Here is a 72,089-nt window from a genome sequence, read left to right on the forward strand (position 1 = left end):
TTTGACTTAAGCCCTACTTGATTATTGCCAAATTCACTTCATGAATTGACCGGCCAGCATTTTCGCATTTACTTTGGTTCCCTTTTATGTGCATTTGTGATTTTCAGAATCAAGGCACTAATTGACGAATTCCTGTGTCAAATAGGTCCTTGGTTAACCAAGTCAATATGAACCTCGTTTGTGCTTCTTACATTACATCTTTCATCATCATTGATTTGCTTTGTCTTCATGAAAGTGAGCTTGCTTGTTCTTTAACTTTGTGAACTCATTTTGGTTAAGAACTACATTACCATGCCACTAATTTTAACCCACTTTTCTAACTTTTGACTTGCTTGACTTTTTGACCTTTCTTTTAGTTTTCAACTAACTCTTTTAGTTTCCTTCAGAGGCATGATAATTGTTGTTGCTTAAAAAACAAGCATCTTACTATTATTACATGAATTCTTGGTTTTTGTTTTGATTGTTGTCTGAATTCTGTTTTCTTGCATTCCAAGAGTTCATTTCTTTAACTCACATCATGGACATGTCTTAAATTCCTTTTGTTTCTGGTTTTCTATCTGTTTGCTTATTTACTTGCTTTTCTTTCCTCTGCTTTGTTTAATAGTCTGTATCCTGAAAATTCTATTTTTCAGGATGTCTGACAGAGGGAAAGGCAAAGCCAAGGTCACCTCCAGTAAGAGGAAAAGGTCGCAGCCATCCACTGAGTCGGTGACCTTAGGCTTATCTGAGCGGAAGCTTAATGAGAAGGACAAGGCTGACCAAGCTACGCCTTCTAACAACCCATATAAGTTTGCCAACCTATACTGTGAGTTCAGATCTCCGCACTTTGATAAGCGAAACCTCATTGCGGAGAAGAAGCTGGCTATCCCCTCCGATTTGAGGCAGTTTACTGAGCCTCAGATTAGGGATCAGGGATGGGTATTTTTGGGCAGAGAGCTAGTGCGAGTGAACGAGTCTTGGGTTCAGGAGTTTTATTGCAATTTCTACCGAGCGACCCTTGATGCCGTTCATCTCAGAGACAGGCAGATTCTGATTACAGAGGAGGCCATTGAGGACATCCTCCACTTTCAGCCTAAGATCAGTGATAAGGATGCCTTCCATCAGGCTGAGGAGAATATTAAATGCATGAGCTTTGATTGGGATGCAGTGCATCGTACGGTTGCCCTTCCTGATGTCCCTTGTAATACCCAGTCTAACCGAAATTAATTAAATAACAAGTTAAGTAGGAGAGAATATGGGTGAAAGATTTGGCAATTGGAATTTGATGATTTAAATATGATATTTGGATTCAGTGAATTTTTTCGAGTCGAAAAATATAGTTTTCTGCGTAAAAGCGCGCATTAAAATTTTGACCGGAAGTACCGGCTGAGATCTATCTGGTACTGCAGCTGAGAAAATTGATTATGAGTAAATAAGATTAATAAATGAGGAATTATAATTAGGGGAGGTAGAAATATTTGAAGTGCGATTTAGAGCGCTAATCTTAAAGGTTTTGGTCCAAAATTGGGCCAACGGACAAAAATAAGTGAACCGGGCCTAAGTGGGCCCAAGACCCAACATATACAAACATTAGTTATGAGCATTTCAGCTCATTTTGCCCTAAAGGATGAGTGTTGGGCGCTGAATTGAGAAGAGAGAAGAGAAGAGAGAAAACCTAACTCTCTTTGATCTTCAAACCACCATAACTTGAGCTACGGAGCTCCGATTGATGAGCCGTTTGCGGCCACGCGTTGCTCTTCTCATCCTCTACAATTCTATCTAAGTTTTGTGGTGAGTAATCCACTGTCCTCTGTCCAGTTTTCATTTTCCTCTTCAAATTCGAATTTGGTTTGGGTTTTGAGGAAACCTTGTGATTTTGGTTGTTTAGGAGTGCTCTAGTATGAGCCATGGGTGATATTCATCACAAACTTCAGTGGGTAAAGGTAAGAAACCCTCCAACCCTTGTGAATTGTCATTTTATAAGCCCTAGGTTGATGTATGTATGTGATATTGGTTATGTTAGTGCATTTGATGGTTTTGGTGCACAATTGGGAGATTGGTATTGCTTGAGGAGTTTTGGTGAGGCTTGGGGCTAAGGTTGGTGGAGACTACCAAAGAAGAGGCTCAATTGATTTGGCTACAAGAGGTACGGTTTAAGTTTCATTTAAGTACCGTGTGGTGTGATGAGAATTCCTAGGCTAGATGTCCCTAGGATTAAGTTTGGATTGTATAAATGGTTGGTGCTAATATGCATAGTTGGTATGTAATGTGAATTAATGATTGGGTTGAGAATTGTATGGCCTTGTATGCTTGGTGTATTGAAAATTTGATGTATTGGGTAATGAGTATTGATTTGTGGTTTATGCATTTAAATTGTGAAATTGTGCCGGAGGCCGTAAATTTTGGGCCGGAGGCCGGAAAGAGGTAAGGAAGGTAAGTTGATGTGTGCGTTGTATGATGACACAAGTGATTGGATTAATTTCAGATAATGAATATATGAATGATTGGGTTGGTTATTGAATAATGAGGTTTGAGGAGTTGAAGTGCGGAAATTGGTAATTTTGGGTAGAATTGTATAGATGAGGTATGTTTGGTTTTGGTTGAGGTATGTTATGTGGTCATATATGTGATCATGATTATTGATGCCTTGATGGTATGATGATGCATAAGAGATATGTATGTTGTGATATATACTTGAGAAATGATTAAGGTTGATTTGTGGGTGAAACCATGTGACAGTGAGTATAATATTGATTATGTATAATGATGATTGATTGGAAATAGTATTGTTAGAAATTGGGATGAGAAAAGATGTATGACATGTTAATGTGTTTGTAATTTAGCCATTTGTTTGAAATGGGTAAAAATGGTTATATGGCGATTTTGTGAATCGTGGCAAAGCGTTAATGTATGAGTTGAGGAGGCTTGATATTGATTTTGGTATATTTTGATTGATTTCAAAAATGGTTGAAACTAGCATGTTTTGGTTGATTTTAAAAAGGGGTTGAAAATGGTTTGTTTTGAAAAGGGCACCTTGTGGTTTTGTATGAAAATATGATTTTTGGGCATACTTTGATGGGACATAACTTGAACTCTGGATCCCCATTTTGTGCCAAACTTGTTTAGAAGTGAAATTGGATCCGGAATGTCGATGCCGTTCGAAGAACGGGTGAAAAACAATTTAAAATGAGAAAGTTATGTCCGTCGGAAGATTGGGGGTTGAATCTGTGAATTCTGCAGCTTTTAACTTAGAAAATTTTTTAGCAGAATGACCCTCCACGCGTAGGCGCACTTGGCGCGTACGCGTCATTCTTTAAGAAGGCACCATCCATGCGTGCGCGTGGTGTGCGCGTGCGCGTCGATGTGCTGCACCCAATGCCCAGCCATTTTCCCGAGAGTTGTGCCAGAGTTGTGCCAGTTTTGTGCCTGGGGCGCAAATGCAGCCACGCGTACGCGTGGCTAACGCGTACGCGTCGTCTGGCTGTGTTTCAATCTGCGCGTCCGCGTGTATGATGCATACGCGTCGATGAGCTTTGTGGCCATCCACACGTGCACGTGGAGTACGCGTACGCGTGGCCCTGTTTTCATCCCAAAGTTGATTTTTGAGTTTTAAAAACTAAATCTCATACTTCTAAGCCTCCGATCTCACCCCTTATGTATTAAATCATTATGATATGCCTAGCAATGAGAAAGGAGCTAGGGGATGTGGTAACTTGCGAGTGAAGCAAGGAGAAAAGTTATGATCACTGATGATCAACGATGATTATATGAAATATGGAGGATGACGGTGGAAGTACCGTGTATGCCATGAGCCGAAGGGCTATATTTATTGATAAATGGCTAGTTCTTGATTGAACCATGAGCCGGATGGCTGAGTTATTGCCGGGTTACGGCAAAGCCATTATTGATTGTGGCTGAGTATAAATGTATATATGATTAATGAATGAATGTGTTAAATGGATAATAATGGAAAATATTGAAATGTGATGTGTAACCTCGGGTAGTAAGCAGTGGCGTTGTCCACTTGCTCTGGGTATGAGACGGAAAAGTATGTTTATGATAAATGAGTTTAATTATGGAGTTTTGAATGAATGTATTTGTGATACCTGGGTAGTAGTAAGGGTTGTGGTTCGTCCCACTTGCTCCAGGTTAATGTTTGAGATTTGATAACAATGAGGATTGATAATATGAATTGAGATTGAATGAATATATGTTTGAGATACCTGGGCAGTAGCAAGGGTTGTGGTTCGTCCCGCTTGCTTCGGGTCAATGCTTAAGATACTTGGGCAGTAGCAAGGGTTGTGGTTCGTCCCACTTGCTCCAGGTCAGAGATTGTGACGCCTGGGTAGTAGCGGCAGTAGTGGTGAATCCACTCGCTCCAGGTTGAGTTTTTAAACACCCGCCTGGGTAGTAGCCGCAGTAGTGGTTATTCCACTGGCTCTGGGTTGAGCGGGTAGTAGCAAAGGGGTTGTTGCTCAAACCTACTTGCTCCGCAAGGAGTGTTTTTGTCCAATGGTTAGCTACCAGGACATGTCGGGTTGGCTATATAACCGACAGATGATATCATCAGCCATAGGGCAGGCATACATCATTTGCATATGTTTGAATTGTTTGGGTTTGCCTATTTGTTTTGGATTTCTACATCATATATGCTATGTTACCTGATTATATGCTACTTGTTCTAATTGTACCTTATTTGTGTATTACTTGTCTGTATTGCTTGTGTTTGTACAACTGAGAGGTCCCTCATGTTGGTGTCGGTGGATGTTGAGGACTGTTCTTGATGAGATGAATTGATGATGCGATTGCATGATGATGATGATTTTTGAATGAGATGATTTGAGCCCCCTGGGTAGACGCAGTGATGTGATTTCACTAGCTCCAGGCGAGGGTATGATGTATTGATATAGAGTTGTTGAGGCAGAACAACTGGTGATGGTTTTGCTTATGATTCTGAGTCTGATTCGTGGAAGAATCAGCGAGTTGGAAAACATGTGTAACATGAACTAGATTTAGTATCCCCTTACGACAGATGCCTATTTATGGATTAGTGAGAATCTAGGCTGGATACTTGGTGAAAAGGAGTTTAGGATGCTTAGTGAGTTTTTATTGCAGTGCATTGTATTTATTTGGAACTTTTACCGTACTGGGAATCCATGGGCCCGGGGTTCTCATTCCGTATATATCTCTTGTTTTTCAGATACAGGTTCAGGTGCTCAGAAGTGAGCTGCGGTTCGTCTGAGAGACGGCGAAGATATTTATTTTTTCTCTTATTTGTGTTTTACTTAGAATCTCTCCACCTTTGTTTTGAAAAGATTATATTATGTATTGAACTCTTTTGGAACTTGCCTATAGAGGCTCTTATGTTTCCTTTGGGAGAGATTAGGATATACTGTTGTCAACTACTTTCATACTGTACCCTAGCCGGCCTAAACTTCGCGGGTCGTGACTAGTGGCTATTACTTATGTTATATATATCTATCTGTTATCTATCTCTCAATCTCCTTTATGCCTTGTCCGTATATCACTTTCGGCTTCACAGTTTAACTTTTCGTTGTCGAAATGTGAGTGATACGTCTTCGCAATTTTATTTCTACTCTTTTCAGGCTTCTCAATTAATACTCCTTTCGAAATTACCTATATTTATATATTAAAAAAATCCACCTGAGAGTCGTACCACCGTAATATCATTGACTTATGTCTCGAGCATAAGGATTTGAATATTAGGGTGTTACACCCCTTGGGAGCAAGGATCCAAGAAAGAGACTCCGAGAGGTATTAAGTTCGATTATCTGACAAAGGAGGCCAAGCTCTGGCAGCAGATCCTATGCACCTATGTTATGCCTAGTACCCATGCTACTGAGGTCCCGGCCAATATGGTAGTTCTGATTTGGTGTGTCTTAGAGGGGAAAGAGCTGTACCTTCCACGACTCATCAGGAAATACATGTACCGGGCCAGGATCAGAGGCAACCTGCCATTCACTTGTTTGGTCACACAGCTAGCTCACCGGGCCGAGGTACCCTGGGAGCAGGGCAATGAGTCACCAGCCGCTCACGGTATGGAGAAGGTTGTCCCTTGGGGTGACTGGTTTGGTGACCGCCTAGTAGTCCGGCGCAGAGACCGAGTGGCCATAGCAGCAGCTACTGAGCAGACTACTTCTTCAAATGCAGCAGGACCATCTGCACCATCTTGATCAGCACCTTCATCTGCATCATAGCCAATCTACCGCCTTGTGTAGCACCTCTTTGAGCACATGGATAGAGTGGCACTTGTTGCGATGTTATGAGCAATCTGAGCGTCGCAACAGCGTTGTTATGCACACTTGAGGTTGATTGTGACTTCGGGGCGTACTGACATCCCCTCTGAGCCTGATACACCCTCAGAGCACTCTGAGGAGGAGGAGGATGAGCAGGAGGAGACTCAGCATGGGATCCCTACAGAGCCACAGGCACCTGCACAGCCACAGCCGATAGAGCCAGAGGCACATCCAGTGACAGGCAACGATAGAGAGGCAGACGTTGACCCCGCTCACCTGACTTGATTTGAGAGCATCGATGACGATGCTGTGATTTAAGTGTGGGGAGGTCGCCATCTCCGGCGGACTATATTTTGGTGAACCATTTCAGATTTTCGTTTTATTTTGCTTTATTTTGTTTTATTTTCAATACTTGCACATTTTCATTTTATTGTACTTTTGTTCATTTTTACATTGTTACATTTTGTACTTTGGCTTGTATATATCTTAGATATTTAGTTCGAATTGCACTTTTAGTTTATTAGTTATGATTTGGAAAAATATGGATTATTGAGCTTAGTTTACCCTATTGCATATGAGAATGTTGTTTGATTGAAAATAGGGAGTGAACTAAAAATTTTTGGCTTTTCACAATCACAACATTTCATTTGGTATATATATAATAATTAATGTTGATCAATTTGTTGAAAATTTCAAGAAATTCATTTTTCTTAGAACGGGCATTTAAGATTCATATTGATTTGAGTTAAAACTTTTTAAAACTTGCATGATATATATATAAAGTTTGGAATATGGGTTTTGAGCTAAGAACATACAATCCGTGAGTTTTTTAGCTTAATTGCATGGTTACATCATTTAACCATGATTTTTATTCTTATGTATTTTCTTCTCTATGATTGCAATCTTTAGTTTATTCCATTCTACATGTCCATTATTTAGTGTATATTAATGCAATTATATTATTGAGGCCATTATTTGATTATAGCTCACTTATCCCAAATAGCCCACCATTTTATTTACCTTTGTTTGCCACATTGAGCCTTTTTAACCCCTTTTTATTCTTTATATTACCACATCACTAGCCTTAAGCAGAAAAACAAATAATTGTCTCATTTGAATTTTTGGTTTGCTTAAGATAGTGAGTGTGTGTCAACTAAGTGTGAGGAATTGTTAGAACTTTGGTTGATGTGAATGTGATTTATTTTTAGTGACAAATATTGAGAATTTGGGTGCATACTCGTGTGAAATTATAGAAACCATATGCATTGATGTATAATGCTTTCGTATATAAAAAAATAATAATTAAAAAAAAAAGAAAAAAAGAGAAAACTGTTAAGTTCAAATAAGAAAATCAATGCATATGTGATGGAACTAGGATTAATACATGAGTGTGTGAAAATATGCAAAAATGAGATTTTGGGTGGCTAGGCTTGACTTTAGAATTGTATAGAGTGTATGCATGTGTTAGGTGAGAACTTAGGTTAGTCAAAGATTCATATGATAGCTCACTTGGCCATACACATATCATCACCCTTACCTTAGCCCCATTACAACCTTGAAAAGTCCTCATGATATTTGCATTTGTACACTAGGTAATTGTTGATTGGTTAGATGAAGAACAAAGTTTTAAAAGCATGATTAGAGGAGATTTGAGTGGTTTAACCCCCAAATAATTGAGTGATTAGAGTGCATATACATATCCAATGATGTTTCAATTGCTCATTTCCATATGTCCATACTTGATCATTGCTAGTCTTGCAAGTTTGTGAATTCATTTAAGTAACTCAATTCAACTGTGAATGTGTTTGATGTGATTTATTTAGCCCTTGATTATGCATATATGATTTCTTGGAAATTTGACTCACTTTGACCATATATATATATATATATATATATATATATATATATATATATATATATATATATATATATGTATATATATATAGTAATTAGAATAGCATGATGAATGTAGGTAGCTTGCATTTAGATAGGTTGCATTGCATAAGTTCTACCGTTGCTTTCATTATTTTGGTTCTCCTGAGTTTAGCATGAGGACATGCTAATGTTTAAGTGTGGGGAGATTGATAAACCGCTATTTTACGATTTATCTTGTACTTACTTTAGTATATCTTATACATTATTCTCACACTTATTCATTGAATTCGCATGTTTTATATTTTCCTTCCGAATACTGTGCTATGATTGAAAACATGCTTCTTTAGCCTTAAATTAGCTAATTTTAATCCTCTCTTATTACCATTCGATGCCGTGATATATTTGCTGAGTGTTCTCATGGTTTAAAGGGCATGAATGGCTTAGAGGACGGAAAGAAAGCATGCAAAAGTGGAAGGAACGCAAGAAAATGATGTTTTGAGAAGCTGGCAGCGATGCGTACGCGTGACCAGTGCAGCAGACAAGCGACGTGTACGCGTGACAAAGCGTCACGTGCTGCAAATATCAGAAAATGCTAGGGGCGATTTCTGGGCTGGTTTTGGCCCAATTCCAAGCCCGAAAATACAGATTAGAGGCTGCAGAGTGGGGGATTCAAGGATTCAACTTCTCATTAAACATTCATTCACAGAATTTTAGGTTTTGAGATGTAGTTTTCTAGAAAGAGAGGCTCTTTCCTCTCTCAATTTTAGGGTTTCTCTTTTCAATTTCTTCTCAAATTCAGGTTCAATATTCCTTTAATTTAGTTTTTCTTTACTCTTGTTTGTTCTAGCATCTTGCTTCTTTTAGTTTATTTGTCATTACTTCCATTTGTTTACTTCATTATTGATCCACACTTGCCCCTTTGATTTAGATTAATGCAATTCATATTTTTATGTTATTGTTCTTTCTTTAATCATTGGTTATTGTTGTCTTGCAATTGGGTATCTTAGATTTTATTATCTCTTATTAATTTTCTATGTCTTATTCTGTGCCTTCCAATTATTTGATAAAATGCTTAGGAGGATTTTAATTTAGATTTTTATATTCTTAACTTGGATTGATTATTTAGAAACCCTTGAGTTTTCAAAAGTCTTTTGTTGATTGGTAATTGAGACTTGTTAGTTGGCTTAGACTTCACTAAATCTAGTCTTATATTAGGACTTGTGAACCTTAATTGATTTTACTCACTTGACTTACCTTCATTCTTAGAGGTTAAGTAAGTGAAAGAAAAAGGCAATTACCATCACAATTGATGATGATAACGAGGATAGGAATTCCAATTCTCAATCCTTGTTAGGACTTTTCTTAATTTTTATTTTACTTCCTTGTTATTTATATTTCTTGTCTCCTGTTTCAAAACCCAAAAGATATAATCTCATAACCAATAATAAACTACACTTTCCTGCAATTCCTTGAGAGACGACCCGAGGTTTAATACTTCGGTTAATTTTATTGGTTTGCTTAAGTGACAAACATATTAAATTTGATTGAGATTGATTTGTCGGTTGAGAACTATACTTGCAACGCGATTATTTTTGTGAAATTCTTTACCGACGTTTTTTCACACATCAAGCCTCTCTCTCTAGAAAACTACATCTAAATCTAAAAATGTGAATAATGAAAGTGTGTATGATTGATTCCCCTACTCTGCCGCCACTAATCTGTGTTTTCAGGTTTGGAACTGGGCCAAAACCAGCCTAGAAATTGTCCCCAGCGTTTTTTGATATCTGCAGCACGTGACGCTTTGTCACGCGTATGCGTCGCCTACGCGTACACGTCGCTTGACAAAATCCTGATCACGCGTACGAGTTGCTTGTCTGCCGCATCAATCATGCGTATGCGTCATACCACGCGTGTGCATCACCTTAATGCAAGGCAACTATGGCAAATTGTATATCATTTTGAAGCCCCGGATGTTAACTTTCTAACGCAATTGGAACCATCTCATTCAGACCTCTATAACTCAAGTTATGATCAATTTAGTACGAAAAGGTCAGGATTGACAGCTTAGCAATTCTTTTAATTTCTTGTATTCCTTCCACTTTTGCATGCTTCCTTTCCATCCTCTAAACTATTCCTGTCCTATAAACCCTGAAAATACTTAACAAACATATCACGACATCGAATGGTAATAAGAGAGGATTAAAATTAGCAAATTTAAGGTCAAAAAAACATATTTTCAATCATAGCAAAAAATTAGGAAGGAAAATGTAAAACATGTGAATTATATGAATAAGTATGAGAATAATGGATAAAATCTACTAAAAGCATAAGATAAACCGTAAAATAGCGATTTATCACTTAACCCACACGAAATATAGATGGAACCCACTAGAAATTCATGCTAGAGCATCCCTAAATAACCAAAATCACAAAAATTCAACAACCCCAAAATAAAAAACGTGAATCTATAAGGAATAGAAAACTGGGCAAAAAATGGGAGTTCTTTACCACAAATCTTAGATAGAATTGAAGAGGATGAGAAGAGTTACGCATGGCTGCAAATGGCTCGTCAATCGGAGCTCCAGATCAAAAGTTACAAGCAAAATAAGATAAAGGTGAATAGTGCTCTAGGTTTTGTTTACTCTTTTCTCTCTCACCGTGTTCTCTTTGAAAGGCAGGAAGAATGAGGTGTTTTGTGGTGAAATAGATCTTTGTATAGTGTGGGCTTAGGCCACTTGGGCCCGGTTCACTCGGTTTAGCCTATTGGCTCAATTTTGGACAAAAACCTTTAAGATTAGAGTTTTAAATCATATTTTAAATATTTCAATCTTCTCAAATTATAAATTCTAAATTCTTAATCATATTTACTTATAATTAATTTACTCACTTGCAGTGCCAAACAAACTTAAGCTGGTACTGCCGGTTGAATTATCAGTACGCGTTTTTACGCATATTTTCGCAGAAGATTATTTTTTTCTCATTCAAAAAAATTCACTAAATCCAATTATCATAGTTAAATCTTCAAATTCTTTAGTCTTGATTTTTGACTCCGTCCGAACACGTTTTAACTATTTAAACTTGATGATTAATTATCCAATTAATCCTTTTATAATTTTCTTGGGTCTTACACCATAAACCATCAACACCACCTCTTTACCATTATTTCAGTTCAAATTACCACCATTAAAACCTTCATAACTACCTAGTGATGGACTCAGAAAATTTATGTTGGGGGCAAAAATAATACATATTACTATCAAAAGATATATTAATTTAAAGGATAAAGTATACTTTTTATCCCTAAAATTTGACAAAAGTTTCAAAAATACCCCTAAGTTTTATTTTGTTTCAATTTTGTCCTAGAAGTTTTTGATTTGCAATAAATATATCCCTAACGGCTAATTTTTCAAAAAACTTAAGATAAATTCAATAACAATTTTATAAGAACAACCCTCAACAAAAGCAAATTAAGTATAATTTTCATGCATTATTGTTAAATTGGTCTTAAATTTTTTAAAAAATTAACCATCGAGTTTATATTTGATACGAATCAAAAACTTTTGGTACAAAATTGAAACAAAATAAAACTTAAGGGTATTTTTAAAATTTTTGTCAAACTTCTCAGACAAAAAGTATAGTTTACCCTAATTTAAATTTAAAAACATAAAAACTCACATTAATTATTTGAATAAAAAAAACAAAAATTACATTAGCAGCTAACTTTCTTCGTTTCAAATCTAATGGAGTAACTTCAGATTCTAGGGGTAACTTTTTTTTGAAATATTTTTCCATTACTATTTCTAAAATAAAAAAATATATTCTAAATTAGTAAATTGATCAATTCACTTTAAAAATTTATATGCAACATAATTACATATAATAGAATAGAACGAAAGATAAACAAATAAATAATAAGGATCACTAAATTAAAAATAAAACAAAATATATAAATTCATGAAGAGAATAAAAAATAGATTAATACGTAAATTATAATTGTTTAAATTAAAATTTGTAATTGAAAATATCAAAAAGAGTAACAATGAAATTGAAAGATACATAGAGTCATAGAAAGCTATATAAAACAAAAAAAAAATTACCTTTTGATGAAGAGAAGATGACCACTAGACAAGGAATAGAAAAAGAATGTTGAAAATATGAAACTAAGAAGAGGGTTTAAGAGAATAAATGAGTGACGGATGAAATTTGAGAATTGAAGAAGACTAAATTTAATCAGGTTAACTAATAGTCAACATAATAGAAAGATAAAATGGGTTTGAAATTTTTAATAATTGGGCTTAATTTATTTGCAGTGGAGTTATTTAAAATTTAAATTAGGGATATATTATATATGTATACTCTTTTTTTTAAAGATAAAATGAGAGTGGAGGCAAATGCCCCCGTTACCAAGCGTAGGTCCGTGCCTGTAACCATCTCTCTATTACCATTTCAATACAAATTACAACTATTAATAATAGCAAACAGAGAATAAATTAAAAATTCAGATCCAATCTAATTTAATATATAAACACAATTTTCAATCAATATCTAAATAATAAATAAATAAATAATATATAAATTAAAAAGATAAAACAGAGAACTATATGGATAGAAAAAGAGAGGTGGAAGAATCATAGAAGAAAAACGGAGGCAAAACTGGAAGAGGCAAAGAGACGAAGGTAGATCTATAAACAAATTGAGAGAGGGAGAGGGAGGCGCAACAGAGGCGGCGGAGGTGAATTTGGTAAAGACAGATGCAAAGCATAAGCGTCGACGAATCTAAGCAGAGGGAGGCTCGAAGATGAGGGAGCTAAGAGGAGAGGAGAGTTGAAGCAGTGGAGATAAGAAAAATGAGGAGCGGTAGTGGAGGAGGAGGAGGAGGAGCAAAAAAGGATAAAAGAATGGAGGTGGTGGAGAGGGATAGAGAAGGTGAGGCAGCAGTTAGGGTGGGAAGCATGGAGGAAAGAAGGCAGTGAAAAAGAAGGTAGAAAAGAAAAGAAAAAGAAGTGGATTAGGGTTAAAAGGAGAAGGGTATAAATGAAAATAAAAAAGATAATAAGGACAAACGTGAAAATAAAAAACTGTGTCTGTGTCTTAAATGTGTGTAGCTGATTAAAGATGAGACACTAAAAATATGTATTTTATATCTATGTGTGTATCACCGTATCTATGATAATGTTGTGCTCATTAAATAAATAATATACATGTGTTATTGTGTCTATGTCTCTGAGGTAACATTTGTTGTGAGGTATTGGGATGGAGACTGAGAGACTGGGATTCATTATTATGTTTGTTAGTCCAATGATTGGTACTAAAATTTCAGTTTCTATCTCCAAAATTTCAGTATTTCAGTACCTCCAAAAAGTGGAGACACATGGTACTGAAATTTTTGGAGATGGAAACTGAAACTTTAATAACATTTTATACTTAAAATATCCATATTTCAATTAGTTAATTCTAATTTTATCCTTTATGCAAATTAAATTAGAAATTTATTCTTATTTTTGTTTTTATCTGCCACTTTACACCAAATACAATCTTAAAACTCATTTCAGTTTCTATCTCTCAATATCTGTCTCTCAGTTTTACGGCCTGTTTGGATAGGTATAGTATTAATGTCTGGTACAACTTTCAAAATCAAATTGTAACTTTTTAAAAAACTATTTTAATGCTTATGAAAAAGTTAAAAAAAAATATTTCTCTTATAATAAAAAAATTTTTATCATTATTTTCTTAAAATAAATACTTTTAGAACTAAAAAATCAAATACAAAATATTTTATTTATAAATTATTTTTAATATAAATATTTATTATTTAAGCTATTTTTTAAAATAAACTTAATTAAACTGGTTATCCAAACTAGACCTTAATCTCTCAATCTCTGTCTGTCTTCTAAGCACTAGCTAATGAACATGGACACCAACTAAACAGCCCAATAATTATCGTAGTCTTAGGTTTGATTTGGTAAAACTTTTTGAAGATGTGCTACTTTTTAAATGTTCAAACTCCTCATTTTATATTTGGTAAATAAAAAAGACCATGTTGCTTGTGCCTGCAACTTTTAAAAGATTAGGGTACTTTTGAAAGCACTTAAGAGAGAGCTTTTTAAAATTGATTTGTGCTTTTCAAAGTTTAAAAGTCTAATATAGCCTTATATGTTAACTAATTTTTAAATTTAATGCTTACATTTATGTCTATTATAGTATTTTTAAATTTTAAAAGCTATTTTACCAAATGCAATTTATTTGTATTTATTAAAAACTATTTTTATTTGATTTACCATATATAAATACTATAATTTTTAAAAAGTTATTTTTTAAAAGTTAATTTTCATAAGCTACTTTTGAAAAATAAAAACTTTACCAACTAAAAAATAGACAAAAATAAAAATAGCTTATGAAAATTAACTTTTAAAAGATGGCTTTTTATTACGGAAAAAGCTCTACATCCATGTAAAAATTACATGGATGGTATCCATGTAACTTTTACTCCACGCCCCACACCCCGCTTGTTTTATACGCGCCTCTTATAACCTAGATAACGAATCCTTATTTTGCGTTATCAACGTTTCTCAACGTAAACTTTTTCATACAACGTAAACCTCTTTCGCGTTCTTCTTCTTCTTCTTTTTCTTCTTCTTCTTCTTTCTTCTTCTTCTTCTTCTTCTTCTTCTTCTTCTTCTTCAACCTAATTAAATTCATTGTTCTCCTCTTTCGCATTTTTCTTCTTTGCATTATGGATCTGTTTTGATTCAACACAATTATCTTTGTCGTTCATCTTCTTCTTCGTTTTCTTTTTCGATCTGCACTTTTGAATTGAAACAATGAATGAATCAACTTTAAATCAATTGAATGAGTGCGATTTTGATGATTCTTCTCAAACGCATCAATTTGATGAGGTTTGGATTATTGAATTCTGAATCGAATTTAATGGAATGAAATTTCTAATTTTATTTGAATTGAATTGAATGGACTGAGGTGATCTACATCTGAATTGAATTGAATTGAATTGATAATATGTAACTGTGAGTAATTGTGAGTGTCAGTAATTATGAGTAACTTTGAGTAAATGTGAGTAACTTCTTGGTTTGATAAGTACTAAAGAGGTGGTTCATCACTTTCATATTTTTGGTTCGGTTCGTAGAAAGTAGTCTAACAAAAATTAGACCAATATGTTCTGTTTTCTTTCCTAAGCACTATATAATTGTTTCACCGTAATTAAGATTTCGGTTCACCATAACTAAGATTTCAGTTCACCATGAGTACTGTGTTCGATTCACCATGAGTATTGTGTTCGATTCATTCTGCATTATTCAAAACTCTTCTTCCTCACCTTCTACTGCTTCTTCACCAGAGAGAGAAGGAGGAAAAGATAAAAAAGTATAGCAGCAACAATAATAAAAGAATGACGATAAGGTTTCAGGGTTTTGGGTTTTAGGGTTTTGGGTTTATGGGTTCAGGGCTCAGTGTACAGGGGTTCAGTGTGTTTCAAACTTTTGGTTCGCCCTGTGTATTAATTTTGGTTCACCATGTTCTTGGTTGAGGGTTTAGGGTAGGAGTGCGCATGGGCCGGGTAAAACCGGGTTTGATGTGACCTAGACCCGGCCCAAAATATATATCGGGCCTATTTGTTAGATCCGAACCCGACTCTAGACCCGATGAAACCTATACACTTTTGGGCCACGATTATACCGGGTGAAAACAGGGCCGTTAACATTATATTACCTTGATACCTTCTTGTAAGTTAGCATATAAAAATATTCAAATTTCCAAGACTCCAACTATTATTTGACATGGTAAAATTCACTTAGAAAAATATAATAAGAACCAACTCTTCTCTAAAATTAAAGTATAACCATAATCAATACTAATATTGCCTAATAACACCAAATATTTAAATCAATACAAATGACACAAGATTATGCATTATTCTAAAGTCTTATGCATTTTAAACATAAAATATTAACTTATAGTCTTATATATAATGACTAATAGTACAAAATATTAAGGTTTACAATACTTAAATTTCACATAATAATAGCCATCATCCATCACTAATAACACAAAATATTAATTGTGTATGATGACCGGGCTACCGGGCCGATTTCGGGTGACCCGAGCTATGGCCCGGACCTGACCCGAAATAATGACCAGTCTACTTTTGAGACCCATACCCGGCCCTAGACCTGATGAAATCACACCAAATTAGCCCCTAAAGTGTTCAGAATCAGGCCGGGTCTTCGGATCGGGCCGGACCATGCACACCCCTAGTTTAGGGTTTAGGAGCTAGGGTTTATGGTTCAGGGTTTAGGGGTTTAGGGTTTACGGTAGGGTTCAGAGTTTAGGGTTTAGGGTTTAGGATTTAGCATTTGGGGTTCAGAGTTCAGTGTTCAGGGTTCGGGTTCAGGGTTTAGGGTTTAGCGTTTAGGGTTCAGAGTTCAGAATTCAGGGTTCGGGTTCAGGATTTAGGGTTTAGATTTTAGGGTGTAGGATTTAGGGGTTAGGTTTTAGGGTTTTAGGGATTTAGGGTTTATGGGTTCAGGGTTCTGGTTTTAGTGTTTAGGGTTTAGGGTTTAGGGTTCAGTGTTTAGGGGTTCATAATTTTTTGGTAAACAGGAAAGCGATTTGGATTACTCTTTTGAAACGAATCAAACTGACAAAGTTTAGATTATTCAATTTTGAATCAAATTGAATGGGATGCAATTGCTAATTTGAATTGAATTAAATGGACGGAGGTGTATTGAATTGAATTGAATTGATAATATGTAAATTGTAGGCAGAGTTATTTGAATTTGATTTTATATAATGGATTATATTTCGTTCACTCAGTACCATACAATTGTATTATTTTCGATTCACCATGAGTACTATGTTCGGTTCACTATAAGTACTGTGTTCGGCTCATTCTGCATAAAGCTATTTGAATTTGATTTTATATAATGGATTATATTTCGTTCACTCAAGACTATACAATTGTATTATTTTCGGTTCACCATGAGTATTGTGTTCGGTTCACCATGAGTACTGTGTTCGGTTCATTCTGCACTATTTAAAACTCTTCTTCCTCACCTTCTACTGCTTCTTCACCAGAGAGAAGGAGGAAAAGACAAAAAATACAGTAACAACAACAATAAAAGAATGACGATAAGGAGAAAACACGTGAAGAAGAAGGAACGCGAAAAAGGAGGAGAAGGAGGAACGCGAAGAAGAAGACTCTCCGTGCGTAAACGAGCGTGAAAAAAAGAAAAAGAAGAAGAAGAAAAAGAAAAGGAAGAAGAAGTATGGGAGAAGAAGAAGAAGCGTTGGGCGATTTTTAGACGCGTGTATTTCACGTTTCATTTAATGGTATTGAATTTTTTTAGTGTTGAACCAACTTGGTTATGATTATATGGATGTGTAGCATCCCCGTTTTATTACAAAGTAGACACGGGGCACCTTGGTATCCAGTGAAAGATCTCACCATTCAATATATTTTCTCTCTCATTTGTTGCTGGTCCCACTTGTAAAATTAAAGGTGAGAGATTACACTTTATTATCTCCAGTGACAAAAAAAATGGAGAGGATCTATTTCCCACCTTATCCAACTAGCGTCGTTGAGTCCAGAATTGCCAGAACCCTGCAACTCAGCGTAAAACCCTCTTTTCTCTTCCACTCTTGGCACTCAGTTTTTCCTTCTAACAGTAATCTAACAAACAAACCGTCTCAATGCTCAATCGATAACTTCCCTCATCTTCTCAAATGGAACTCACTTCCTCTTTCATACTCTCCCGCAATTACTCTTTCTCATCCTCCCTCTCCCCATTCCAAACCAACAACCCCAAAGTACCCCTCATCACTACCACCACCACCACCGGCAGTCCCCATTCCCTCCGCATTATCGCGGTCGCCAACGCCGTAAATGACCCGCCCCCACAGAATCCGCAACCTCTTCCTGAAAACAGCCCCCAGCGGCTCCTGAAGGAGCTCGCGGAGCGCAGGAAGATAACATCCCCAAAGAAAAAATCTCCGCCAAGAAGGTTCATCCTGCGTCCCCCACTAGACGACAAAAAACTCGCAGAGAGATTCCTCAACAGCCCCCAACTAACTCTCAAATCATTCCCCTTACTCAGCTCCTGCCTCCCTTCCAGGCGCCTCAACGCCGCCGACAACACGTGGATCGACGACTGCCTTCTAGAAGCCAAGCAAGCCTTGGGGTATCCTCTAGAACCTTCATCTTCATTGGATGACGATAACCCCGCGAAGCAGCTCGACACTCTGCTGTACCTTGCGTTTCAGCACCAGGGGTTCGAGAGGTCCCGTGCGAGGCACGTGAGGTGCGGGCACTCGAGGCTGTTCTTTCTTGGCCAGTACGTGCTGGAGCTTGCCTTTGCTGAGTTTTTTCTTCAGAGGTATCCGAGGGAGGGGCCGGGTCCGATGCGGGAGAGGGTGTTTGGCTTGATTGGGAAGTCCATGATGCCGCGGTGGATTAAGGAGGCGAGTTTGCACAATTTGGTGTTCCCTTTTGATGATATGGATAAGCTTGTTAGGAAGGAAAGAGAGCCACCCGTCAAGTAAGCTCTCTCTCTCTCTCTCTCTCTTTCTTTCTCTGAGTCTTGGTTATACTACATTGTCCCTTTCTATGCTATTGTGCTACTATTTAACTATCATCATTCGCTTTGCACTATGTTTGGGAGTTTCGAATAGACGAATAGAAAAGTGTGATGTAGAGCCAGTTGCCTGTTTGGGAGTTTAAGACAGTAAGGGAAAGAAAATTAGATTCATTGTCTGGGAGTTATGTAATTGGTGAATGGAATGAAAATCACAAAATCATTTGAACCCTTGCTAACTTGCTTACTGCAATATCTTTTTACCCTTCCTACTCCGACTGGCACCTTATGAGAAATCAAAGTCTTTGGGTTCCAAAAATCCCCAGGATTATGGTTGCAACGATGAAATTTAAAGGAATTGACAGACAGGCATTAGAGAGTGTCAGGGCACTCTGACTGTCTTCCTGGTCGTGTCTGGCTGGCTAGGACAGGCCCCTGGTCGAGTTTAGCCAGCCAAATTGGCCTTGGCACCCCATGGTTGTGTCTAGCCCAGACCGAGTTTGGCCGACCAGACTTGCCCTGACCAGCACGCAACGACCCACTCTCACCACTAGAGGAACGCTAGCAATTTAGCGACAGCCAATGCCAGCCAAGGAGAACAAAGTGAAAAGTGATACTAGAGAGCTAGGCCCCCAACTGCTGTTCGGCAAATGAGTGGTGGGCACACACATCGCTTCATCCAGTGTACACCAGTCCCTTCAGTCCGCAACGATCCTTGAATATCCGGGGGACTGTGTGCCTTAAACTTGGTTGTACTCATGACCGCATTAGGTCTCTAAGGTGAACAGCCTCTGGTCAATGGAATTGTTAGATAAATTAGTCAATTGGAAGTAATAACAGTAGCAGTGAGATTTGAAGCATAACTTTGTACATGCAACTCAAGCCTCATATCACCGGACTTGTCCAAGTTACTTATCTGGTTAATTTTCTCAAATGCAAGACTTCTATGACAGATGTTTTCATTTAGAAATGAAGTGAAGCAGAATGCAGTTTTGACAGTGAAATTGTGTTTATGTAAAGTGGTTTTTTTGACTTGCTGGTCAATAGATTAGTATCCTCTTTGGTTAATGATACAAAATTACATGATGGACCTTATGTAAACAATGATGACTATGTGATAGTAGTATAGTTGCTTTTGTCGTTTATTTATCCTATGAGAGTGCCTTGTCTGCTTTTGTCTTTTATTTCTCCCATGGGAGTGCCTTGCCTGTGAATGTACTCTGTATTTTGAAGTTGCCGCAGTTTCGCTGATGGAACAATTATTTTGATTGATGTAGAGGACTTTAGTCTAACCAGCACGCTAGAATTCTACTAAGAGGATATGCCCTTATTCAAGTTTAAGAACATCCCCGAATTCTCACATGGGGAATGCTTCTTGATTGGTACCCATGACTGATGAAATTGAATTGATTAATTAGGGTAACCTAATAATTTCTTCTCATGAATGAAGCTTGTGTTTTTAGGTGCTTGGAGGATGCTAAATATCTTTTCTTCTTTTATTTTCTGTTTTGGTGTTTCTTTTTTATTATTTATTTATTAGCTTCAAAATAGAAGCTACCTGTGTAATCTAAAGCTAGATCCTTGTAATCTTGGATAACTAATGTAAATAGATGTTATTATTTATAATGTTACCCATGACTTTGTAGCATCAGCATGAGACCATGACTTTGTATGTCTATCTGTTGCCATCTTCCTTTCAAGACCATGGTATTACAGCTCATGGTTTGTAAATTATAGACATATGAATCTTACAATCAAAATGATAGTATGGTGAAAAGAGAAACCATGCTGAGTGACAACCCAGAACCCCCAGTTTTCTTTTTAATTTTTTTTTTATAAATTTCTTTTTTTGGACCCATCTTAATCAATGGAATTGATCTTTAACATAATATGTTTCTGAAGTGTATTGTTCACAGATTTTCTGCATTTCTTATTCCATTTTGTAGGTCTGTCTTTTGGGCTCTATTTGGGGCAATCTATCTGTGCTTCGGTATGCCGGAAGTATACCGTGTTCTTTTTGAAGTCTTTGGAATGGATCCAGATGCTGACTATTGCCAGCCCAAACTGCGTCGACAACTCGAAGATGTAGATTATGTGTCTACTGAATTTGAAGCCAAGATAAGCTGGCAGGACATGGTTGCCTATAAGGCAAGCTCTACAAACCTTTCTTTCTTAGCGTTATTTGTTTTAACAGTTAGCATGCAAAAACCTAGAGATATTATGTAGATATCATAGCTGTTAAAACTTGGACTAGCTGAATTGTAAATTCAATTCTGTTTCTACGCACTACTGTGCTGCCAAATATGCTAGCAAATTTCTTGGCTTATTGTATAAATCGCATCTGTTACTATTAGGAGACAAAGCAATGATGTTAACTGTTTTGCATTCAGCCTCCTGCAGATGCCCTGTTTGCACATCCGCGGTTGTTCAGAGCCTGTGTTCCCCCAGGCATGCATCGGTTCAGAGGGAATATATGGGATTATGATTGCAAACCAAAGGTTATGCAGACCCTTGGATATCCACAGGAAATGAATGATATGACTCCAGATATTACCGAAGCCCGGAACATAGAGCTCGGACTTGGATTGCAGGTAGAGCTATATTGTTGCATCTAATGCCTTACCTTTAGCCCGACTGGGATTACTGCACTCACGTTATGAGATCTGACCTTATTGAATTCGCTGTCGAACTGCAGCTATGTTTCTTGCATCCATCAAAGTACAAACTTGAGCATCCTCGATTTTGCTATGAAAGATTAGAATACCTTGGCCAAAAGATACAGGTATTACATTTGACCACACACTGGTTTCACTATTGAAATATATAACTAAAACTTTATGTTGTTGTCTTCAATGCTTACTATATAATCTTTTTCCATTTTTATTCTTGAATATTGTACAGGATTTGGTGATGGCTGAACGACTGCTGATGAAGCATTTAGATGCTCCTGGGCTGTGGCTACAAAATAGGCACCGCCGCCTTCTTATGAACAAGTATTGTGGAAGATATTTGAGGGCTAAACATCTTCACCATTATATTATATATGGTGAAAGTGTTCAAGACAAGTACGAGCACAATCGGCGACTGAGAAACCCAGCCAACACAGCAGTTCAACAAGCTCTTCATGGACTTTCATATGCTGTTTATGGGAAACGCGATGTGAGACGTTTGATGTTTGAGGTTTTTGACTTCGAGCAAGTACAACCTCAAGAAGTGTAAAAAGTGAAGAGATAGTAGTGAGATGAGGATAAAAGAACCTTCTCCTTTTCCTCATCCTTCGCCATTTCCTTCTTCCTTTACATTTTCTCTCGTTTTAGTCTTTTACACTTCATTTAGGCCATACCCTGATATTTTATGATTCACCTCCTAGTCCTAGTTGATTTCTGAATTCTTTTGAAGTTTCCTTGGTGTATATAATAATTGTATATTTTCTTTTAATCAATTTTGAGGGTGCGGCCTATACAATGAAAAAATGCATTGAGATGAGGATACATGTGACTAATTGACTATTGTTCCGTTGCATAATGTCTAGTTGGAGTAAGGCTGCGCTTGGTTGATGTATACTCGTAAGATAAGTACTAGTGTTTATATACTGTATTTGATAAAATATTGAACTAAGATGTAATAAAATTGTGAAAAGTATATATTGTCTATAATAATATTTCTTTTGGAAAAAAAATCCACCATTGCTATCGCCACCTCTATCACTAGAGATTTATCGTTACACATTTTGCTAGAAATCAATAACCAAAAATTAAGTAATGGAAGAACATCATTTATTTTTCAAAAAAATCAGAAAAAGAAAAACAAAAAAGAAGAAGAATGCAACATAGGAGAAAAATGACAGAAATGGAAGGCGGCAAAGCCGGAGCCAAAGCCGGAGGAAGAGGCGACCAAGGGGGAGAGGAATATGAACGAGATATGAGGACGAGGCGAGGTAGAGAGAGAAGGCGTTGGAGGATTGCAAGCGGCCAACATGAGGAGGAAGGAGAGAAGAGCATAAAGGGGAGGCAAAGGCGCACGAGCGGACCACAACAACGGCGACGATGGTGAGAGCTGAGAGGAAAGGAGGGAGGGAGGGAGGAAGAAAGGGCAAAATTGAAAATAAAAGAAATTAGGATAAAATTATAAAAATGATCTGTCTCTATTCTAAATGTTGTGCCAGGTACAATAAATACATGTTATTTGTGTCAATTTATGTACTACACTGTTCTTAAAAAAATTTGTCTCAATAACCGCTCATTCTTAAACGCTCCTTGCAAAGTATGGAGTGTTGCACACCTTGTGAATTTATTAAATCTGAACTCTTTATTTATTATATTTTATTTAAATGATCTAAATTTAAAAAGGCAACCTGTTAATCAGGTTAATCATTTTTTTACAAGTTTTAGATTTTTTTTATAAATCTTAGATATTAGACTGAAGTTAAAAATAAAAAATAGTATATAAATATTAAAAACAATATGTCTGTACAAAAAAAAGTTATTGGACTTTAGAATTAAAATAAATAATATATAAAAAATAAATTGAAAATTCATATACTAAATCCAAAAAAAAAAGATATACTAGAATCTTCAAAAAAAATAATATTAAATATATATTATGTATATAATATTAAAATTTAAATAAATTTTGTTTTGTGTGAAATAAAACTATAATATTAAATATAAATACAATGATAAAAAATTTTGTGTTATATATAATATTAAAATTTAAATAAATTTTATTTTATATGAAATAAAATTATAATATTAAATATAAAGACAATAATAAAAAAAATTGTGTTATATATATATATATATATATATATATATATAATTTTATTTTGTGTGAAACAAAATTAAAACATTAAATATGAATAAAATGATAAAAATTTTGTATTATATAAATTTAATTAAAAAGAACATATATACAACATAAAAAGCAAACAAACATATAATAATTTTATTTTGTGCGAAACAAAAATTTATATAAAAAATATTTATATAATTTTTTATTAACAATTTTTTTATTAAAATATGTTATTTTATTATATTTATAATATACTATTTTGGATAATTATATTATTTTAGTTAATATATATTATTTAAAAAATATTTAAAATTTATTATTTTGTATCAAGAATATTATCAAAAATATATTATTAGTTTTTTTTAAAATAATATTTTCTTTTATTTGGTTCAAACACTATGACAATAAAAAAATTTTACGTAACTGCGTCTACTCAATAAATATTATATTCATTTATTTCTATATTGCATGTAAAATAAATAATTAATGTTTGAAAAAAGTTAATAAAAGAAAGAAGTATTTTTTTTACCAACTCTTAGATAAAAACTATGTCATTTGAACTATAATTCGTTGATAAAGAAAGAAATATTCTTAATTATATATTAAATAGAATAATTATTTATTAGGCTCATTCTTATATAAATAAAAATTTTTCTTAATTTTATATCTGTAATATTTTATACCAATTAACTTTAAAATTTAATTATTTTTTGAATAAATTCATAAAAAAATAATACAAATAATTGTTTAAATATAATTGTATTTTAATTTTTCATTTTATTATGTACAATTTGAGGATAATTTGAAATAAAAGATAATGAACTTGTTGTAATTGCCTTCTATTTTGTGCTTTGACTATGTCGTCATCTGAGAATCATGGCGCTTTCATGGAGACCGGGTTCTTCTATAGAATCGATGCGTCTTCCTTTTCTATGGCAGTAATTTTTCGGACTTTGAAGGTCATTTATGATAGAGGTGGAATGTGGTGGGTTCAAGAGCGTTAAAATAATCTATGACTAGTCAGAACAATAACGGAAACACTTGACAACAAATAAAACAGTGAAAATGCTCGAAGACATCACATCGACAATAACAAAGTAATGGAGGAATTCAATCAAATTTTCCTGAGTATTTTTGTGGTGTAAAAGTCGTCCGTGTGTTAAATGAGGGAATTAGTATTTTTGTTAGTGCCGATTTGTTTGTTTAGCCCATGACAAAAAAAATAATAACAATAATAAATAAATTTAATTTACCTGATAACTTTTGATAATAGATTAACTTTAAAAGAGTGTTGCACTCCCTACTTTACCAGGAGTGCACTAGCTTTCGTCGCAAACAATAGATGTATGTCAATAGATGTGTGTCACGGTGTTTATATTTTGGGTGGACACACCCACTAACCAAATGGCCGCTAAGTGAATAATGAAAACATTGGTATAATCCATTAGAATGGCGAGCTAGGGGGATTTATGTAATTATGAGAAGCATAACTAATTTGTTAACAACTTATTAATTATGCTACACATTTATGGAATAGAATTTTCATGATCTTATTTGATAAAAATAAATATCTAAATATTATGATGGAAAAATATAGAAATAAAATAAATAATTCAAGTACTAGAAATATTTAGGATAATATATAGTACCTATAATGATCTATAATTTATGATTTAGCAACTTGTGAGACCTATAAATAGGCCACCATACAACTCATGTTGTAATCAACTAACAAATACATCAAGTCTCATTAGCCTTTGTACTCTCTCATTATCCCATCAATAATATAACTATTAAATTTCTCTAACTATTCGTCTAAACTACTCCTTCATCGGAATTATCATTGCTATTCTTGCTACAACATTCAAGTCCATAATATCCTAAACCAACTTCAAACTATTTCATAAAACTAAATCTTTCTTTCTAGCTATTAATTATACATATCCACCACATTGTAAGCCACTCAAACAAATTTCTCCATAACCATGACTATCTCAACTATAAATATTCTCGTGCCCATATTATCATAAGACAATTATGAGGACTGACATTCTCGAATAAAAATCTTTTTACAAGCACAAGGCTTGTGGGATGTTTTTCACAGAGGGTTCGCCATGTCAGAGAATCAAGAAGCACTTTTCGCTACAGAAAAGAAGAAATTAAAGGAAGATCAAAATAGAAATTATATTGCTCTATGATTCCTTCAACAAGATGTGACGAAGACAATCTTCTCAAAGATAAGAAGAAAATTGCGAGCTAAGAAAGTATGAAAAAATTTGAAGTAAAAGTTCAAAGGCAACACAAAGTGCTGCAATTATAAAAAGCTCAGACATATAGAAAAAGGCTGCAGGATGAAGATCAATCATCGCATTAACTTTTCTGAAGTAAAGGAAGGAAAAGAATGTCTCTTCCATGCATCCTCACAGGAAGAATGCAAGAAGATAGATGATATATGATATCTCGAGAGTGACTTCAGTAATCACATAACAGGTGATAAAACCTATTTAGTGATATCAACAAAACTATTCGATTAGGCATTAGAATTGGAGATAGAATAATCGTGCAGATGAATGGCTTACAATCAGCGTCAACACCAAGATAAGAACTAAGAATATCCATGATGTTCTATTAGTTCCTAAATTTGCTCAAAACCTACTTAATATTGAACAAATGATGGAAAAAAAATATTGTTGAGTTTAAAGAACTAATAATAATTGATAGATGATAACTAAATATTATTATTGAGTTAAAAGGCCAATTGCATAAGTGATTAGTTTGTTAATTGTGTAAGAAATTAAAGTAATCAAAACTAGCCCAATAAACAAACTAACACAGCCCAAAAAAGTGACAAGTTAGTATAGTTAGTGTGCAGAAATTATATATGGATCAAAAAAAGGTATAAGGCCAAACCCAATAAGGTAGAATAACAAGCAAATGCCCAACTGATAATCCAAGCCCATTCATTTTTATGGATGCTAACTAAAGAAATGAAACTTCATTTTCATAAGAACCAAATCAAAGCTACTGAACCATTTTCTCTCTTCTCTTTCTCTTTCTTCTCTTTCACCTACGTGAAACATTCCAAAAGTAAAACAAGAAAACTGTGTTTAGAGTTCAAATCAATGATGAAAAAGTGGGTTACCAAAATCAAGTAAGAAGAAGAAAGCCAAAGAAGCTAGGGCTTCAAGCAAAAGTCACATCTGAATGCTACATCAGAGAAATCTTTCCTTCTTTGTGCTTCATTGAAGATTGTTGAAGAAACCTCCTCTTTACATGCACCGAACTAAAAAGATCAAGAAGTTGAAGATTATGGAGCTCTGCTACATATCAACAATCAAGAAAGAAACTTAGAGCCAAAACACAAATGAATGGCTCACATTCTTGAAGAAATTTGAAAAATGATGAAAGAGAAGATGATAGATATGAATGCATGTATAGTTCAATCACATTTGCTACTCTATCTCTCTTCTACGCTGCTGTTGATATTGGGGGAAAAGAAATCAAAGTTGTTGAAGTCAAATTTCAAGTTTTGGAAGCTTTACTCTTCTATTAAATTTAAAGGGATAAACAGGTAGATGCTGCTTCAAGGAGTGAGAGCACAAAGTTTAGGTTTTCATAACTTACAAAGCTATACCTTCTCCTTCATTGTTCTTTATTGAATATGAAAAATGACGTTAATGTGAGAAATTAAGAAAAAATTATTGAGAGAAAAGGCAAAGAGAGTTAGACTTGGAATTTATATATTGAATTGCCAATTCTTGATCATTTGCATTCTTGATTGACTAGTTTTAAACTTTGAGAATATATTTTTAAAGAATTAGTTCATTTTAATTTGTAAGTTTTAACTTAATTTTTATTCTGATAAAGATAGTGTTATGTGTTATTTTTAATTTTAATTTTTATTGCTCATATATTTGCAGGGGTATAAAATTGATGCCAACATGTTAGACTTTATATTGACTGAAATATGCTAGAAGAGTCAAAAATTATAAATTCGATATGATACAATTTTATGTTAGAAAAAAATTGTATTTAGTTGAATTTGTAGAACTTATTTTATTGTAAAAGAATCTTAATAACATATAAGATATTCTAATTATCTATATGATTATATATTATATAAATATTAAGTGAGCGTGTTTAAAAAATTAATTGATACATCAATTATTTAATTAAATATTTTACAATAAACTTTATATTTTTATAACTAAAAATAAAAAATGTTACATAAGTAAGTAAAAAATGTTACATCATGATATCAAGTTGCTTACGCCTTCTATCACATCTCGATTGAACTTTATCATCCAATTATGCAATACTGAGATATTTATAAGGGTATGTGGAGATAAAAAGTACCGTATAAAATAAAAGGGGCAAAACACTATAATAAGCCAATGCTAGGCCGAAATTACGTAAATAAGCCAAAACTAAAATCGTTTCAGTAATGAGCCAAACCATATATTTATATAATTCGAACCACAATGGTTCGAACTCCATTCGTTAATAATTCGAACCAATGCGGTTCAAATTACAAAGAGAGATGCTGATTCAAGTAAATCGAACCAAGCTGGTTCGAATTACAGAGAGAGAAGGTGCATCATATAATTCGAACCAGGCTGGTTCGAATTATAGAGAAGCTGCATCAATTAATTCGAACCAAGCTGGTTCGAATTACACAACCCCTAATTCGAACCAGTGTGGTTCGATTTAGTGGTAGACAGAGCAAGGGTGCACATGGTATGCCACGTCCTGGAGTGTGATCGTGCACTCTTCGAACGGCATATGAAACGTGTGCGTTTCCGGATGCCATCGCTCGACGAATGCACTGACAAGGGCCTCGTCTAACTGGAACCATCTATCGTTCAACCTTGCAAGATGGTATAGACGGCCATCTGCAAGTACGGAACGTATCTGTCATCCAGTCGCATGCTCCTGATGCATCGCTGAGGCTGCGCATGAAATGCACAACTAAACCGCATAAATATACATGAACAAGAACTACATGCAAAACAAACCCATAGACTGCACAAGTAAACCGCTAACATAAAACAGCTTAAGTAGAACCACTAACATAAAACAACTTAACTAAAACCGTTAACATAAAACAGCTAGCATAAAACAACTAACACAAATCACTAACATAAAACAACTAACAGAAACCACTTACATAAAATAACTAACATAAACCACCAACATAAGAAACCAACATAAACCACCAACTATGGGTGGAAACAGGCCAGGCCAGGCCAGGCTTTGCTCTTAACAGGCCTGGCCTGTCATACAGTTGATTGGCCTGAGCCTGGCCTGCAGCCTGTTATAGGCTCTTTATAAAGTACTAGGCCTGGCCTGTTATTCAGCCTGGCCTGGCCTGAAGCCTGTTAAAAGGCCTGATAATTTTTTTTACAAAAATAAAAATATTATTTAAAAAATTATTTTTTAATAAAAATAGTCATATGTAATATGTCATATATTAATATTTATAAAAAATTTTAAACTTTTAACATATTTAAAATATACAAAAATATTTATAATAAAATATAATAAATTTAAAATATCCCATAATTTTATTAATAATAAATAATTATTTATATATTTAATTATATTTTAACAGGCTCAGGCAGGCCTGACAAGCCTATAAGGCTAATTAGTAAGCCTGGGTCTGGCCTATTAATGTATTAAGGCTTTTAAAAGAGCCTGGGCCTGTACCTATTTTATAACAGGCCAGGCCAGGCCAGGCTACAGGCCCTGGCAGGCTGCCTGGCCTTTTTCCACCCCTACCACCAACATAAGAAACCAACATAAACCACTAACTTAAAAGAGCTAACATAAAACAACTAACATAAACCACTAACATAAACTACTAACATAAACCACCAATATAAACCACTAACATAAACTACTAACATAAACCACCTACATAAACCACCAACTAAACCACCATCTAACCCGCATGCAAAACCACTAAGATGTAGCTTCTCTATAATTCGAACCAACCTGGTTCGAATTATATGATGCACCTTCTCTCTCTGTAATTCGAACCAGTTTGGTTCGATTTACTTGAATCAGCATCTCTCTCTGTAATTCGAACCGCATTAGTTCGAATTATTAACGAATGGAGTTCGAACCATTGTGGTTCGAATTATATAAATATATGGTTTGGCTCATTACTAAAACGATTTTAGTTTTGGCTTATTTACATAATTTCAGCCTAGCATTGGCTTATTATAGTATTTTGCCCAAATAAAAGCTTGTTTGAAAAGTTATATATAAACATATTTCTATTCTGAGAGTCATACACTAATGGTTCTTAAATTCGGCGTTTAACAGAAGAGAAATTAATCCTTTACTATCTTAAATTTGTTGGACAAACAGATACAATTTAAAGATCAAACTTAACTTGCTTTGTAACAAATTTTTTAATGACACGATCTATTTGTCCATTGGTGGTATATAATTTTTGACTCAATTGCTAATGAGTGTGAAAATTTTCTTAAGTAAACTAAAAAAAAATATTTAAAAGAATAAATTAAAACAATATTAAATATCAAAATTCAATTTTATTAGGAAGAAGAACATTTGATGAACCACTCCAATTATAAAAAGTCAAATGGACTCCATCTGATTATACTTTTTATTATTATTTTGTGTGTGTAATGTGTGTATTATTCTAAGTAGTAAAAGGGCCCGTAGTAAAATGCTTATAATTAATAGCAATAAATTTTCATAGCTTATTTAGTTTAATTATTTTTAAAATTAATAAATTAAACTAATAATAAATTATTTAATATTAATTAAAATATAGTAAATTATAATTTAAAATTGAATACTATATAATTTAAGCCAATAAATACAACTCTAAATATAAATGTTAAAATTTAAAATTAGATTGCTTGAGTTAACTTCATTTAATTCAATTTAAAAAATTTAAAATTATATTTGATTTAAATATTACTTCTCAGTGTAAAATAAACTTTTGTTTTCTTTAAAAAAATTTGTTAATCTTTTCTGTAATTTTTTTATTTTATAAAATCAAATAAATTTACAAATTTAAAATAGCTTTTAACAAATTATTACTCTTAATAATTGATTACTGATGCAGTAAAAACAATACAAAAATTGTTTGATCTTAATAATTTCTCTTCAACCTAACAAGTAAGTTGAAATTTTATTTTCATAATCTTTTGGAGTTGAATTTTTTGTCACGATTTTACATACACTTCAACACTAGTGTGCCAACATTTAGATTTACTCAACTTCTTGAACTAAGATTAAGTAAGTCTAACTTTTAATACTTAGCACAAAAACTAAAAATAGAAAAGAAAAAAAATTTTGGTAAAAATAATACTTCACTATATAAGTATTTGTTACAAATAACATATATACTTCACCTCAAAACTCCCACCTTCAATTTATAGTCATCTACCTTTTAAATGAATAGTTAGAATTTAATCTAACCAAGAGTCTAGATTGAGTTTTTATAACCTTTATTATAAATATCTTGTCTCCTACATTTTTTTAAATTAAACCAATCTTCATACTTCTAAATATATGTACATTCTTTATAGTTTTTCAAAGTCTTCTAAGATTTTTTATAGTCTTTGAGTACCTTCCAAAATATTCTCGAACGTTTTGGAACTATCAAGAAAAATCTCAAATAATCTATAGTTTGCCTAATTTTTATTCAGAGGTTGTTAAAAATAACATTCTAAAATTTATAGTGGCATTCTCCCTACCTATTAGAAAGACGTCACTGTCACGTTCTATTCATGGTAGCGCTCTAAGTATTATTGAAATTATCATATCCTCATGCTTTGCTGCAATTTGTCCTTTCCATGAACCAAGAGGTATCTCAATTTTGTTTGTACTTCTCTATCCATAACCGAAGGTTAAAAGAAGTAGAGGTCTTCGAATGCAAGAATGAAGCACGAACAAAGCAAGAAGAAATTTGAAAAATTGCAGAAACGAAAAAATGAAAGAGAGGGAAAGTATTTATAAACATACTAAGGGGCATAATGGTAAAAGCGGGGCAGTCATTAATGAGAATGCACCATTACCAAAGTCTACGCACATCCCTAACGGACACGACGCTTGATTAGACGTAACCGTAAGAACCAAAGAGACACGGAAAGTCACGTCGGTTCCAGAAAATCACGTCAGTCCTCCAACAAGTCGACTACGATCCCGAGTAAAATACTCGAACCCAAGTCCTATAAAGATCTTGGGCTCAAGTAGGGGCACTGTTCATACCCTGGCCCAATAACAAAGGCCCATGTCCAAATAAAAGGCCTAATCCGAAGGATTAAGCCTAACCCAAAACACCGACCTTCATATAAGAAGTCGGTGTCAACTACGACTTACTCTAAAGAAGTCGGACATGAGATTAGCTGACAGATAAGCACTCATTCAAATAAGTAACCGCCCCTAAAATCTCTCTAACCGCTTCATAAAGCCATATCTTAACTTCCCTAAGATAATGGGACGGTTAACATCCTAAAGATATGGCACTACTCCAACGGTGGTTATTGGCTCACCACTATAAATACACTGACACCCCTCAGGTATCTCTAAGCCCAATACTCTCTAGACCTGCTCACACCCTTGCTAACTTAGGCATCGGAGTGTCTTTGCAGGTACCACCCCCCATTCACTCACGAGCGCAAGTCGGAAGGAGGCCCCAACGTGCAAACCAGCTCGGAAGCCACCATCCGCGGACGATTGGGCCAACCAAAGCCATCCATCTTATTAATCTCCGGTTACCCACCGTAACATTGGCGCCGTTGCCGGGGACCTGAGAGATCATCCAACGATGGCAGATAGATCCCACGAAGAAAGCCATGTGGAAACAGACTCTGAACAAGAGAATCTGGACACAGGCAACAACGATGTGGACCTCACCCTCCACCAAGAAATCGACAATCAACACAGGGAAGGCACATCCGGATTAAAGAATCCGAAGCTGAACTCCTCAGAAGGGCGCGAATCAGAAAAAGAAGGACCACCCCATGTAACTGAACTCATGGGATTAGTCCATAGCCGCCTGGAACAATTAGAGCAGGAGCGGGAACGACAAAAGGAAACTGAAAAGAGCCTAAAAGAGGAGATGGAACGACGAAAAGAGTTAGAAAGAAAGCTCTTACAGTTGGAATCCTCCCTCAAAAGTCGCAACCCCCGTGATGAACACGAAGAACCACCTTTAGGTGGGGAGGATCCCTTCAGCGAGGACATCATGAGGGCTAAAGTTCCGAGAAACTTCAAAAGCCCTGACATGGACCTCTATGACGGGACCACGGATCCGAAGCATCACCTGAGCAACTTTAAAAGTCGGATGTACCTAGCTGACGCTTCCGACGCTACACGATGCAAGGCCTTCCCGACCACTTTATCGAAAGCAGCGATGAAGTGGTTCGATAGCCTCCCCCCGAGGTCGGTTACTAGCTTTGAAGACCTCTCAAGGAAATTTTTGATGAGGTTCTCAATCCAGAAAGACAAAGTGAAACATGCACCGAGCCTCCTGGAAATAAAACAGGAGATCGGAGAATCTTTTCGAGCCTATATGGAAAGATTCAACAAAGCATGTTTGGAGATCCAAGACCTGCCCACAGAGGCAGTCATAATGGGATTAGTCAATGGACTCAGAGAAGGTCCCTTCTCGCAGTCCATATCCAAAAGACATCCCGTTTCTCTAAGTGATGTACAGGAAAGGGCTGAAAAGTACATCAATATGGAGGAAAACGCCAAACTAAGAGACCTGAGTTGGCGACCTGGGCCCCCTCCCTCAACAAAAGAGAGGGAAAGGGAAACCAAGAAAAGGGAAGAACTCGGTCTCGAAAGGCCAAGAAAATATCACTCTTATACTCCTCTGAAGGTTTCTATAGTGGACGTATATAGAGAGATTTGTAACACTGAGAGATTGCCACCCCCTAGACCCATTAAAAATAAAAAAGGGGGAAGCCGCAACGATTACTGTGAGTACCATAAGATATATGGTCACTCCACAAACGACTGTTACGACCTTAAAAATGTGATAGAAAAGCTGGCTAGAGAAGGTCGGCTTGATAGATATCTCATAGAAAGGTCGGACGGTCATGGAAAGAGAAAGCGAGACGACATGGATAGAAGAGACCCACCGCCGCAGACTCCAGAGAGGCATATCCATATGATCTCAGGAGGGTTTGCAGGAGGGGGACTTACAAAATCCTCTCGCAAAAGACATCTCAAAAGAGTCTACCAGGTCGGGAAGGAGACACCCGACCTCCCCACCATTTCATTCACAAAAGAAGATGGGCAAGGAATAATCCCTGGACATGATGATCCAGTAGTGATAACCATGATTCTAGCAAATGCCCATCTCCACAGAACCCTAGTAGACCAAGGAAGCTCGGCGGACATCCTTTTTAAGCCCGCTTTCGACAAACTAGGGTTAGATGAGAAAGAATTAAGAGCCTACCCCGACACCCTATACGGATTAGGGGACACGCCAATAAAACCACTAGGATTTTTACCCCTTCACACTACTTTTGGAAAAGGGGAAAAATCTAAGACTCTGAGTATAGACTTCATAGTCATTGATGTGGGGTCAGCATATAATGCTCTAATCGGTAGAGCTACCCTCAATCGACTCGGAGCAGTGGTATCTACTCCTCACCTCTGCATGAAATTCCCAACCTCAGCGGGAATAGCAACGGTAAGGGGAGATCAAAAGTTAGCAAGGAAGTGCTACAATGAAAGCCTAAACCTAAGGGGAAAGGGCAGAGAAGTTAACACAATAGAGCTCGACGGCGCAAAGGCTAGAGAAGAGCTGCGACCACAACCGGGAGGAAAAACCGAGGAGATACAGGTTGGTGAAGAGGAAGGGAAAAACACTCATATAGGAGCCAACCTAGGGGAAACTCTAAAACAAGGGTTGACTAAGCTCCTAAGAGATAATTCCGACCTCTTCGCCTGGAAGGCCTCCGACATGCCTGGGATTGACCCCGAGCTCATGTCCCATAAGCTCTCGGTTTATCCAGGATCCCGACCTGTACAACAAAGAAGACGCAAGCTCGGCCCAGAACGAGCCCTAATAGTGGAAGAACAAGTACATGCACTCCTGGAAGCTGGCTTCATCAGAGAAGTCAAGTACCCAACATGGCTAGCCAATGTAGTGCTAGTCAAAAAACAGAATGGTAAATGGAGAATGTGTGTCGACTACACCGACTTAAATAAGGCATGTCCTAAGGACCCTTATCCCTTGCCAAGTATTGATACCCTAGTAGACTCCAGCTCGGGGTACCAATACTTGTCATTCATGGACGCCTACTCGGGATATAATCAAATCCCGATGTATGAGCCCGACCAGGAGAAAACATCATTTATCACACCCAGAGCTAATTATTGCTACGTGGTCATGCCATTCGGATTAAAGAATGCAGGAGCCACATATCAAAGGTTGATGAATAAAGTGTTTTCCCCTCACCTGGGGACCCTAATGGAAGTATACGTCGACGACATGCTAGTGAAAACCAAGAAGGAAGTCAACCTCTTATCCGACCTCTCACAAGTCTTTGATACCATAAGGCTGCATGGGATGAGACTAAATCCTGCAAAATGCGCCTTCGCGGTGGAAGCAGGAAAATTCCTAGGATTTATGCTAACACAAAGAGGGATTGAGGCCAATCCCGATAAGTGTAGAGCCATCCTAGAAATGAAAAGTCCGACCTGTTTGAGAGAAGTCCAGCAGCTCACTGGCCGACTTGCAGCCCTCTCCAGATTTTTGGCAAGATCGGCACTAAAATCCCTTCCACTATTTTCCTTATTAAGGAAGGGATGCCAATTCGAATGGACTCTGGAATGCGAGGAGGCGTTCCAAGAGTTCAAAAAGTTCTTAAGCCAACCTCCTATCTTAACCCGACCAATACCGGGGAAAGACCTCATTCTATACCTATCCGTAGCAAACAGGGTTGTCTCGTCAGCCCTGATAAAAGAAGATGAGGTCGGACAACACCCGGTCTACTTCATCAGTAAGGTCCTACAAGGCCCTGAACTAAGGTACCACAAACTAGAAAAGTTTGCCTATTCCTTAGTGATAGCCTCACGAAGGCTACGACCTTACTTTCAAGCTCACACAATAAGAGTCCGCACAAACCAACCCATGAAGCAAATCCTCCAAAAAACGGATGTTGCAGGAAGAATGGTTCAATGGGCAATAGAGCTCTCCGAGTTCGACTTAAGATATGAAACTCGGACAGCGATCAAAGCTCAATGCCTCGCTGACTTCGTTGCAGAATACGCGGGGATCAAGAGGAAAAACCAACTACATGAGAACTCTATGTAGATGGATCCTCCAACAAAACGGGAAGCGGCGCAGGCATAATATTGGTAGATGAAAGAGGAACCCAGATAGAGGTTTCCCTAAAATTTGAATTCCCAGCCTCAAATAATCAGGCAGAATATGAAGCCTTGATTGCTGGGTTAAAACTAGCAGAAGAAGTCGGTGCTACAAAGGTGATGATATACAGCGACTCGCAAGTGGTGACCTCCCAAATAAGTGGAGAGTATCAGGCAAAGGACCCAAACATGAAGAGGTACTTGGAAAAAACTTTGGAATACCTTGGGCGCTTTGCAGAAACCGAGGTCAAACACATAACTCGGGATCTAAACAGCAGAGCAGACGCCCTATCCAAGTTAGCAAGTACCAAACCAGGAGGGAACAACAGAAGCCTGATCCAAGAAACCCTCCAGGAACCCTCAGTAATAAAAGATAAACAACAGGTACTTGAGGTAGCCGGTTTAAACCTCGGATGGATGAATCCCTTAGTCGAATACCTGAAATTCGACATCCTCCCTAAGGAGGAGAAAGAAGCTAAAAAGATCCGAAGGGAAGCACAACATTACACTTTGGTGAGAAATGTCCTCTATAGAAGAGGGATATCAACACCATTGTTAAAGTGCGTACCGACCTCAAGAACCGCCGAGGTATTGGAGGAAGTACATAGTGGGATCTGTGGAAACCATCTCGGAGCAAGGTCACTAGCCAGGAAAGTAATCCGAGCTGGATTCTACTGGTCGACCTTGCAGAAAGATGCCACAGAATTTGTGAAAAAGTGTCAACCATGTCAAATGCATGCAAATTTCCACGTGGCTCCACCAGAAGAGCTTATTAGTATCACTTCTCCATGGCCTTTTGCAAAATGGGGAATGGATTTGTTAGGTCCTTTTTCCCAAGCGCCTGGACAAGTCAAATACCTGATCGTGGGAATAGATTATTTCACAAAGTGGATAGAAGCAGAACCGTTGGCCACCATCACCGCTCAAAGAAGTCGGAGATTCCTCTACAAAAATATCATCACAAGATATGGGATACCTTATTCCATCACTACGGATAATGGAACCCAGTTCACCGATGCTACCTTCAGAAGCTTAGTAGCCAGTATGAAAATCAAGCATCAGTTCACCTCGGTGGAGCACCCACAAGCCAATGGGCAAGCCGAGGCAGCCAACAAAGTCATACTGGCAGGACTAAAGAAGAGACTACAAGAAGCGAAAGGAGCTTGGGCTGAAGAGCTCCCTCAAGTGCTATGGGCCTACAGGACAACACCCCAATCCGCCACTGGAGAAACACCCTTCCGACTAGTCTATGGTGTGGAGGCAATGATACCAATAGAAATCAATGAGCAAAGCCCAAGGGTAATTCTCCATGACGAGATCAGAAACATACAAGGGCACAAAGAGGAGCTCGACCTGCTCCCCGAAGTCCGAGAAGATGCCCAGATAAGAAAAGCCGCGTTAAAACAAAGGATGACTACAAGGTACAACAAAAAAGTCATTCGAAGAACGTTTGCTCTAGATGATTTGGTCTTAATCAGAAACGACATTGGAGTCAACAAATTGGAAGAAGGAAAGCTCGCCGCAAATTGGAAGGGACCATACAAAGTCAATGAAGTCTTAGGAAAAGGTTATTATAAAATAATCGACCTGAACGGCAATGAGCTCCCGAGGTCGTGGCATGCTTGTAACATGAAAAGGTACTATAGCTAAAAGCGAACTCTACTCCCTGATGTACTCTTTTCCCAACTTCATGATTTTTTCCCAAAAGGATTTTTTCTGGAGAAGGGTTTTTAACGAGGCATCATAGTAGAGGCTAAGGGAAATAGATTATCAAAATCCTTAGTAGCAAAAAGGTACCTCCCCGATTAATAAAGATCTTTTCATCTACGATATCTCTTACAAAATCCTTTTCATTTTTTATTTTTTAAGTCTTTCTACGAAACGCGCCGACTTAAGCTCGACAAAACGTGAAAATCCCATGAATCGACCTAAGTGGTCGTCAGGATAAAACGACGAGGTACAAGTCGGTGTAAAGAGGTTATATAAGTCGATCGTAAAAACTCGGGAACGAATCCGACTCATAAGTCGGAACGAGATCCCGAGTGGGAAAGCTCGGGAACACTTCGATCCATAAATCGGAGTGTAGAACCGAGTAGAAGAAAAACGCATCGCAAAAATAACCTAAGTCATAAGAACTCGCTAAAACAAAATTGAGTATAAGGGATAACGAAAAGAGATAGGAAAACCTAGGAAGAAGTTTAAAGGCTGTCTCAAAAGCCCTTAAACAAAAAGGCTCGGGAAAACAAGACAAGCCAATAGGAAAGGTTTTTCAGAGAAAGATCAAGAGGGTTTTTGAAAAATCAAAAATTAGAAAAGCATACACGCACAAGGTAACTTAAACCCTTATCCAAAAAAGGGTATTTATTTTGTTAATCTAAACCCTTATTCAAAAAGGGCACTTGCCGAAATATTTTGTTAACGGCCTTAAATGGCCAAAAGAAATTGTTCAAGCGTCACCAAACAACATATAAATAAGTTTAAAAAAGGGGGGGACTCACAGGCCGAGCCCCCATATAGCCATAAAAAATTATTTTTTCAGAAGAGAAGACGGATCACCACCACCAGAGCCAGGAAGAGCGCCATCAGGACCAGGAAGAGGGGCAGCCACAGGAGAGGAAGAGGAAATCGGAGGAACATCTGAAGAACTCGGAGCGTCCTTAGAACGAGGAGGGGACTCAACAATCCTCTGCCCCCGAGTCTTCAATTCTGACTCGGAAACAACTACGGGGGCAGGAGGATCCACGATGGCACCATCAATAACAACTTTGTCAGGATGTAAAGGAGAAAGATCCAAGTCGGGAGCAATGACCCTGACTTGCTCCAAAAAAATCCTCCAAGACTCCTCGGCGCCATCAGCAATTGAGTCCTCCAACTCATCATATGTCTTCCGAGAGTTCAGCAGATCATTCTTGACAGACACAAGATCCTTGAATAAGCTTTGATAACTGGCCTGCGCCGTTTTCCTCAACTCCATTTCCATGTTGTACTGGGCCTGCAAAGCCTTCCCCTTCTCCCGAAAGGTATCTCTCTCCTCCCTCAACTTGGCAATCTCCTTCTTCAATTCTCCCTCATGCTCCTGATATGAGCGAAGCCTTCCCTCTAGCTCCTCGACCTTCGAGGTCGTCCCTAAAGAGCTGAGGGGAGCCTTCTCAAAGATATCCAAGAGTTTACCACAAACCCCCGCTGCCTTGAGACTCTCCTCGACCATAGTGGTAAGGTGACCCCGAACAGACATATCATCCATGCCTATACGAACATGGGGATAGATATTCTTTCGGACAAACTCAATGGCATCCGCCTTAACCTCAGAAGCACCAGACTCTAAAGTCTTGCGCTTCTTTGGATCAGGGGAAGGTCGGACGACGGGGAGCGACTGAGGGGGAGCTGAAGAAGAAATTACGATAGGCTTGAAAAGAGTCCCAATGTTGCGAGGAGGAGGAGGAGGAGAGATAACCCTGGCACCACCGGCCCGAGCGCGAGACTTGGCCTTGGCCTCCTGGACTCTTTGGAAAGATTCTTGAGCGTTTGTCTTAGCCATTTCTGAAAGAAGAAAAACAATAGCTAAAGAATCAAACAAGTCGGGATGATTAGTTGATAAGTCGGAAATTTAAAAACAAGAAAAAGCTACCTAGCTGCGCCTGGACAAAGGTCGGAGACCCTTGGAGAAACTTCTTAGTATCCAAATATGGGGCCCTCCCCCACACTTCTCGGAGGAACCCCACAATGGCAGCCTCTATTTCATCCAGGTCGTCCAGACCATATTTCTCACAAGGGGAGGCCTCCAGCAAATATAAGGGAAAGCGAGGGGAAGAGTTATCATCCAGAAAAAAGGGGTGGTGACCCTCTACAGCTTGCACTTTGAAAAAATAATTTTTGAAGTCATGGAAGGATTCACCAAAAAGGGTGAAAATCCTCCGACCTTGTATGGCTCGGAAGGACACCCATTGCTGTTTGTTGTTTAGCCCGCTAAAGGGTTTAGTCATGTGGAAAAGAAAAAAGAAAATCCTCAAAGAGGTCGGGAAGTCCAAAGCTTGACTAATAAATTGATAAATTCTCAGAAAACCCCAAGAGTTGGGGTGAAGTTGAGTAGGGGCAACTCGACAGTGGTGCAAAACAGACATTTCAAAATCAGAAAAAGGAAGAAAGACACCCAGACGGGTGATCATACATTCATACATAAAGAAAAAATGAGAAGATGCCTCATTGGCCCTCCCAAAGCAAACCCGGTCTTCTAGACCCGGGACTACCAACTCATACTTCGGCTCGTCATCCTCAGAAACACAAATCCTGTGGTGAGTACGAAGATGAGTAATAAACTCCGCATCAACCAAAGGTTCCTCTCCTAGGACTGTGACATCAACCCATTGAGAAAGAGCCTCTACAGAAGACATTTTCTAAAAACACGACGAAAACCTACAGAGGAAAAAGGAAAAAGAATAAAAAACGAGAGTCCCTAAGGGGATACGAAAGCCTACAACGCCACTTTTTCCTCTCCAAAGAAAATAAAAGCATGCAATCACAAAGCATGACATAGAAGTAAAAACGCTAACCTTTATCCATAACCGAAGGTTAAAAGAAGCAGAGGTCTCCGAATGCAAGAATGAAGCACGAACAAAGCAAGAAGAAATTTGAAAAATTGCATAAACGAAAAAATGAAAGAGAGGGAAAGTATTTATAAACATACTAAGGGGCATAATGGTAAAAGCGGAGCAGTCATTAATGAGAATGCACCATTACCAAAGTCTACGCACATCCCTAACGGACACGACGCTTGATTAGACGTAACCGTCAGAACCAAAGAGACACGGAAAGTCACGTCGGTTCCAGAAAATCACGTCAATCCTCCAACAAGTCGACTACGATCCCGAGTAAAATACTCGAACCCAAGTCCTATAAAGATCTTGGGCTCAAGTAGGGGCACTGTTCATACCCTGGCCCAATAACAAAGGCCCAGGTCCAAATAAAAGGCCTAATCCGAAGGATTAAGCCTAACCCAAAACACCGACCTTCATATAAGAAGTCGGTGTCAACTACGACTTACTCTAAAGAAGTCGGACATGAGATTAGCTGGCAGATAAGCACTCATTCAAATGAGTAACCGCCCCTAAAATCTCTCTAACCGCTTCATAAAGCCATATCTTAACTTCCCTAAGATAATGGGACGGTTAACATCCTAAAGATATGGCACTACTCCAACGGTGGTTATTGGCTCACCACTATAAATACACTGACACCCCTCAGGTATCTCTAAGCCCAATACTCTCTAGACCTGCTCACACCCTTGCTAACTTAGGCATCGGAGTGTCTTTGCAGGTACCACCCCCCATTCACTCACGAGCGCAAGTCGGAAGGAGGCCCCAACGTGCAAACCAGCTCGGAAGCCACCATCCGCGGACGATTGGGCCAACCAAAGCCATCCATCTTATTAATCTCCGGTTACCCACCGTAACAATAACCATGACGAAATTTTTATTTATAAAAGTCTTAATATTCATCAAGTCTTTTTTTTTATAGGGCCTACCTCCTTGTCTATAACATCATTCATGAGTTGGATAGATCCAACCTATGTAGTCACATGTGGCTGAGTCTCTTACTCTTCAATGATAAATACCAGAGTTCCTAATTTAAGACAATCTTCTATTTGGTGTGGCCTCTTGCACACAAAGCATTTTCTTTTGAGCACACAAAATCTTCTTCTTTTTCTCGTACTCTTTTTTTTTTTGAAGAGTATTTTTATTTTTCTTGATTGAGAAACTATTCTTCTTGTCTCCCCTATGTTTAGTAGAATTAGGTTTTGAGGAAGATTTGATTTAAAGTCTCTTTGATAATACTCTATGAGTGATTCAATTATTAAGATGGTTTTATCGACATCCTTAACATTTTTTTACAGTTCTTGTTTTGTTTAAAATTGGAATCCATCAATAAAAAAGAACAATACATTGTCTTTTCAACTCTCTTTTAAACTCTTCTCATGTGGTTATGTTACAAGTTTTATTTTTCATATTTATGCAATTTTTTTTCACAAAAAAAGTAGCAATATAAAAAAAGGTAGAGAGCTGCAGTGTATGTCTTTAATAATTTTTCAACTACCCATTCTCTTTTCAATAATTCATATTTAATGCGAGATCTTTGTATTTTTCTTCTTATTTGAATAATTGAATTTTCTCATTCATAAAATACAAATATATTTTTGGTAAAAAAAAACAACAACGGATACAATTTGAATATTGTAATCCACACATTCAAAATTGCATTTACAAGAGAACTAATCAAATTTATAAAAACAATATAAGAAATTGAATATTAGAGTAAACATGACAATAATATAGTTAAAAAGAAAAAAATTGTTTAAATTTTATTCAATGCCTTGGACGGTCATGAGGTGACAAAACGAACGAAGTAATCGGGCCAATCCGCCAAATCTATCAAAAAGGACAAGGTGGATTAAAATTTAAAATCTACCAAATAAAAAATATGTCAATCCCACAATTTTATTTTTTTATTAAATAAAAAAATAATTATTATTAAAAAATTAATAATTATATAATTTTTAACATATTTTTTATTATTTTTTTAGGTTATCAATTTTATTTATTTTATTTTAGACTTTTATATATGTTTAAATTATGTGACTTATTTTTTAAAATAAAGATTTTATTAAAAAACATTATTTTAAATAATTTTATTAATAAAAATTAAAAAATTAATAAAAAAATTATATTATAATTTAATTATTTTTTATTTATATTTAAAATTTAAATTATTAATTTTTATTAATTTTAATTATTTTTATTAATTAAAAAGTGTCAAATAGACTAACTCAATTATTTATTAGCCCACGATAAAATAAGATTGTTTAATATTTTGAACCCACTTTACTTAACCAGTAACCACACGAGTGATTTTTGGAATAGATATTGGCAGAATTGACCTGGGCAAGACGGGCTACAAGCTTTGCCACCACCCTAGTCATTACTTAACATTCATTTATATCCACAGCTTTTACTGTTGTTGAAGTTGCAAAGCGTCCAAGCAAGAAAGGAACCTTCAACAACACCCAGAAAATAGACTGAAAAAGAAAAAAAAAAAGGAAACAAAGCAAACAACTTGTTACCATTTTTTACTTTTAATTTCTGAATTATAATAAAGTAAAAAGGAAATACTAGAAAGAAAACCGGGTGGGGGGAATGAGAATGATAGTGTAGTCAGTAGTGTGTCTATGTGCAAAAAAAGTCACTACACACGCATCAAATATGCGCACGAACCACCATCACTACTCTTCCGCTTCTTGTTAGTGTGCGCACTTGTTGCCTTGCGTGCGCCGGTAGCGCAATACCCTACCCTACGCACCCCCACCACGCACCTCACTAACGACAGCACCACCATCCTCCACCACCACCATCACCCTTACATAAATCGCAGCAGAGCGCAGATCTCGCGTTCTTCCAATCGCTCACGCATGTCGAAGGCGCGTGTCTACACCGACGTCAACGTTCTCCGCCCCAAAGAGTACTGGGACTATGAGTCCCTCAACGTTCAGTGGGGGTAAATTTTCCTAACCCCAGTTTCATCGATTTCTGTGATTCAATTTTCTTTTTTAGCTCGATTTGGGTACCGAATGCTGTTCATAATGGAAGAGATTTTAGGTTTTGAATCCAGTGTGTGTTTGTGTATGCGCGCTCGCGCGCACGTAGTTTGAGTCGTTTTCTTCGTTTCCTTTCTGAAATCCTAGAGGTTTTAGCTGATTCTGTTGTTTATGTTATGATTATAACCCTTTTGATTGGAATTTCTTGCTGTATGCTCTTTTTGGCCTGTGTTATGCATGCCAGAGAGGCTGAATCACGATGTAATTCGGAGCTAATTGATGAAAGCTGTTCTTGAGCCTGATCTTGGTTACCTTGCAGAAGATGTATTATTGACTCTGATTTTGTTTTACTGATGTTAATTATTGATGTACTGTTTGATGTTTTTCAGTGATCAAGATGATTATGAGGTTGTAAGAAAAGTGGGAAGGGGGAAGTATAGTGAGGTTTTTGAAGGCATAAATGTTAACAGCAACGAGCGGTGTATAATCAAGATCCTCAAGCCTGTCAAGAAGAAGAAGGTGATTTTCTGTACCTTCCCTTTGTGACCTGAAATCTTGTGAAACAATTATTCCTTTCAAAAGGAGGGGAAAACCAAAAATTTTTCGTAAGGAACTTTTATATTTTGATAGATAGTAAGGATTATCGATATAGGACATATCAAATGAATAAAAGAGAAAAAAAAATCATAATATGATCAGCAACATTTCTATCACAATCAATCTAATTGTACCAAACTGGAACTTGAAGTTTCAAGGGAAGAAGTGTCTCAAAGTTTAGGGGGAAAAAATTAAATGAATTATCACCTGCATAGTTGAAACTTGACACATTTATGAAACCTTTCTTTTCAAAACACAATCAATTTGTAGCAAAACAAAAATTCTACCTTATCATGTTCTTGGGGATGGACAAAATCAACTTCAGTTCTAATTTGATGACATAGGAGCAAACATTTTTCAATTTAATAATGTATCATCCAGGGCCTTTTTTAAACGCTAGTGAATGCTGTGTGTGGTTATATGATTTTTAGCTTTATCTTTTTGTTTATTCTGAGAATTTGTCTTACCTTCGAAGTTTTTCAACATTGTTTTGCAGATTAAGAGAGAGATAAAAATACTTCAGAACCTCTGTGGGGGCCCAAATATTGTCAAGCTTCTTGATATTGTTAGAGATCAACACTCTAAAACTCCTAGCTTAATATTTGAGTATGTCAACAGTACAGATTTTAAAGTTTTGTATCCAACCTTGACTGATTATGACATACGCTATTACATATATGAGCTTCTTAAGGTAATGTGATCCTTTAATCTCATGCGGTATGCTTGGACTGCTGCTATATGCCCTTCCATAGTGATTAATCAATGTATTTTCCTTTAGGAATAATTAGAGTATCTTTGTCTTGGATAAGGCTTCTTATTTGTTCAATTATGTGTTGGGGACCTTTCCTTCTTTTATGGTTTAGTTTTGAATTGCAGGCCTTGGACTACTGCCATTCACAAGGCATAATGCATAGAGACGTCAAGCCTCATAATGTTATGATAGATCATGAATTACGAAAACTTCGATTGATAGATTGGGGTCTTGCTGAATTTTATCATCCTGGAAAGGAGTATAATGTTCGTGTGGCATCAAGGTAATGTTCTCTGGCAAATTGACTCTCAACTCTATTCCTAAAAGTGAAGATATGTAAAATAGGTTTAAATCAAATTTAATAAGGCATCATTTATTTACACAGCATTTTCAATTTAAGCAGATTGTTTGAACTGTTGCATGACAAGGGTTGGTATATCCAAAGGACATTACTCTGAAGATGTGGAAATGTGAACCAAAAATGCTTTGCTATGTTAAAAGTTTACACTAGATCATTTTTCTGAGCTAAAATGAGGGTTTAGAAGTGATTCCTTTTGAGCTTATACTCAACTGACAAGTATTTGCAAAATCATTTAAAAAATGTGACAGTTTAATGTCTATGTTGTTGATGCTTTAACACAATGATGACATTTGATCCAACTTATTAGGAAAAGCTTAGTTATTGCTGGTAAACTAGTCCTGATTTGCCCTTTTAATTGTATCTGGCGCTATTCTATTTAAATGGATATTCAAGCATATTAAGTATAATTGAAGATATTAAAAGCACAAAAATGAGTCATTTGTTCTGAGGGCTGTTAGGCAGAGGGGATAAGCAAGAACCGCTGGTAGTTCAAAAGATGTACATTTAATGGTTATTTGTCTGGAATATTGGTCTGAGCTATCTTCTCTCTTGTTTCTCTGCCTGCCAGAACACACTCATGTTATTTGGTCATATCTCCTAAAGTTCTTCTAACATTAAATAGTGGCATTTTTCAGGTTCTTAATCTTCCATTAGGTTTATAGTCAGATACTCAGATAAAATATTAAATATCTATGGCTTCTGTAAGGAAAATAATAACTCCTAGTGCGATTTTTTTAATAAAAAAATTTGTTTTCATTTGCTCTATATTTGTTTGTTAGATATGTAGTTGACAACAAACTAATGTTGTCTAAATTTTCCTAGATATTGCAATGTGATGATTAGTTTTGGTTTATCAAGTTCTTTATTGGCAATGCCTCTTTTTCTCAGATACTTTAAGGGCCCTGAACTTCTAGTTGATTTGCAAGACTATGACTACTCATTAGACATGTGGAGCCTTGGCTGCATGTTTGCTGGAATGGTGAGAAATGTAGTTCCAGGTTACAGCGTACTGGTTAAATTGCCTTTATTTGTATTTCAAGTCCAATTTCATAGATTTCTTTGTTATGACTTATTGTACTTCATCTAGATATTTCGGAAGGAGCCTTTCTTTTATGGTCATGACAATCATGATCAGCTTGTCAAAATAGCCAAGGTAACATGCATGGTGGTTTGCATATGTATTCATATTGCAAAATGTTCATATTATTGCTGAACAATTTAATGACATGCTTTAGTGTACAATATCTCCTATTGGTTGTGTGTAATCAAAAGTATGCGGTAAATGATTTTATGCTGTGTAGGATGCTAAAATTTTATATCCAAATGAGTTGGCCCCTTCTAATGATTTTTTTAAGGGATATTTCTTTGCAGATTTAATGGTTCTATTTTCTTTTCTTTTTTGTGTGATCTATAGGTACTTGGGACTGATGAATTGAATGCATACCTGAATAAGTATCACCTGGAGCTTGATCCTCAACTTGATGCACTTGTTGGAAGGTATCATATTGAATTTGATGTTGCTTAAAGACCTTTATGAGACTTGTCCTTTGGAGTCTGCCGCTTCTATTTTGACATTGTTTCCTATTGATTTTGCACATCTTTAATATTTGTTTGTTATTTCCTTATGTGCAGGCACAGTCGCAAACCCTGGTCAAAATTCATCAATGCAGATAACCAGCATCTTGTGTCTCCAGAGGTCATTTATCCCTGTTCTAATAGGGCGCTAGGACTTGATTAATTTATACTGTAACTTCACAATTCTCATTATGTTTAATTATTTCAATATATTTAATGTGCAGGCTATTGATTTTCTTGATAAGCTCCTTCGGTATGATCACCAGGACAGGCTAACGGCAAGAGAAGCAATGGTATGAAGACTTGTTTACATTTATATAAACATTAGTCCTTTTTCATGTATAAAAATGTACCTTAAAGTGCTGAATACTGAATGATCTACTAAATTTAAAATTTATTTATCCTTGGTGTCAGGCACATCCATATTTCTCTCAGGTAAGAGCTGCAGAAAGTAGCAGAATGCGGACACAGTAACTTCATCATATTGATCCATGAACTTTTGTGGTTCATACATGTGGGACTGTTTTATAGTACCCTAACATGCAGCATGGTTGCCTTGTGTTGATTATAGTTGGTTAGTTTTCTTGTGCAATGTAACAATATCAATATGTTGTTTCTTTTGAATAATTTGATAATCGTTTAAAATTGTAATTCTATATTAAAGAAGTTTGTGATTATAGTCTCTAAGAACTTCAAATATTGGGCCCTCTCGTTTTATATTGAGGAAAATAATGAATTGAGTCTAGATATATCATATGAAGATTTCTTCCATCACTCGATTCGTTTTGATAGATAAAAATTAGACTGCTGTATGATCTGTTTTATAAGTAAAAAGGATAGCGTAGACCTTTTAGGAGTTTTAAGCTCAAGTATGCCGTATTATGCTTGTTGTCGATTTGGATGCTAGTCGTTTTTTAAACAGTGTACTAAGTGTGTTTGTGGATCAGGGTTTGAGGTTGTATTGCAATTAAATCATTCGCTTACTCTTTTTATCTACTCTATTTGAAACACAACAACACTGCGTCGCATTCCGTTTTATGAAAACTAAATTTACAAAACATAGCCTTAAAGAGAAAGATAGTCAGGTTTTTCTAAGGTGAAAACGGTTGTGTATTTTATTAAATTTTTAAAAAATATTTGAATAAAATATTTAAAAGATCTTAAATTATTTTTACTTATAAGTAGTAAACGGTTTCTAAAAGACATTTGATTATTATTTTATTAAATTATACAATTTTTAGGAATTATTCTGTCAAACATAAACTATTTCTTTGTTAGGTTTGCAAAAACAAATACTAGGGATATGGCATAATATATAAATAAATGAGTTATTTTGTGTTTGATTAAATTTAATTTCTTCAAGCATATTTTATAATTTGTCAAGAATAAATGTAATAATTTAAGTTAAAATATTAATGACTAAATTTACTAAATAATATAAAAAAAAGGACATGTAAATATATCAAATATAAATACAACTTTTTCACCTTTTTAGATTAAAATTATTTATTTGAATTTGCAAAAATATTCTTAGTATAAAAAATTCTTAAAACCTAATTTACTTATAAACATATACAAAATTCTTTATTTTTATGTTAATTTGTTTTATCTAAATTTCTAAAAGTACCCTAATTTTGAATAACATTAATTGATAGTATTTTTTTTAAAAATTAATGTTAAAGAATATTTCTCTTAAAATAAACTCCATGGTATTTTGATTCTCTTAAAAGTTCAAAATTTAAAATTTCTAACACAATTAATGAACCTTAATTCTAAAAAAATATTTTAATGTTTCGTAAAATTAAGGACAAATGATGCATATAAATCAAGTATAGGATAGTTTTACATAATTTCACTAAAGTAAAAAACGTTACAAAGTTCTACCAAGAGCAGTTTTTTATATAGTTCGAATTGGTGCAATTCGAATTACACATAAATAATAATTTGAATCATACTGATTTGAATTACACACACTAATTCGAATCAACCTGATTCGAATTACAAACACACACACTAACACACACTAATTCGAATAACTTTGATTCGAACTACTCATATTGTCATGCCCATAGTAATTCGAAACAGGCTGTTTCGAATTACTCCCTGTTTTGTCTATATAAGGAGTTCGAAGTAACCTCATTCAAACCACTATTCCAAATCCATACCCCACAAAATCTCAGAGAAAATGACCCAGTACGACTCCAACAAAGGCTTGAGCAGAATATTTAGCCGATGGGGGATAATTCGGACCGACTTTATCGTTTGGATGGAGTAGCCCATATAGCTGGTGTCATCAATGAAGAGGTTAGTGCGAACTTGTTCTTTTAAAATAGGAGTGAATAACTTAATTATATATATATATATATATATATATTTTGTTAGTGGTTTTGATAGTGAATGATGTTAGTGGTTTTGTTAGCGGTTTAGTTAATAGTTTTGTTAGTGATTTTGTTAGTGAATGATCTTTTGTTAGTGAATGATTTTAATGGTTTTTATTTTCTGGTACATTATCTTTGCAGCCCCAGCGATGTATTTCGAGCATGTGACGGCAGTAGGGTATGCGTCTGGACAAAAGATACATTCTGTACTTGCAAATGGCCGGCTTATACCATCTTGCGAGGCTGAATGAGAGATGGTTCAGACTGGATGAGCCCCTGGTCAGTGCGTTCATTGAGTGCTGGCATCCGAGACGCACACGTTTCATATGTCGTTCGGGGAGTGCACTATTACACTGCAGGACGTGGCGTACCAGTTAGAACTGCCGATCGATGAACATTATGTTAATGGTTGCCTGACAGATTTCCAGATGTACATCCAGGGTGGTCGGCCAACTTGGGTGTGGTTCCAGGAGTTGCTGGGTGTGTTACCTCCTGCGAACCAAATTCAGAAGTTTGCAGTGAACTGCAGTTGGTTCCAAGAGACCTTTGGAGAGCTCCCTGAGGGAGCAGATGAGCCCACAGTTAGGAGGTATGCCCGGACCTATATCATGATGCTGTTAGGGACTCAACTATTTGTCGATAAGTCTGGCAACCGCATTCACGGGTACGAACGAACATGCACCAACGGGTCTCGAGCTAGAACCGGCTACCGTGCCTAGAGTTTGGGTATTTCGGTTCGAACCTCCCGAACTAGATACCACATCAACTAACTTTGCCAATAGCTCAGGTGTCTGGACCTCGAAAAATTGGCGACGACAATGAAACAGGACCTGCAAATCCTCGTCACTCCCTATAACAAAAGAATCGTACTTCACGTCATCTCTAAGCGCTGAGATCGGAATGCGATAGAATAGCTTCTGAACTCGTTTCATGCCTTGCAGCCCAAGTTTCTATATTATAAAATTCAAAAAGTCATCGAATCTTGTTGTAGGTCTCATAAAAATACTTAAAGGATCTTTATCAGTGAATTTCACACCAAAGCATGTCTTTCTCTTAATCGACCCTATATAATACACCAACACTACAAAGCTCTTCTCATTAGCCATTTTGTCTCACTTAAATGAACTCAACTCACGTTCACACCATATTTATACACGTTTGGGACTTCATAATTTGAAACAGCCCATTTCGAATTACATACACATAATTCGAATCAGTACGATTCGAACTACAAAGAATGCAAACTCCCTCACTAATTCGAACAGCATTGATTCAAATTACTAAGCTTTTTAGTTCGAACAGGATTGATTCGAATTAATAGAGACATGCTTTTGGTTGATCCATGTTTTCTTTTTCCGTTTGGCTTAATTATGTAATATCTCCTGTAAACTGGCTGTCTTAATACTGTCATTTGCCCTAAAATTAATCTTAAGAAGTTGTTAGTCTTTTAAAAATTATGAAGGTAATTTTAAAATCAACAGCGGGGCAGCTCCATTAGAGCCTCCATCAATTTGGGGAAGAGGAGTAGAAAATGTCTCTGCCTAGCTTTGGTTTGAGAATAAATTCAGCAAGGAGAGAAATGAAAGAGATGGTTAAAGGTAGATAAGTGAATGTAATTCAGTCTTTTGCATTATTATTCACATTTCATTCTAATGGAAATTAAATATATCTACAGAAAAGTAATTAAAATGGTGATATTTTCATTCCTAGAAACTTGCTGAAAAAAAAAACTAACTTTGAACTACAACAACAACAACAAACCTTGTCCCACTAAGTGGAGTCGGCTACATGAATCAAACGACGCCATTGTGCTCTGTCATATATCATGTCTACAGAGAGACCGTTTACATGTAGATATCGTTTGACCACCTCATGAATGATCTTCTTAGGTCTTCCTCTGTCTTTCGCCCTTTGTCCATCTTCCATCTCATCCACCCTCCTGATTGGATGTTCTATCGGTCTTCTTCTCACATGTCCAAACCGCCTGAGACGTGATTCAACAATCTTTTCCACAATGGGTGCTACTCCAACTCTCTCCCTTATATCTTCATTCCTTATTTTATCCAATCGCATATGACCACTCATCCATCTCAACATCTTCATCTCTGCCACACTCAGCTTATGTTCGTGCTCCCCTTTAGCCGCCCAACACTCCATACCATACAGCATAGCCGGTCTTATAGCGGTGCGATAGAATTTACCTTTAAGTTTTAGAGGCACTTTTTTGTCACATATAAAATCAGATGCACTCCGCCATTTTGACCAACCTGCTTAGATCCTATGATTTACATCCTGTTCAATCTCTCCATTATCCTGTATGATGCACCCAAGATACTTAAAACTTTTAACTTTTCGTAGGATGTTTTCTCCAATCTTCACCTATATATTGGGGTTTTTCCTTCTCAGACTGAACTTACATTCCATATATTCCGTCTTGCTACGGCTTATACGCAGACCATACACTTCTAAAGCTTCTCTCCATAACTCCAACTTCTTATTTAGGTCTTCTCTTGACTCTCCCATAAGGACGATATCATCGGCAAAAAGCATGCACCATGGCACAGGCTCTTGGATGTGCTCTGTGAGTACTTCCAAGACTAATGTGAAAAGGTATGGACTTAAGGATGATCCCTGGTGCAATCCTATACTAATAGGAAATTCCTCTGTCACACCACCTTGAGTCTTCACACTAGTTGTGGTCCCATCATACATGTCTTTAATTGCCCGAATATATGCGATTCTTACTCTCCTCTTTTCTAAAGTCTTCCATAAGACCTCCCTTGGTACCCTATCATACGCTTTTTCCAAATCAATAAACACCATATGTAGATCCCTTTTATTACTATGATACCTCTCCATCATCCTTCTTAATAGGTATATAGCTTCAGTGGTAGATCTACCTGGCATAAATCCAAATTGGCTCTCTGTTACTTGTGTCTCTTTTCTCAACCTCCGTTCTATCACCTTTTCCCATAACTTCATAGTATGACTCATAAGCTTAATCCCTCTATAGTTTCCGCAACTTTGTATATCCCCCTTATTCTTGTAGATAGGTACTAAGGTGCTCTTTCTCCACTCATCAGGCATCTTCTTTGACCTTAAAATCTCATTAAAAAATTTGGTTAACCAGTTGATGCCTTTTTCTCCAAGACCCTTCCAAACCTCAATCGGGATATTATCAGGTCCTACTGCCCTGCCATTTTTCATCTACTTTAGAGCCTCTTTTACCTCGAATTCTCGAATCCTTCGATAGTAGTCAAAGTTTTGATCTTCTTCTCTTGTGCATAATCGACCAAGGCTCGGAAGAGTCTTCTGTCCTCTTGAGCCAACACCTCTCCATCCTTATCCTTTATGCACTTAACCTGATCCAAATCTCTCGTTCTTCTTTCCCAGCTCTTTGCGATTCTATATATACCTTTTTCTCCTTCTTTCGTGCCCAAAGACTGGTAGAGACCCTCATATGCTTTTGTTCTTGCTTCACTTACAGCCACTTTTGTCTCTTTCTTAGCCGCCTTATATTTTTTTCAGTTATCTGCATTGCGACATAAAGACCACTCTTTAAAGCATTCCCTTTTTATCTTTATCTTTTCTTGTATACTCGCATTCCACCACCAGGACTCTTTGTCTCTTGGTCATATTCCTTTAGATTCACCAAAACTTTCTTTTGCTATTCTTCTAATAACTTCTGCCATCTCCCTCCACATCTCTTCCGCGCTTCCATTCCCATCCCACTTTGCCTCTTCTCCTATCCGTCTTAGGAAGCTTCTTTGTTCTTCACCTTTCATCCGCCACCACCTCGTCCTTGGGTTCTTCGTATGATGTCTTTTTCTCATCTTTTGCTCAATGCGAAAATCCATGACGAGCACCCTATATTGTGTTGTCAAACTCTCTCCCGGAATAATTTTATAGTTAATGCAAAATTTCCGATCGACTCACCTCAACAAGAAAAAGTCGATTTGAGAGCTTGTCATGCCACTCTTATAGGTTATAAGATGTTCGTCTCTCTTTTTAAAACATGTATTTGCGATGAGAAGATCAAATGTTGAGGAAAAGTCCAAAAAATAGTTTTACCCTCGGTATTGATCACCCCAAAACCATGGCCTCCGTGAATACTCCCATATCCAGTCACTTCTCTCCCAACATGGCCATTTAAATCTCCTCCTAAGAAAATCTTATTTCCCAAAGGTATGCCTTGAACCAAACTCTCTAGATCCTCCCAAAACCTTATCTTGTGTTGTTCGTCCGAACCCACTTGCGGTGCATAGGCGCTAATCACATGGAAAGCACCTCCCTCCACCACAAGTTTGATAGAGATGATCCGATCTCCCACCCTCTTGACATCCACTACGTCCTTCTTCCACTGCTTATCCACAATTATTCCAACCCCATTCCTATTCTTCACCTTTCCTATATACCAAAGTTTGAAACCAGAAGTATCCAACTCCCTAGCCTTTGCACCAACCCATTTCGTTTCTTGTAGGCTCATAATGTTAATCTTCCTCCTTGTCATGGTGTCCACCACCTCCATGAACTTTCCTGTTAGAGTGCCTATGTTCCATGTCCCAAATCTCAACCTTCTGTCGCTTCGACCTTGACCTTTTACTTTGTGAACTAGCTTATTTACCCTTGTCCGTTCACGAAAACGCGAGAACCCTTACTCATTTAACACTACATCCGGGCAGCGATGCAGCGGCTCTTGCTTTGACACCGTACTCGAGCCATACGGCGCGTTGTTTCCAGGGAACGACCTAACTTTAGCGCAATAATGTCTTTGATTCATGTCATGAGGGTTCGGCTATATTTTTATGTTGGTTGCCAAAAACCTATCACAACCCTCCTCCTTTATCCGGGCTTGGAATCGGCTATGTACCCTAACTTTGAACTAAATATGAAAATATAATATTTCTTTAAAATATATTATTCCATTCTTAAAATGGCTGACTGACAAGACTACAAATGAGAGCACGCTACAAATGAGCTAACAGCTCATCCTCTAGAACCAAAGTCAAATCTCAGAAACAGTAATTGAACAAGGGCCTAAATTTTCTGCAAATACATTATGAGAACACCACATGATGGCTTATGGTGATTCTCATTAGAGCCATCACAATTGGTTTTGCTTCATCCCTGAGATGGAGGATTCCAACTATCCGAGTATGAGACAAGATTCTATTCCAGATCCAGGACTCTCTATATGCAGAAAGAATACAAAGCTTTATGGTGGTTGTAACACCAACCATAAAAATCTTGATTGTATGCTCAAAACAAAGTCAAAACTCTACTCAACCCCACCAAAAGTGATTTAGGATTGCCAAATACGAAACACAGCATTATTGTATAGTTTTATGTTAATATGTCCCTTCTATTGAGTAGAAAACAACATTAACCACCCGTAAACATGACATTAAGAGAATGTTAGATTTGTGGAGAGTGGACTGGTGGAGACACAATACTTCAGAGTGTGTCCAAACATATGTAAGCTAGTATGGTGAGAAATAAAAACGCAAGAAAAGATTAACACTAATGATGATGAAACTGTTACACTTTGATAATTAAAAAAGAGAGCTTACACATAGTTTCTCACAATTTATCAAGGGAAAAACATACTAATTATCCCCTATTGTTTTTCCCATTTCCAAAGACATAAACACACATAGACAATTTGATTTGATTATAGATATACAGAGGAGGCCATGATTGATGATGACATGTCTCCAAATGTCCCTCCCCTTTTATGTTCACTTTTTAAGATGAGGAAAACAAGCATACAAATCCGATTTTGGGTGCTTGGCTTCAGCATGCTCCCTGCACTTCACTTCTGATGTGGTGCAGATAAATGTTTGCATGCACACCTTGCACTGCATTCATAAAAACCACAACAAATGATCAGTAATAAGGTTCACTCTGCCAAGTCTTTGAAGCAATACCAGTTCGGATATCACACATCTAAACATCAAGTCTCCCAAAATTTCCAACGAGTTTGTCTACTTTTGTCTTCACTGCAACATTATAATAGCAATATCACCAAATTCTTGATGAACAAATTATGTAAATGAATCCCCAAACCCCAACCCAACCAAATGCAGGGTTCAATTTGCATTTTCATTTTTAGTATTTTCTGTTTTCAGGATTTCTCATGAGAAAACATGAAAACAATAAAATCTTTTTTTTAACAAAATTCTTAAAAAAAATAAAAAACACTGAAAATAAGAAAAAGAAAAAGCACAAAGTAACACAGGGCCATGCTTTCTCAGCTGTAAGCTTGTAAGAGATTGCAGGATAAAGTGACATAGCAGTTCATTGTGGAAAACAACCAAGCCACCAAGTAAGAACTTATTATACATTTAGAAAGAAATAACATACACTCCTAATTCATACAAGATTATAATGCATAGATTATTTCACACATAAACATCAATTATATTAAACAAAGTCGCTAATAATCAAATTCAGTTACAGAGAGAGACAAATTTGGGTTTAAAAACTAAAAAGTGAAGGACAAATATATATACCTGGATTGACATAGCTTTCTTGTTAGTTTCAAGCTGGCTTCCTGCAAATACCAAACCGAAATTCATAAAATTTTCATCCAAAGAAAACAGATCTAACACCTAATTTGAAGCCTTTGAAAAGAAACGATGAATTGAAAATTGAAAGATGGATTACCCTTAGCAGCAGCCTTCTGCTTATCGAGGTTCCTCTCGCGAGCCATCTTCGATTTCTGAGCATTGCCTCCACCCATCTCCGATAGAAACACCCCACACACCCAAAACCCTAACTTTTTTTTCCTGTGTGTGAAACGCAAGAACAAAGCAAGAGAGACACCTATGTAAGAGGGGCAAATATAAATGGGCAATGCCACCCACCTTCTATTTGGGTACTGATTTTCAAAGGATCATTAATTGGGAATTCAGTGCGCGTAATAATAATAAAATAAAATACAAGTCTAGAACTTTCTTTCACTTGGAAGTACTTCAGTATTAATTTTAATTGTATTCTTTCGTCATTCATGCATGTTAATTTGCTTTTCAGATTAATTTTTTAAATATTAACAATCTAATCTTTTAAAATCAAATTGAAATATGTATATATGAATTTCATAGGTAGTCACTTTTTTGTTTACACAATCTAATCTTTTTTTTTTGTTTACACAAAATCAGCAAGACTAATAGACAATTTTATGAACCAAGCTCTTGGAGTTTTGCTAGAGTTAAGCTTGCAAACACAAGACTTATCATGATGAATAAATTTCGATGGCTGAGACACATACACTAATTCATTTAAATTACCATTGAGAAATATATTGTTAAAATTAAATTGGTGAATTTGCCATTTAAAACTAAGAGCAAATAGTTAATACAACCCAAATGGTTGTTGGTTTAATTACAAGTGCAAAAGTTTAGGATTTGTTTGTACCTCATTTTTAGAAAAGATATTTTTTAATAATTTTTTTTAAGTAAAAATAATTTTATGTTTGAATATTTTATTAAAAAAAATTTATCTATTAATTATGTTTAGATAAAATAATATAAAAATATTTTTTGTTTATTTATTATATGAAAAATATTATTTTTTAAAAAAAAGATGTAAATTATAACTCCTCAGAAATATATTTTTTTTAATATTTTTATTTTTACTATTAAAAATTTGTCAAATACATTAAAAATAAAAAAAAGATCTTTGAGTGCCTATGAAAATTTTTGTTGACCAACCAACAGCGGAGAGATGAATCTGGCAACGACAATGGAAGCTCGTTGGCGACCAAGTGACGGCAGCGACAAAAAATTTGGTGGAGAAGCTGGTGATTTAGTAAATTAAAATATAATAAATAGTTAAAATTTTTAAATTACTAAATATAATTTTTTGGTTAAGTAATTTAAATGGTATACATTTTTAAAATTTTATGGAATATTTTTCATCGTCTTTCTATCAGAACCGTTTTGCGGATGGTTACTCATGTTTTCAAAGAACAAATGTTTCAAAAATTTTCTTATTGAAGTTTGATATGACTTAAGTGTTTACTAATGTATTATTTATAATAGGAACTTTTATAATATTCTCACCCAATTCAGCTTCCATGTATAAGTATATGGTGCTAAGGGCCATTTGGAAACTTTAGAAGTAATTTTTTTAATTTTTAATTTATAAAAAGTAGTAGTATTAATGTCTAGTGTAATTTTTAAAATTAAATTATAATTTTTTAAGAAGCTATTTAAGAGTTTATAAAGAAGTTAAAAAAATAACTTCTCTCATAATACTTCTACTTTTTATTACATTTTTATAAAATAATTACTTTTAGAATTAAAAATTCAAATACAAAATAACTTATTTATAAATTACTTTTAATAGAATCATTTATTATTTAAATTATTTTATCAAAAAAAATTTAATTAAGTTGGTTACCCAAATTGAATCTAAGTCTTGTAGAATTCACATGCATATCAAATAGGTACCTTATATCATTGTTTACTTTCACAAATTACTGCTCCCCAATTTCTCATCATGAGGTATGCGATATGTCAAGAGATGGTAAAAAGATTCCTACATGCAGATATTGCAGAAGTTATTCGTGACAGAAAAATTAATAGAGATCTAAAAAATTCACAGAAATGAGGATCTATTTTCGCAATTAAATGGAGACAGAAGTGGAAATTGAAATACATGTCTTACAGAAATTTGTAAAATTTTCACAAAGAAATATATATATATATATATATATATATATATATATATATATGTTATGTGAGTAATCTTAAACTGAAAATTACTATATTGTTTTGTTAACAAAAATTATTTCATTTTATTTTAATTTGTATATTAAAATCTTTTGTGTATATATTGATCATATTAAATTTCTATTTGAATTATGTTTAATTTTATTATATTTATACTAATTTATTTTTAAGTTTTTAAAACTTACTATCCACGCGTACGGATATTGTTTTTCATGCGGAAAAAAGTAAACGAAAATTCATGACGAGAATAAAATGGAATAGGAAGATATTTTTCTAAATAGAAATGGAGATGGACGAGGGTTCTTACTCATTGTCATCTTTAGGGGTGTAATCGGTTCGGTTTGGTTCGGTTTTGGACCGAAAACAAACCGAACCGACCTGATCGGTTGAATGTTAATATCAACTATTCGGTTGGCTACTTTTTGGACAACCGAACCGAACCGAACCGAACCAACAATTGTTCAGTTTAAATCAAGCACAATATCACTAAACAGAATCTCTAACAATAATTGTTTAGAATTTCTAACCTCTGAAGAAGACATTGTGGAGTTGCTTTCTGCAGGAGATGGCTTGGTGACAGGAGTGCTGCTCGGCGCTCGATTTGAACTGTGACGGCCACTGGAGTCTTGCTTGGCGACTGGACTGCTGCTCGGTGACAGGACTGCTTCTCGGTGAATGGATTGCTCCTCGGCGACGGTGACCCAGCGAGGCAGCGACGGCAACCCAGCGACGGCGACCCTGCGAGGCAACCCTGCGACGGCGATGACTGAAGACAAGAAGAGAGGAAGAGAAGCTAGGGTTCTCCTTCAGGGTCTCCTTCTCTCGAGCATGGTGGAATCGAAGGTGGAACTGTGGAAGTGTGGAACCGTGGAAGAGAAGAACAGAGGAAGAAAGCTAGGGCTCCAGATTCATTCGCGTAAAAGAGAGGAAGAAGGCTACGGTTGTGTGTAAAGTTGCCCTTTTATACCTAGGTTAAAGGGTAACTTAGTAAAAACACACTATTGAACCTTCATTTTTCGGTTCGGTCCGGTTCGGTTCGGTTTCTGCCGAGTCAACCGAAAACCGAACCGAACCGATCGGTTTGCTTCGAAAAAAACAAAAAAAAAACCGATTTTTTCGGTTTTCTAATCGGTTGTTGTAAAATTCGGCTCGGTTCTGCGGTAATTTTCGGTCCGGTTCGGTAATTTACACCCCTAGTCATCTTTAGTTATGTCATCTTTAAAATAATTTCATTTTCTTTAAAATTACTTTTTTTATGAAGATTTTTTTTAAGAGTTTTTAAATTTAAAACATTAACACTCATGTCTTTTACTTAATCCCGAAGTGTGAATGAAGAAATCAGAGTGACCAGAGAATATTTTTAGAGAGAAAATTTTTGTTTGAAGAAAACTCACATACAGATTTTTTTATGTAAAGTTGATAATTAAAAGTTATTAAATAATTTAATAAGTTTGACTAAATTATAATTTGACTCACAATTATCAACTTTATAAAAAAACAACTGCATATAAATTTTTATCTTTATAACTTTTAGAGAGAGAATTTTGTTTTTTTTTTACAAAACCAGAGAGAGAAGTTAAAACGAGGAAGTGAAGGAGAAAAATGAAGTTTGTTTGATTTAAACCTTGTCCATGCATGGAAAAGTTCCTTTGTGGCAGTGTTTTTTGGGAAATTTTTTGAAATAAAATAAAAAATTATTATTTTTTTAAATTTAGTATTTTAATTTTAATTTTAGAAATGCAATTTTTTTAGAGTGAGTTCACCCAACTAGGCAAATTTTTGTAATTTTATAGAGTTTATCGCATCTAACAGTGTACTCTTATGTATTCTGGAGACGATAATAATAGTGGTCATGGTTAATTTTTTAACTTTTTTTTTCACCTAATCTAATATTTATGAAAAAACATATTGAAGTTCGCCGGGAAATAAGACGAACTTTATAAAAATATAAAAGTTCGTCGAGTGCGATGAAATTGCCAAAAATATAAAAAAATAATTGTATTCTAAAATTAAAATTAAAAAATTTTGTTTGGAAAATTAATTATTTTTTTATTTTATTTAAAAAAAAGATTCAGTGTTTTTCATGAAGGTGGCACCTTCTTATTCATTCTTTGTTGTTGGTGGTGTCTTTTTTGTTTCTTTTTTTGTCAGTGGATTGGACAATCTTCAATCGTAGATATTTCAATGAATTGAACAACTCTTAATTTTAGGTATACAAGTATACAACACATCTACATACTCTTTACATTTTTACTATATATTTTTTTTCAATTGCAATATCTAAAATTTAAACCTTAAATCTTTAAGATAATAAGGAGAAGATATGTCATGTGAACTAAGACTCATTGTTCAAGATGTCTTTCAAGTGAGCATTTTCAATAGAGATTGCACCAGTTGTATTGACTTTTTTGGCGAAATGAGGCCCATACTCATTTTAGAAAGAAAATCAACTGTAATATTGTGACTAAACGACAGCACTAGATAAATAAATTGAAAATTGTGAAATTTTTTAACTAAATTTTTAAAAGGATAACAAATAGATATATTATTAAAATCTAATTTTGTTTTTGTAAGAATATTTTCTATTATAAACTATGTGCAAGATTAATTTTAGTAATATATTTTTCTATAGTTATTCATTGGCTAAAGTATTATTTTAGTCTCAATATTTAGACTAAATTTTAATTTAGTCCTTAATATTTTAATCATCATATTTTGGTCTCAACAAATTTTAAATGATTTAAATATTGTCTTACTGTTAAATTTGATACGAATAATTAATATATTAAAAAATTAATCATGTTCGATTTTAGTATATAAAAGAAATCACCTCTCCAACTATCAACAATATAAATTATTTTTTTTAGATTTTGGAGTGTTGATAATTAATTATTAGGGTTTAAGGTTTTATATAAAAAAGTAAATAAAAAGAGAAAGTATTTTAAGAAAGTTTTAGTTATGTTTCTCTAATACGTAGAAATAAAAAGATATAACTTAACTAAAAATATTGTTAATGTTCACGTCACTTATTTCATTAATTATTCATATTAAATTTAATCGTGGGACAATATTTGAATTTTTTTTAAATTAAAATAAAATATTTAAAATATTAAAAACTAAATTAAAATTTAACTTAAATATTAAAAATTAAAATAATACTTTAGTCCACGAATAACTATAGAAAAAATGTGTTACTAAAATTAATTAACTTAATTTATTTCTAATGAAACACTTTATTTCTAAATTATATTTATTTTATGTTTGATAATTATATTATTATGAATTTTATTTTCATGCACAATTAAATTTAAAAAATTTTATAAATATATCTAATTAATGATGTTATGTGCAATTATATTTTTTAATTTATAATATAAGTAATTATTCAGGTTAAATATTTTTTTGTCTCTAACATCTTGGGTCAAAATAAAAATTGTCTCCAACTTTTTTTTCTTATTAAAATCATCATCAACGTTACAAAACGTTATAAAATCATCATTTTGTCCATAAACAATATTTTTTGGACAATTTTACCCTTTCACAAAAATAAAAACAAAGAAAAAATGTTACCCTCTTCACACCACCGTCACCACTAACCCGGTTAAGGATTCGATGGTCCCAAAACGTTTGGACCATTAAATGGTCCCATAACAAAGCATGTTTTTTAAGTTTTTTTAATAACTGTTAAATAGTCTTTTTCTAATTTTAATTACAAATTAACTCCATATATTTTATTTAATTATAAAAATTATTTTTTATTTTATAAATTATTATTTTGTCATTCATCTATTATGTTTATTAATAATCAAAATAAAAAACAATAACGAATTAGATCTTCCATTGATCGTAATAAACTTTTTAGCCATTCCAATCTATTAAAAGTTTATATGTGATCCGTGATGTTCGTCCAGAGCTGTGAAATCGTATTTCTTTGAAAATCAATCAATTGGATTATCAAAACAATCGATTGAATTTCAGGTTTCCCATAACTCAATCGATTGGACTACAGGTTATCACAAAATAATCGATTGAAAATTGCAAGACAACATGGTTTTCGCAAAAATCAATGGATTGGTCATATTACCCAATGGATTGAATGTGACTAAAATGTGGGTTTTTTAAAATTCAATCGATTGCTTATACTATCCAATCGATTGAATGCTTCAAAACAACTTGAGGTCTCCCAATTCAATCGATTGGTTGTGTTACCCAATCGATTGAAAGCTTTTCCAATTTTTCTCTATTTCTAAGCACTATAGAGATATTTTAGTTTAAAAAACTCATATTTTTATGATGAAGTAATGTCATTTTCATTTATTATTTCAACAACAATGCCATACAAATTTTATCTCTTGTGAATTATATTTTATTTTATATAATCAATTTATGTAAAAAAATTCCATATCTTTTTATTTGTTTGCATTCTATTTTGTTCTTTTCATTTGTTCAAGATTTGACCTCTCTATTAAATCTTGACTAGAAAAAAAATACCATGCAATCTATATCAAAGCATTTTAATAATCTGTTCATATATTGCTAAGACATATATGAAGTATATATATTACAAATTTTTAATCAATTCTTCTTAGATTAACAATGGAAGCCCTATTTCCAATCCTCCACTAGAGCGATATATCATCTTCAGATTTTACAGTTTTTTCAGGAGGCACACAATCCGTTATTTTCTTATTGTAAAGCTCTAATAACTTTACTTTCATGTTGTTCTCTGCATTCTGAGCCTCAAATATATCGAACATCTGTTTCATAGCTCTGGAGATGACATCAGCATCACCCAACAATTTGCCATTCTGCACGATGAAGAGCACAGAAGGATAATTGGATTTCAATACAAAATATTTGAGCAGACATAAAAAATAGTTAAAACAGGGAAATATTGAATATCTCCTGTACCGCCGATATCCCCTGCACCACGGGTATTTTCAGTTGGGGGTGTTTGATATGAATTTCTAAAAAAAAAAAGGAACATTTCAAGCAACGAATTCCCTATCAAAAATAAGAACATTCATTACCAGCCAATACATGATTTCAAAAAAGGATAAGTCAAGAGACATTATAACTACCCAGGCATCGTGTCATAAGCCTGCACCATTCTCTCATGACACATAAAGAGATTGATACACGATTCTAATGGTGGGATTGAATAATTGGTGATAGATTATTCACCAATTTATGATGTTAATATTAAAGAAAAGATAAGATTAGAGTATCTAAATCAAAATAAAGTCTTAAAAATTGAAGATAGAATTTTAAAGTTAAGATAGATGAATAATAAGATCAAGGTTGTCAAACTCGCGAGTCTAGGTAAACTCGTGGAGCTGACCTAGACTCGACTCGTAGACTCGTACGCGTTTACCTGTTATACATTTTTTATAAAAATATATATATCATGTATAATATATATATTTACTCAGATATAGACATTCAAACTTAACAATTCCAACATCAAAATATATAATAAATTAACATAATACTACAATTACAAGTTACAACAAATACTCTAGATCACACATTTAAATCTTTCACAAGTATGTATCTAGTTCAACATAAAACACACAATCACACAATCAAAGCTTCATAAGACACAACCAAAACACAAAAGAAAACAACAAAACAACAATTAAATGTTCTAATAAAGTCTAAAACTCAAATCCTCTAATATCTTCATCTTTCATCAAACATTTTGGGACCATCGAATCCAGTGCCCACTAACCCCACCAGGCCACCAGTAACCCCATCATGTCTCACCCCTCTCTCTCTCTCTCTCTCCTTATTTCTGCAACGGCCTTGTTCTCAAGATGGCTCAACCACTCCCACGTGATCAACAACTCCACCGCCGCCTTGTTCTCATGATGGCCCAACCACTCCCGCGCCACCAACAGCTCCACCGTCGCCAAGATCCAAGATCCTCAAGATCCATTCTGAAGCCATGGCAGCTGCTAGGTTGACCACTTGCACCGCGGTGGCTTTCATGTCCTCGCTTTCTGATCGCGCCGCCTACGTTGATTCTTCTTTTCGCTTCCCATTCTTCTCTTCTTCACCTTCCAATTTGTCTTCGTCGTCCGACCCTGCTTCCGATTCTAAGACGGAGCAGCCTCCCACCGATGAACCTAACAAGTCCAGCTTCGACCCGAAATCGTTAGAAAGAGAAGCCAAAGCCCTCCGTGAAATCAATAGTTCTCCCTACTTTAAACATGTTATCTTCTTTTTTGTTTTAGTTTCTGAATTCAATCTTCGTTGTAGCTTCATTTTGCATGGGAACAATAGGAATAGAACGAAAGTATTTTTGCTTATTTCTTCTTTTCATGTGGTCTTCTTTTAGTAAGGCTTTCATGTGTTGTAATTCTGCCTTGGAAATGCATGAAAGAAAAAAGTCAAAATAAAAGTAATAGTTAATAAAGACATGGAGCTTGTCCATATTTTGTTCACAGGTTGATGAGTCGGTAAACTTTGATGGCATAGATTGTAGTTTGCTAATATATTTCGGGGTTGTTTTGCAGGTGTTTGACTTAATGCGAAAGTAGGAACAAACCCCCTTTTTTCTTGTATTGATGTGTTAGATATAGATAATTTATGTTTTATCCTCAATGAATTAAAAAAATGGCAGAATCAAACTTCAAATTACAATTATGTTTTAAATGATGGATTTTTTCATTTTTGTTTGGGTTGCAGTTTTAAAATTATTTTTTGTGCTAATTTTTTGGGAGTTTTATTTCTCTGTTCGGGTATTACGTTGAGCATTCAATTAATGTTGGTGCGGGCGTGTTGATTTTGTTCAACCGACTGGGTGATATTGTTCAACCATTTAGATGTTGATTTTAATGGATAAAGAGTTAGTAGGATTAGTGTTAGAGTTAAGGGTAGTGGGTGGTATGGTGGTGGAAGTGGTGGTGGTGGTGGTGAAGAGAGAGAGAGAGGTAGTGATGGAGAGGGAGAAGATGATGGAGAAAGAGGTGCGGGCAACGGTGGTGGGATGGCGAAAAGGGAGAGAAGAGAAAGACTAAAAGAGAGTGAGAGATACCGGGGGGGGGGTTAGAGAGGATTTCTTTTGTTTTTTAATATTAGTTTTAATATTTTTATTTTTATACAAGGGTAAAATTATCCGAAAAATATTGTTTATGGACAAAAGAATGATTTTATAACGTTTTGTAACGTTGAGGATGATTTTAATAAGAAAAAAATATCGGAGACAATTTTGATTTTGACTCAAAACATTAGGGATGAAAAAAATACTTAACCCTAATTATTCAATAAATTGATGTGCATCGTTTTAATCAGGCATGAAAATTAATCTTTTAAAAGATATAATAAATGATACACTTATTAATAAAAAAAAGAGTAAATACCCTTTTCGATCCTGTCCTTTTTTAAATTTGACTATACGCCCCCTAACCTTTATAAAATATCAAATCGGCTCTTGTCCATATATTCCATGAGACCAATAAGCCTTTCCGTTGGTTTTTTCGTTCATAGTCATCGGAAAACACTGAGGTGTAACGTGCAGCTCGTGACATGGCCTTGGCACGTCCTACGTGGAATGGTATGTGTTCATTGGGACCATTAAGCTCCTATACAGTCAGCAAAGCTTTTGCTTGAATTTCTTTTGCGTGTTTATGTGAAATCCCATTCTCCTCTTGTGCACACTTTAGCAACCATACATCACCCTCGTTCTCAACTCAAAATTACGAAGAAAACCTAAGAAAACGAAACGTTTCCCTCCAAGGGAAGCTAACAGAGACTTCCAACGGAAAGGTGGTGACGGTGCTGCAGACGGAGGAACTGACGGTGTAACTAAGGTTAGTGTCGCTATCTGATTTTTCAGCTTCGTTAGTTGGTATTGCTCCAAATTTTTTTGCTTAATGTGGTTTTTGTTAATATTGATTTCGCTTAGTGATCATCCCAAGCATGGTCTAAAAATTATTGTTGTTAACGATTGAAATCTGATGGAAGTAGTTATTTAAGTTCTAATTGTTGCACATTGTTGTTCTAATAGATGTCGTATGAAATAGTTCCTGTTTTTCACCATAGGGTTGGTTTGAACGGGATGAAGATGGTGTATTATACTACCATGACGGAAGTGTTGAGACATTTCCTCAATTAGACATAGATTATGTTAATTTCAAGAATTTGGAGAAAATTTCAAGGGTTTAGGATATACAAGCTACAAACAGATGTATTGGTATGATGGCAATGCCCCTGATTTTGAGTTGAGAACGAAAGTGATGTATGGTTGGTGAAGTGTGCACAAGAAGGAGAATGAAATTTCACATAAACACGCAAAAAAGAATCCAAGCAAAACGACGTCGTTTTGCTGATTGTACATGGACTTAATGGTCTCAATGAACACATACTATTTCACGTAAGACGTGCTAAGGCCATGTCACAGGCTGCACGTTATACCTCAGTGTTTTTCGACAAGTATGAATGGAAAAACTAACGGAAAGACTTATTAGTCTCACGGAATATATAGACAGTGGCCGATCTGATATTTTATAAAAGTTAGAAGGCGGTAGTCAAATTTAAAAAAGGATAGGAATAAAAAAAATATTTACTCTAAAAAAATATTTAAAAATTATTAAAATTTATTAATTTTGACTATTATTTAATTATTAATTCAACTTTTTAAATTTAATTTTTTTAGTCTAATAATTTAATAATATATTTTTAAATATTAATAACTAACTAATAATAAAAAAATAAAAAATTTTGATAATTTTATAATATTTAAAAAAAATAAGGCAGACAAAATCCCCTGAAAAAGATGGAGTAAGATGGGGAGTAGTTCCAATTAATTATTTTGACCGAACAATGCGATAGGATAAGTTGCAAAGTTGGAAAGCAATAGTTTCATGGTGCCGCAGCTGGATCGCAATTGCCAAAAGTGATGCATCATGCATTTATGTTCATCCACAAATTGTGCCTTTCTCTTTGTTTTTTTCAAGTCCAAGGTTTTTTTTAGAGTAAAGTATGATTTTTGTCTCTAATATTTAAGATAAATTTTAAAATTATTTTTAATGTTTTAATTGTTCTATTTAAGTTCTTAATATTTAAAAATTAACTCAATGTTGTTCTGAATTGGCAGCGAAACAAAATTGAGACGATTTTGAAACGTTAAGGATTTAAATAGGACGAAAATATTAGGAACAAAAACGATACATATAAATAAATTTTAATTTTATCCTTTAATAATATCAATTTTTACTGTACTTATTATTCAATTATTTTTTAATCACATCTAAGTAAATTACAGTTAATCACATTATTTTCATTTTAAATAAATTATTTTTTCATAATTTTATTCTTAAAGTAATGTAATTTTTTTATAAATAAATAAATTTTACACTTTCATTTTAAATAATGTAATTTTACTTTCATTACTTAAACACATTACTTATAATATTTTTTATAATTTTACACTTTCATTTTAAATAAGTTAATTTTTTTATAATTTTACGTTTAAAGTAATGTAATTTTTTTATAAATAAATAATTTTTACACGTTCATTTTAAATAATGTAATTTTACTTTCATTACTTAATCACATTATCTATATATTTTTTATAATTTTACACTTTCATTCTAAATAAATTAATTTTTTTATAATTTTACACTTAAATTAACATAATTATTTTATAAAGAAATAAATTTTACACTTTTATTCTAAATAATGTAATTTTACTTTTCTTACTTAATCACATTACTTAATTTTTTTTATAATTTTACACTTTCATTCTAAATAAATTAATTTTTTTATTATTTTACACTTAAAGTAATGTAATTTTTTATAAATAAATAAATTTTACACTTTCATTCTAAATAATGTAATTTTACTTTTATTATTTAATCACATTACTTATATTTTTTTTTATAATTTTATACTTTTATTTTAAATAAATTAATTTTTTATTATTTTACATTTAAAGTAATGTAATTGTTTTATGAATAAATAAATTTTATACTTTCATTTTAAATAATGTAATTTTACTTTTATTACTTAATCACATTACTTATATTTTTTTTTTTATAATTTTACACTTTTATTATAATCACATTACATTATTTATTTAGAATAAAAATGTATAAGTGTAAAATTATAAAAAAATAATTTATTTAGAATAAAAGTACTGTGATTAAGTATAATTTACTTAGATGTGATTAAAAAATAATTGAATACTATGTACGGTAAAAAATTGATATTATTGAAAGATAAAATTAAAATTTATTTCTATGTATCGTTTTTGTTCCCAACGTTTTCATCCTATTTAAGTCCCTAACGTTTCAAAATCGTTTCAATTTTGTCTTGCCGTTAATTTTGTTAACAGATCCCTAATGGTAGGACAATGTTGAGTCAATTTTAAAATATTAAAGAATTAAATAAGACGATTAAAATATTAGAAAAAGAAACGATACTTTACTCTTCTTTTTAGTATTTGACTTTTCTTCTTTTCACTTTATTTTATTAGTAAATAAATAAATAAATATTACACCAAAAATCGATGATTAAATTTAATTATTTATATAGAATATTTATTAAAATATAAAATATATATTAAAATTTAAAATATCATATATTTATACATAAATATAGTTGATTTGGTAATTTTTTTAATAAACATAGCACTTTTTATTAGCAAAAAGTGTAGGTAAGACAATAAGTATTTATTTAATGAGTTTTAGTTTTTGGTACTCCTTAAGAATATACAATTATTTTGAAAATCTCTTTATATATTCAATACAACTAAAAATTTAAAACTCATATTTTATCAATAAAATTTTTTTATTTTTTGTATTTTTAAAAATATTATTGATAAAATAATAAAAAAGTGATTGAGAGTTTTAATTTATATTTCTAATTATCTTTCTAATATTTAAAAATAGTAAAAATTTAAATTTATATTTATTAAATTATAAAAATGAAAATTCAAAATTTTTATTTAAAAATTAAAAAATCAAAATTTTAATTAATTTTCAACCTTTTTTGGCTTACAATTATTTTTCAAATTATTAATGAAATTTGTACCCATCTAAATCATGATTAGAAGGCCCAGCTCCACAAAAGTCCAATAAAAAGTCTATGCTCAACAAGACCAAGAATACATTCTCAAAAACACAAGAACAAGGCCAAGAAGAAAAAGAGCATAAGCATATTTCGAACAAGATTTAATTACTTATTATTTCACCGAATTTTCAATTAAATTTTTATATATATATATATTTTTAATTGGGCTACTATAATTTTTTTAATTTAATCCCTATTAACATTAAACGTCGAAAAAACATTAGTAAAATGTAAAATTATTTGTATATCTCTGTCTTCATTTATAATATGTTTATATTTTTTTGAGATTTCTCTTTTTTTTTTTCATTTTCTCTTCTCCTCATTTTTCTTCTTCCACAAACCTATGAATCAAAGTCAAAGAATCTCTTTCATTTTTCTTTGAGAAGCTGTGTTTCGAGGAGCTCCAACCTAAAAAAAAGAATACGCATGTATTTCTATAAAAAATAATATCTGTGAATCCTTCATCGGTCGTTTCTGTTGAATTCTTAGCTTCTTTTAGTTCTTCATTGTTTATATTCCCCATTGAATTTGACAAATCTTCAACTCTTGGTGATTCTAGGAGCAAGAAAAATAAAATAGGAAAACATAATATATGATTATTAATACATTTAAAAGGATAATTATGTAAATCAATCAGATGATAAGAATACAGAAGAATTTGAGAATATAATTCTAAAATGAAAAAAAAGCAAGATTTTTAATACTATACTTAATGTAATTAGTGATGAATAAAATTTTTCAAAAATTAATCTTATTACTTGAATTTTCAGTTTAAGGTGAAAAAAAGCATAATTTTTAAGAGAAGAAGAAGCTATGCTTTGAATTCTCGAGTGTAATTGGAAAAAATTGTGTTCTTCTCTCGGTGAATTGTGATTGAAATATGCATTTACATTGAGCTTGTCTTGCATGTTCTAACAAAAAGAAAAAGAGACAAGACAAGAAGCGTAAGAATCTCGAAAACTTAGGTACTTGAAATGGAGCAAGAACATAATGAATATGAGATGAATGAAATTCTGGTAATTACCAATATGTGTTTGGTATTGCAAGAGAATTTGAATTGTGTTCATTTTACCAAAAACAACTTATCAAATCAACCTTGAAAACTGGAAAAAAAATCATCACCTGTTGTTGCAAAGGCAATTCAGGCAACAACGGTGAGATGGAGGTGCGGCGCCGCAATACGAGGTAATGGGTTCACTGGTGACGGACGAACAAAGCAGAGCACCCATAAACTACACAAAGGGACGACGACCAAGCGACGGACGACAACCAAGCAACAGATGACGACCAACCGACGAACAACAATCACACCACAGATGACGACACCAAAACGCAACCGAGGAGAAATGCAGCTAGATAGGAGCTCCAAGAAGAACTTAGGGCGAGGATTTTCTAACTTTGAGATAAAATGCCAAGTGTTCTTTTGGTATTTTAGAAATATGGAGGTGTTCTCAATTAGGTATTTCAACTTAATGGTGAGAATATTTTTTTTTTAACAGAATATTATATTATTTCAATCATTTTTGTCACAATAGGGACTAAATTGAAAAAAAATACTTATGGTATAGGGACCCAAGAAAAAAATATAGGTACCTAATTGAAACTTCGATGAAACTATAGGGATCTGCAGAGTAATTAAACCTTCGAACAACTAGGGAAGGTGTGATGACCGACTAGGGTGTTTGGAGAGATGGTAAACAACCTATCTCGAGCCCTGTTATTGGACAGGCCAACCTGTCCAATCTAATTGGGTAGTCTTAGAACACAATCCCATGCCATCTAATGGCGAGACTGGTAAGTTTGACCTGCCACAGTGTCTATTTTTTAACTCTTTCTTTTAAAAAAAATAACTCCTAAATTTAATTAACATTAAAAATTTATAATTTCACGAGTCTTGACGTAAAGTCTTTATAAAACAATCATTACTATAAACAAATTTTATAAATAATTTAATTTTAATCAATTGTCAGTGTAAAGTAGTTTTATATATGCATCCAATTATGTAACGCTACATTAGTAAAAATAACTACCTTTTACATTGACCTCGTAAATAGTTATCCAAAAAAATAGATGCGATACTACAACTATCTAAAATACTTGACACTATTAGTGTGTCAAAATTAAACTCTTTGATAAATTTATTTTCTTTTAAATATGAATTAAGTGGATAATTTGACAAAAATAAAATAAAATAAAATAAAATAAAATAAAATAAACGCCCCCTCCCCCGCCGTTGAACTTGCTCACTCCATCTCATCAATGCTCGCAAGTTAAGTATGGCAGGTTAGGTGAGCTTTTTTTTAAAGGTAGGTTCAATTTTCAAATCGATCCTCTTTTTTTTGGTGGGTTAAACGGTAGTTCTACATGCTTTGTTCTATTTGTCATCCCTAAAAGTTTAAGTTAAACTTGATCTGATTGAAAAATTGTGTATCAATTGAAATAAAAAATAAAGAATAATTACTTAAATCAGTCATGAGGTTGTTAATATTGATCACTTTAGTCCAAGTAGATTTTAAAACATACAAAATAGTTTCTATTGTTTATTTTCATTAGACAATATAATTTTTCTCTCATTTGATCCATTTAATCAAAGTGATTGTTTTAAAAAATTTTAAGAGACTATTTGAAAATTTTATAAATTTTTGGAGTCTGTTTTGTACTTTATTCTTTAAATTAAATTGAAAAAAAATTGATTATTTAACAAAAATAAATATTAAAGATTTTTTTATATTTTAAAATTTATGAAACTAAATTATCTGAGTTAAAATATTTAATTATTGATTTGGATACTCAAAAATAAATAAATAATAAAAATTATTAAAAAATTACACTATAAATATTATAGATTATCACCAATTAATAGTATAATAAAAAGGAAAACCAAATTAAAAAAAAATTGTTGAATTTAGAAAACAATACAATTTAGTTTGATGATGATAAACATCTTATATTTGGTTGAGTTTAAAAGTCTAAATATTTGTTTGATGAAGTGCATTTTGTATAGGCACATATTAAAGATTAAATAACAAAACATCATCCAATAGCAGTGCTACTTGTGAAGATTATTTTCTCGAATGGATGGTACTTAGGGCCAGCTTACAACCCAATAAACAATCATAGAAGAAAGGTTAAATGTGTTGCAATTTTGTGATGAAAGATCAACTCGGATAAAAGCAAAAA

General features: G+C 34.6%; 3 protein-coding genes across 5 annotated transcripts; 2 read left to right on the forward strand and 1 right to left on the reverse strand.

Moving 5' to 3' along the window:
- Positions 1 to 17,696: 17,696 nt before the first annotated feature.
- Positions 17,697 to 22,255, forward strand: LOC130933243 (ribonuclease III domain-containing protein RNC1, chloroplastic-like). 2 transcript variants are annotated; one of them, XM_057862798.1, is made up of 5 exons: positions 17,697 to 18,658; positions 20,641 to 20,842; positions 21,085 to 21,285; positions 21,390 to 21,476; positions 21,596 to 22,255. In XM_057862798.1, the coding sequence occupies exons 1-5, from the start codon at positions 17,847 to 17,849 to the stop codon at positions 21,911 to 21,913; spliced, it is 1,620 nt and encodes a 539-aa protein (XP_057718781.1). In that variant the 5' UTR covers positions 17,697 to 17,846; the 3' UTR covers positions 21,914 to 22,255. The 2 variants fall into 2 exon arrangements, with proteins under 2 accessions (XP_057718781.1, XP_057718782.1); XM_057862799.1 differs by lacking the exon at positions 17,697 to 18,658 and having other exon boundaries at positions 20,644 to 20,842; positions 21,095 to 21,285.
- A 20,752-nt stretch (positions 22,256 to 43,007) lies between these two features.
- On the forward strand, positions 43,008 to 47,399 carry LOC130935204 (casein kinase II subunit alpha-2-like). 2 transcript variants are annotated; one of them, XM_057864815.1, is made up of 10 exons: positions 43,013 to 43,396; positions 43,826 to 43,955; positions 44,530 to 44,724; positions 44,910 to 45,067; positions 46,034 to 46,124; positions 46,233 to 46,298; positions 46,560 to 46,642; positions 46,778 to 46,841; positions 46,945 to 47,013; positions 47,135 to 47,399. In XM_057864815.1, exons 1-10 carry the CDS (start codon positions 43,071 to 43,073, stop codon positions 47,192 to 47,194), a joined length of 1,242 nt encoding a protein of 413 aa, XP_057720798.1. In that variant the 5' UTR covers positions 43,013 to 43,070; the 3' UTR covers positions 47,195 to 47,399. The 2 variants fall into 2 exon arrangements, with proteins under 2 accessions (XP_057720799.1, XP_057720798.1); XM_057864816.1 differs by lacking the exon at positions 46,233 to 46,298 and having other exon boundaries at positions 43,008 to 43,396.
- Positions 47,400 to 54,622: 7,223 nt separating this feature from the next.
- On the reverse strand, positions 54,623 to 56,014 carry LOC130932730 (uncharacterized protein At2g23090). Its single transcript, XM_057862137.1, has 3 exons — positions 55,765 to 56,014; positions 55,611 to 55,651; positions 54,623 to 54,956 (listed from the first exon to the last, which is right to left on the reverse strand). Exons 1-3 carry the CDS (start codon positions 55,838 to 55,840, stop codon positions 54,837 to 54,839), a joined length of 237 nt encoding a protein of 78 aa, XP_057718120.1. The 5' UTR covers positions 55,841 to 56,014; the 3' UTR covers positions 54,623 to 54,836.
- Positions 56,015 to 72,089: the final 16,075 nt, after the last annotated feature.

This window comes from Arachis stenosperma, chromosome 6 (genome assembly GCF_014773155.1).
Source record: "Arachis stenosperma cultivar V10309 chromosome 6, arast.V10309.gnm1.PFL2, whole genome shotgun sequence".
In the NCBI taxonomy this organism is placed as follows: Eukaryota; Viridiplantae; Streptophyta; class Magnoliopsida; order Fabales; family Fabaceae; genus Arachis; species Arachis stenosperma.

What these genes read in the sequence shown, in the direction of transcription:
- LOC130933243 (XM_057862798.1), top strand. Translation starts at nt 17,847, where the DNA reads ATGGAACTCACTTCCTCTTTCATACTCTCCCGCAATTACTCTTTCTCA. An exon ending in GAAAGAGAGCCACCCGTCAA is followed by an intron (nt 18,659 to 20,640) that starts GTAAGCTCTCTC and finishes TCCATTTTGTAG; the next exon opens with GTCTGTCTTTTGGGCTCTAT. An exon ending in AGGACATGGTTGCCTATAAG is followed by an intron (nt 20,843 to 21,084) that starts GCAAGCTCTACA and finishes TTTTGCATTCAG; the next exon opens with CCTCCTGCAGATGCCCTGTT.
- LOC130932730 (XM_057862137.1), bottom strand. Translation starts at nt 55,840, where the DNA reads ATGGGTGGAGGCAATGCTCAGAAATCGAAGATGGCTCGCGAGAGGAAC. An exon ending in GCAGAAGGCTGCTGCTAAGG is followed by an intron (nt 55,652 to 55,764) that starts GTAATCCATCTT and finishes TGGTATTTGCAG; the next exon opens with GAAGCCAGCTTGAAACTAAC. An exon ending in AGAAAGCTATGTCAATCCAG is followed by an intron (nt 54,957 to 55,610) that starts GTATATATATTT and finishes TTATGAATGCAG; the next exon opens with TGCAAGGTGTGCATGCAAAC.
- LOC130935204 (XM_057864815.1), top strand. Translation starts at nt 43,071, where the DNA reads ATGTGCAAAAAAAGTCACTACACACGCATCAAATATGCGCACGAACCA. An exon ending in TCCCTCAACGTTCAGTGGGG is followed by an intron (nt 43,397 to 43,825) that starts GTAAATTTTCCT and finishes GATGTTTTTCAG; the next exon opens with TGATCAAGATGATTATGAGG. An exon ending in CTTGATGCACTTGTTGGAAG is followed by an intron (nt 46,643 to 46,777) that starts GTATCATATTGA and finishes CCTTATGTGCAG; the next exon opens with GCACAGTCGCAAACCCTGGT.